The sequence below is a fragment of the Aotus nancymaae genome, unplaced genomic scaffold (genome assembly GCF_030222135.1).
Source record: "Aotus nancymaae isolate 86718 unplaced genomic scaffold, 86718_ANA_hifiasm-v0.15.2.pri h1tg000121l, whole genome shotgun sequence".
NCBI classification, from domain to species: Eukaryota; Metazoa; Chordata; class Mammalia; order Primates; family Aotidae; genus Aotus; species Aotus nancymaae.
In genome coordinates this window covers 1-70,001 of record NW_026988536.1, presented here as the reverse complement: position 1 = coordinate 70,001, position 70,001 = coordinate 1, and the positions used below count along the sequence as shown (strand labels likewise).

Sequence of the window (70,001 nt, the reverse complement as noted above, 5' to 3'; positions counted from 1 at the left end):
CACCATGTCGACCAGGATGGTCTCGATCTCTTGACCTCGTGATCCACCCGCCTCGGCCTCCCAAAGTGCTGGGATTACAGGCTTGAGCCACCGCGCCCGGCCGGGTTTTGACCTTTTATTCAATTTACCTGTCTGTGTCTTTGATTGGGGCATTTAATCCATTTAAATGTAGAATTAATATTAATATCTGTGAGTTCAATATTGTGATTTAATGCTAGCTGGCTATTTTGTCCATTAGTTGATGTAAATTCTTCATTATAGAGATATTCTTTACGTTTTGGTAAGTTTTTGGGATGACTGATACTGGTTGTTCCTTTCTGTTTGTAGTGCTTCTTTCAGAAGCTCTTGTAAAGCAGGCCTGGTGGTGATGAAATCTCTGAGTGCTTGCTTGTTCGCGAAAAATTTTCTTTTTCCTTCGCTTATGAAGCTTAGTTTGGCGGCATATGAGATTCTGGGTTGAAAATTCTTTTCTTTGAGGATGTTGAATATTGACCCCCTCTCTTCTAGTTTGTAGGGTTTCTGGTGAGAGGTCTGCTGAGAGTCTGATAGGCTTCCCTTTATGGGTAACGTGACCTTTCTCTCTAGCTGCCCTTAGAATTTTCTCCTTTATTTCAACCCTAGTGAATCTAATGATTATGTGTCTTGGAGTTGCTCTACTTGAGGAATATCTTTGTGGTGTTCTCTGCATTAGCTGGAGTTGAGTATTGTCCTGCCTTACCAGATTAGGAAAGTTTTCCTGAATAATATCCTGAAGAATATTTTCCAACTTGGATTCATTCTCTTCATGACATTCAGGTATACCTATCAATCGTAAATTAGGTCTTTTCACATAGTCCCATATTTCTTGGAGACTTTGCTCATTCCTTTTTACTCTTTCTTCTCTAATCTTGTCTTCTCGTTTCATTTCATTAAGTTGGTCTTCGACCTCTGATATCCTTTCTTCTGCTTTATCAATTTGACTGTTAAAACCTGTGCATTTACCAGGCGCGGTGGCTCACGCCTATAATCCCAGCACTTTGGGAGGCCGAGGCGGGTGGATTACGAGGTCAAGAGATCGAGACCATCCTGGTCAGTGTGGTGAAACCTCGTCTCTACTAAAAATACAAAAAATTAGCTGGGCATGGTGGCACGTGCCTGTAATCCCAGCTACTCAGGAGGCTGAGGAAGGAGAATTGCCTGAACCCAGGAGGCGGAAGTTGCGGTGAGCTGAGATCGCGATCGCCCCATTGCACTCCAGCCTGGGTAACAAGAGTGAAGCTCCGTCTCAAAAAAAAAAAAAAAAACAAAAACCTGTGCATACTTTACGAAGTTCTCGTATTGTGTTCTTCAGTTCCATTAATTCACTTATATTCCTCTCTAAGTTGTCTATTCTCATTAGCATTTCATCAAACCTTTTTTCAAGGTTCTTAGTTTCTTTACATTGGGCTAGAACATGTTCTTTTAGCTCACTAAAGTTCCTTATTATCCACTTTCTGAAGCCTAAATCTGTTAATGGAATGCACTCGTTCTCCATCAGGCCTTGTTCTCTTGTTGATGAGGAACTGTGATCCCCTGTAGAAGGAGAGGCATTCTGATCTTGGGTATTCTCAGCCTTTTTACGCTGGTTTCTTCCCATCGTTGTGAGTTCATCCACCTGTCGTCTTTGTAGTTGCCTACTTTCAAATTAGGTCTCTGAGTGGACGTCCAACTTGTTGATTCCCAGTGCTGAAATCTGAGCAACCCCCCGTGCTGGCCAAAACAGCGGCATTAAGATCCGTGGTGCTTTTGTGCCCGGGAATCTCCGGTCTGGCTTCCCTCTTGAGTCCCTTCTTCAATCAGATAAATGGGTGGCTCTGCCTTCCCGGAGCTCCAAACGTCAACCAAAAGGGGACCCAGTCCCGTTTACCCTGCATCAAGAACCGCCGCACTGGGGCGCCGGCAAAACTGCCACACCGGCCACGAGAGTCACCCTGGCGACCCGTGGGGCTCCTCCGCTGGGAGTCTTCCGGTCTGTGGGTAACAAAAATTCGTCTGAAAGTGTGGCGTCCTCTCATTCTGTGCGCTTTCTCTGGAAACTACAATCCCGAGCTGCTAGTGATCAGCCATCTTGGATCCAGGGTAGTCTTGAACTCCTGACCTCAGGTGATCTGCCCGCCTCGTCCTCCCACAGTGTTGGGATTACAGGCACGTACCACCATGCTGGAGTGCTATGGTGCAATCTCAGCTCACTACAACTTCCACCTCTAGGGTTCAAGTGATTCTTGTGCCTCAGCCTTTCGAGTTGCTAGGATTACATGCCTGGCTAATTTTGTATTTTTAGTAGAGACAGAGTTTCTCCATGTTGGTGAGGCTGGTCTCGAACTCCCATCCTCAGATGATCCACCCGTTTTAGCCTCCCAAAGTGCTGGGATTACATGTGTGAGCCACCACACTTGGCTGGGAGTGAAGCATTTTACCATCTTTTTTCTTTCAGAAATTGGGTTGGTAACATTGAAGAGACACTTCTCACCTGCCTGAAATGCCCTTCATTATCTTCTTCAAGTTCCAAGGGCTCTAGAACAGTCCTTGTGATGCTCCCATAAAGGTAAGTATAACATTTTACTGTAGTCCTTTGCTTTTTTTCTTTTTTGTGCTTATAGGGATTAGCATACATGTATGTGAAAATATAGAAAGAGTACATATAGGCACCTGTAACTAGTTTTCTGTTGCTACCTTTTAACGCATTATAACAAGTTAGTTGTCTGAAACCCCAGAAATCAGGAATGATTGGGTTCTCTGATCAGGGTCTTAGGAGGCTGAAATCCAGTTATGGGCTGCCTGTGTTTGTCATCTAGAGCTCAGGCTACTCTTCCAAGTTCCCTACAGATGTATTGGCAGAATTCCTCTTCTTGTGGGTGGAGGACTGAGATCCCTTTTCAGTCCTCCTGGCTCTTAGCCAGGAGACACCCTGAATCCAGAGGCCACCTGCATTCTTTCTCACTTTCCCCATCTTCCAACCAACAACAGCCCATGGAATTCTTCTCCAGCTCCCATCCTCTCTCTGACTTTGTCTTCTCCTACCCACTAGAGAAATCTCTGACATTTAGGGATTGATGTGATTCGATCCGGCCCACTCAGGAAAGCTCAGCCTTTGTATTAGTCTGTTCTTGCAGTGTTATAATTAATGACCTGGGTGATTTATAAAGAAAGAAGTTTAATCAGATCATGGTTCTGTGGGCTGTGCAGGCTTCTGCTTCTGGGGAGGCCTCAGGAAAGTCACAATCGTAGTGGAAGTGGAAGCAGGCACGGTCTTCACATGGCTGGCAGGAGAGAGAGAGAGAAAGGGGAAGTGCTACATACTTTTAAACAACTAGATCTCATGGAGACTCTGTCATGTGACGGCACTTGGGGGATGGTGCTGAGCCATTAGAAACCATCCCCATGATCCAATAACCTCCCGCCAGGCCCCACCTCTAACACTCAGGATTATAATTCAACACGAGATTTGGGTGGGGACACAGAGTCAAACCATATGACTCTTTAAAGTCACATGACCGCCACGTAACAACGTAATCACAGGAGTGTCTCATCAGCCTAACAGGTTCCCGAGATTAAAGTCATATGACCGCCATGTAACAACGTAATCACAGGAATGTCTCATCAGCCTAACAGGTTCCCGAGATTAAAGTCACATGACCGCCACGTAACAATGTAATGACAGGAATGTCTCATCAGCTTAACAGGTTCCAGAGCTAAGGGTACAGCATGTTTGGGGACCATTTTAGAAATTCCACCTATCATAGTTCAACTTCTGGTCCCCAGACATTCATGTTCCTCACAGATGCAAAATACACTCACCCTGTCACCTAAGGTTTCCAAGTTTCGTGTCATGAATGCATTAGTTCAAAGTGAAAAATGTCACGTAGCTCTAATCTGATCGAAAGTTTAAATTTAAACTATCTACACCGAGTGCAAATGACGCTTCCGAGGGTGTCCATTAAGTACAGATTCTTTTTTGTTTTTGTTTTTGAGAGCGAGTCTTGGTCTGTCACCCATGCTGGAGTGCAGTGGTGTGATCTTGGCTTACTGCAACTTCTGCCTCCTGGGTTCAAGCGATTCTCTTGCCTCAGCCTCTTGAGTAGCTGAGATTACAGGCATGCACCACTGGATTCAGCTAATTGTTTTGTATTTTTAGTAGAAACGGGGTTTTGCCCTGTTGGCCAGGCTAGTCTGAAACTCCTGACCTCAGGGGATCTGTCCCCCTCAGCCTCCCAAAGTGCTAGGATTACAGGCATGAGCCAGCATGCCCGGCCAAAGTACAGATCCTTGATATAATTCCCTTACCTCTGTTGACCTGTGAAACTGAACAAACAGCTTATCTGTCCTCAATGTGCAATGGTGGGACAGTCACAGAATAACAATTCTAGGGATTCTTGTTCAAAAAGAGGGAAAGTGGAGGGAACAAAGTCACTGATCCAAAATCATTTTGAAGTGGTGCTGAGGAAAGTCCAGCAGGAATTTCTTGATCAGGCTCCTCATCCTGGAACTAACCCTCTGTGACAGGGGGCTTTGCCTCTGGGCTCTGCATTTTTTTCTATGATTCTGGAAAACATTTTCTTTTTCTTCTTCCCCCACTCTTTTGGTTCTTCCCCTTTCTCCTCATGGCAGCATCCTCCACTTAATCCTTGTTGCGTCATCCCCGGCGGAATTGGTCAGATATTGCCTGTGTCACGGTCCTGACCATCTCCACGAGGGGCTGTCCTTGTGAGCCCACGCTCCTCTTCACTGTCCTGACCTCTCACAGTCATGATTGCTTTCAACTGCCCTGGCTGGTTTAGGAGAAAACCTAAGACTATGGAGTCCCAGAACCAATCTCTGCCCTATCTCCATCTCCAAGAGAGGAAGAAAATAACAGGGATCTTCATGGAGAAATGACCCACGCGAGGGCCTGGACTCTCCAGCAGTTACAGCAGAAGAAAGTTTTTGAAGAAGAGTAGAGGAACTGAGAGCCCCGGCCAGGAAAGCAGGGTTGTGTGAAACGCTATTTGATCCTATGTGCTCCCTGCCCCAATCTAGCAGCTAGTGAATGACAGCTGACCAAGTATAAATGCCAGGACTATAGAACTGTGATAAAGGGTTTGTCCAAGGAAAGGGGCTTTTACTATTTTTGTTTTCACGGAAGAAATGGCTATTTTTCATCTAAAGTTTCTGAACGGCAGCAGTGAGCTTCTGGAGGGTGAGTTACCTGCTCTGCACAGGGAGGCTGAGTCCAAGGCTTGTGTGTGGGATCTGCTGCCACCAAGTGGTGAGGGAGGGAGCCTGGGAGAGTCAGTCTTTGTAGGCTTCAGGTTCCTCATCGGGAAGGTAGGGGCTTATTGTACCTCTCTGAGGTCCGTTCCTGCTCTGTTTTCTCTGAGTCTCTGAGGAATTGAGATGGTTTTCAGTGCTGCCTGGGACCTTCAGCTGAGACCTGACTCTGTTTCCTGCAGGAGCCTGAGCTGAGTCTACACGCTGGAATCCGAGAGCTGAGGGAACAGGCGGAGAAAAGTCAGCAGGTTTAGGGGATGAGAATAATCCACAAAGGACAAGCCATTGGTAAATGAAAACCAAAGAAGGGGAGATAAGGACAAACTAGGACAGAAGCCTCAGGGGAAATAGGCAATGCCTATGATCATTTAAATTCTCGAGGAACAGCATGAGCTGAGCAGTGTGGACTGAGAGAGAAACTTACTCCACAGGAGTCTCCTGCCTCTGGCCAGAGAGAGCCATAGGGTAGATCAGAGCTGGTTTATGGTGAGGGGCAGCTTCAACTCCAAGAGGGGGAGGATACGACCGTCAGCCCCCGCGCCAGACCCAGGAGCCTCAACCTCAGGGCTGCTGTAGCAGTGGATACTCTTGAGGTCAGTGTGGGTTAGAGGGAATAACCGTGCTTGGAGAAGGGTGGAGATGTCCATTCTTACATCAAACAGCTCTGCCCTAGGTCAGGTGCCAGAGTAAGTGTCCCGTGATTGTATAGGAAGCAGTGATACTTATACTATTCTTCTGCAGCTTCAGTTGAGGGAAGTTTCTCATAAACATTTATTGAGTATTTAATTTTCTTTCTTTTTTTTTCTTTGAGACGGAGTTTCGCTCTTGTTACCCAGGCTGGAGTGCTATGGCGCGATCTCGGCTCGCCGCAACCTCCGCCTCCTGGGTTCAGGCAATTCTCCTGCCTCAGCCTCCTGAGTAGCTGGGATTACAAGCACGCGCCACCATGCCCAGCTAATTTTTTGTATTTTTAGTAGAGACGGGGTTTCACCAGAATGGTCTCGATCTCTTGACCTCGTGATCCACCCGCCTCAGCCTCCCAAAGCGGTGGGATTACAGGCGTGAGCCACCGCGCCCGGCCGAGTATTTAATTTTCTTTATATTGTACTGAGCACTCAGGATTCAGGTATTTAATGTCACTAAAGAAACTGAAGCCATTGAGTGGAAGAACACAAACAGATGATTTCAACAAGATACGGTAGTTCTACCCAAGTGATGTGTTGTGGCAGTCCGGAGGATGGGAGGGTATGTCATAGGACATTGCTCCTAATGACGGGGAAGCATAAAAGAACATTTTCAGATTGGCCGGGCGCTGTGGCTCACGCCTGTAATCCCAGCACTTTGGGAGGCCAAGGCGGGTGGATCACAAGGTCAAGAGATCAAGACCATTCTGGTCAACATGGTGAAACCCCGTCTCTACTGAAAATACAAAAAAATTAGCTGGGTATGGTGGTGTGCGCCTGTAGTCCCAGCTACTCGGGAGACTGAGGCAGGAGAATCACTTGAACATGGGAAGCAGAGGTTGCAGTGAACCGAGATTGTACCACTGCATTTCAGGCTGGTAACAGAGCAAGACTCTGTCTCAAAAAAAAAAAAAAAGAAAAGAAAAGAAAAGAAAAGAAATAAAGAAAAACAGCAAAAGTCTTAGTGAAAATCATTGGTGTCCCTTAGAAGAGAATTAAATACAGTCAAGGGAAGACCAAGTCTCATACTTCCCTTGTATATTCCAGAGTTCCAGGGAAATTGCAGGTAATAGAGCTTATTTCCCATGCTGTTAAAGCAAGGTTGCAGACACTTGTGAATTTTGGGCCCAATGCTCTAGGAGGGCACAGCTCTGTCCTGGAAAATGATACCAGAATGGATACTCTTCCTGTGACTCATTGTGGTCGTTCATCCAGCATCACAGAAACCAAAAAATGGAAATATGGCCAAATTCATGATTTGCTAGCCCTCTTCAGGTTTCTTACCTGATTCTTAGGATAACAGCATTACTTTGAAGATTATGACGAGGATATGCTGTCCAAATATGTGCACAGTTTTGAGCAAAATGCCTGGTAGAAATTGGTCAACAAACAATTACTGGATGATTATATGAATATTTACTGAATGACATAGATCCTATGAATAAATATGGAATAATTAGTGTGAGTGCTTTTATTAGCAGTTCTCAAAACTCATCTATGTGTGACCTCAAGTAAGCCACATAACTTTGTGAACCTGCAGTTTCATCATTTTTAAAATGAAGAAACCTGACAGATTTTCATTGTGCCACAGAAGGTCAGAGCTCCCAGACACCAGAACATACATTTACTTAAAGCCTTTGATATATCTCGAAGCAGTATCCTTACAGTGTAGTTGGAGGATGGTGGGGGCTGCAGAGAGGCATGCTTTCCAATGGGATTGAGCCAGTCCTCCTTCCTTCATTGCCACATGAATGCTGGGCAGCCCAGGGTCACACCCATTGCACCCTCACCTCAGGCAAGCCCGCAGCCAAACATAGGAGACCTGGGCTACAGAACAGTCTCCCAAGTCCCAGGCTCACAAAACCTAGGTGGCGATGAAAGCTGAGAAAGTGAGGAGATGGTTCAGGGGATCACTCTTCCCTCCTCGTTCCTCTCATCTCAAATTCACCTTCTATTGCACAGCAACGCGGAGGACCACCAACCACCCCTGACCATCACCTTGATCTTGCTGTGTTTGGTTAGGGGGATGCAACCACACATCAACAGTGTTAGACCAACTCAGAAAAATATCTATCAAACAGTATTCCATAAGGACCGCTCATGGCCCTGTTATTTTCAACATATGGAAAAAACGAAAACAACAAAATCATATCAGGTTTACAGGACTTCCCAAGATAGATGGTCACACATGCTTTCAGGAGATCTCTGTAGAAATGATTTTGATGACTTGATACCTTGAAAAGAGCTTTTCTGGGACTAGAATGACATCCATAAGTGACAACAATGAGATGTAATGTTCAGTCACATTAAAAAACAAACCATCTCACATAGAGGAAGCTTTGGACCTAGGGACGTCACATTGTTCTTAAGTGTAATGAAAAGCCTCTTCTGCCACAAACATCAGCGTAGTGGTATCTGCCAGTAAGAAAAAATAAATCAGCGTAACCATGGGATGCAGCAAGAAGAATATTGTGCCAGGAAAGAAAACATTTTTTAAGAATGAATTACTCATTCACTTTCTAGTGGATACAGAAAAAACTGCAGAAGACTCAAAGGATATCATGGCAGTGTAATAGGTTGATATCTTAAACTTGTGGAAAAGCCTTCAATTCTGTTTTAACATATGAGAAGGTGGGGTGACTGACTTCATGACTAGCATTAAGAAAATATCACGTGTTGGGAAACTGTTTCTGCCTTGATGATTTTATACACACAAGAGATGAAAAATGAGGCACATGCTTACATATATTGGGAATGAGATAGGACTGGCATTGTCACAAGGGTACACAAATACTGAAAGTGACTGATAGAGGAACGGTCCCCATCGGTTATGACCTCAGGTGAGACCAGGAGGCCTGTGTTTTAGCAAAGCCTGGGCAGTTGGGATGAAGGGCTCCTAAGATTCCATGACACGCCCAGGTTCTAATTCAGTTATTGCAACAGCAGACCGTTACCTGGGACACTGGCCACTAGCTCCCACACTCTTGTGAGAGTCTGAGCTACAGGCAGCGCCTTCAGCTCTCAGCTCAAGCATTGCGAACCTTGTTTTTGCGGTTAAGGACCCTAAAGTGCTGTGAGGGGGGATCAAGTTTTTCTCAACAGTAAGTTAAGAATTTGAGTTACTGACATCCCCTAGTCCTGATTAAACCTATTTGATTTCCAGTTTTTAACCCATCATGTGTTTGGGTTTCTTCTCCCCAGTCCCTGGCTCTACCTGTGGTGCCCCAAATATCAGCATGGTGCCATCCAGCAGGACGTGTTCCGGGAACACCACAGAGGCGAACTTTCCAGACACCCTCGAATATTCCTACTCCCATCAGGAAGAGACCAAACCGAATATCAGAGACAGCAAAAATAGACTTCTTATGACCCAGGTGGCCTACTTCCTGAACTACCAGCTGAAGACATACAGTAAGTTGTATAGATTTACCACCAGGAAAGTGATGAATGGTGTCCTGTCTTGTCTCGAGAAACTAACCTTTCTCTTCATCAAAATTAGTTTCATCCTTCCCATACTTGTAGAAAATAGCATGGGTATTTTAACATTTAGTTGAAGATGGAAGACAGTGGTGAAAGTATTTAGCAGCTTTTCCATGTCTGCAGTAAGGTGGGTGTGGGACTAGGGTTGAAATCCCAGGTATTGATTTCTGACACAGGCACAGAACCATCTGTTTTTTTTCAGCAAAAGGCTAAATCGTGTTTACAGGAATCCTCTCTGTACCGTATAAGATCCTACAGACAAGTAACATTTGGTCTGTTGGTCTAAATGTCTGAGGCTATTAAACTTCCGTTTGGTTCTGGTTTATGCTGACGCCGAGTAGGCAAAGCTGTGTTCTGGGGACACTGGGGGAAACAGGGTGATAGCACACAGTACCCACTGTGGGGAACTTGAAGGGGACCCTGCTCCTACTAGAACCTGTGGTATCTGTAAGTGGCACCATCAAGAGCAGAGAGTACCCTGGTACTGGTGCCTCAACTCCTCATTAGCTGGCGTCCCCGGTGGGCACCACCACACCTGGCTAATTTTTGTATATTTAGTAGAGGCGAGGTTTCACCATGTTGGCCAGGCTGGTCTTGAACTCCTGAGGTCAAGTGATCTGCCCTCTCGGGCCTCCTAAAGTGCTCGGATTCCAGGCGTGAACAGATTCTTTTTTCAGTAAAGGTTATTAGAATTCATCCGTCGGTCCAATCTCCTATAAAAATTTCTCTCAGAATTCATTGACAATGATATACGATTGGATAAATCAGTATTGCAGCAACACTTCTGGAAAGTATTTAGGGCAATTTTTGAAGATTTTGGGGAAAAAGTTTTAATTTTTTGCATTAACTTAGGTCAGAGGATACGTGATTAAGATCTAGCAGATGAGGGAGATTTTGTCCCATGGATCTGAAAAGCAGGCTCATCTACTTCTAGGGCAACTTAGTCTAGGGCCCGTTAGAACATTCTTGTCACAATACCACATGCTTAAATTGAGAATATTTTAAGTCCTTGTGCTATGAGTGGACACTGATTTGGTCTTGTGTGAAGTATGATTTGCTTAATGTGACCTGCTCTTCTGAATTTGTCTACAGGAGATCGGAAAGATAATGATGAAGAACAGAAATGCAGAGACAGGAAAAATAAACTTCTTATGAGTCAAGTGGGCTACTACCTGGGCTGCCGGCTGAAGACGGAAGGTAAGTTCTTTAGGTTCACTGTCACGAAAGTGATGAACAATGTCCAGTCCTGTCTTGTCTATGAGAAACGATACATTCTCTTCTTCCAAGTTAATTTCATCTTTCCCATACTTCTAGGAAAATATCAGTGGGTAATGTAACATTTTGTTAAAGATGGAAGACAGAGGCCAAAGTATTTAGCAACTTTTCCACGCCTGCAGTAAGGCGCGTGTGGGCCTAGTGTTAATATCCCAGCTATTGATTCCTGACACAGGCACAGAGCCAGCTGTTTTTCTCAGCAAGAGGCTAAATCATGTTTACAGGAATCCTCTCTAGCATATAAGATCCTGCAGAACTCAAAAGCAAGATAAAGGTAGAAGTGTTTATTTCCTGGTTTCAAGGTGACTGTGTAGCTAAGGCAAGTTGACTTTAAGGAGATCAAGAGTGGAGATGAGAAGAGTAAAAGCGGGGAAACGACATCTTCAAATCAATAGGCAAGGCTGTCAGTGACATCCCTCAGTCCCGATTAAACCAATTTGATGTCACCAGTTCCTAATCCATCATGTGTTTGGGTTTCTTCTCCCCAGTCCCTGGCTTTCTGTGTTCTGCCCCAAACATCAGCAAGGTTGCATCTGGCAGGCCTCCTTCCAGAACAAATACAGAGGTGAATGTTCCAGAAGGCATTGATAAATCCTGCTCCTTACAGGAAGATAGCAAACTGAATATTGGAGTCAGCAAAAATAGACTTCTTATGAGTCACGTGGACTACTCCCTGAACTACCAGCTGAAAACATGCAGTAAGTTGTATAGGTTGGCTACCATGAAAGTGATGAATGATGTCCTGCCTTGTCTGGAGAAACTAACCGTTCTCTTGATCAAAATTAATTTCTTCCTTCACATACTTGTAGAAAATAGCAATGGGTATTTTAACATTTAGTTGAAATGGAAGACAGATGCCAAAATATTTAGCAACATTTCCATATCTGCAGTAAGGTGGGTGTGGGACTGGGGTTACAATCACAGCTATTGATTCCTGACCCAGGCACAGAACCACCTGTTTTTCTCAGCAAGGGACTAAATCCATGTTTACAGGAATCCTCTCTGTACCATATAAGATCCTACAGACAAGTAGCATCTAGTCTGCTGGTGTAAATGTCTGAGGCTACTGAACTTCCATGCAGTTCCAGTTTCTGCTAAATGCCCAGTAGGCAAAGCTGTGTTCTGGGGACCCTGGGGGAAACATGGTGATAGCAGGCTGTATCCACTGTGAGGAGCTTAAAGGGGACCCTACTCCTAATAGAATCTGTGGTATCTGTAAGTGGCACCATCAATAGCAGGGAGTACTCTGGTACTGGTGCCTCAGCCTGCCAATTAGATGGGATCCCCACTGGGCACCACCACACCTGTCTAATTTTTGTATTTTATGTAGAGGCAAGGTTTCACCATGTTGGCCAGGCTGGCCTTGAACTCCTGAGGTCAGGTGATCTGCGTGCGTAGGCCTCCTAAGTTGCTTGGATTCCAGGTGTGAGCAACCATGCTGGCTCCACAGATTCTTACGTAAAGGTTGTTAGAATTCATTCGTTGGTCCAGTCTCCTATATAGATTTCTCTAACCATTCCTTGACCATGATATATGATGAGATACTTAGTATCGCAGCAACCCTTCTGGAAAGTCGTTAGGGCAATTTTTGAAGATTTGGGGGAAAAAGTTTTAATTGTTTACACTGATGTAGGTCAGAGGACACATGACTAATATCTACCAGATGAGAGAGATTTTATCCCGTGAGTCTGAAAAGCAGGCTCATCTACTTCGGAGGCGACTTAATCTAGGGCCAAATAGAACATTCCAGTCAGAGTATCATATTCTTACACTGAGAATATTTTATGTTCTTGTGCTGTGACTGGACACTGATTTGGTCTTGTGTGAAGTGTGACTTGCTCAATGTGACCTGCCCTTCTGAATTTGTTTACAGAAGATCAGAAAGATCATCAGGAGGAACAGAAATACGGAGACAGCAAAAATAAACTTCTTATGCGTCAAGCGGCCTACTACCCGGGCTGCCAGCTGAAGACGCAAGGTAAGTTCTGTAGGTTCACTATCATGAAAGTGCTGAATGATATTCTGTCTTTTCTCTGAGAAACTGAACACTCTCTTCATCAGAATTCATTAAATTTTTCCCATACGTCTAGGCAAATATAAATGGGTACCTTAACATTTTGTTAAAAATGGATGAGAGAGGCCAAAGTATGTAGCACCTTTTCCACGTCTGCAGTAAGGCAGGTGTGGGGCTGAGGGTAAAACCTCAGCTGTTGATTTCTGACACAGGCGCAGAACCACCTGTTTTTCTCAGCAAGAGTCTAAATCATGTTTACAGGAATCCTCTCTGTATCACCTAAGATCGTGCAGACAAGTACCATCAAGTCTGTTGGTCTAAATGACCGAGGCTACTGAACCTCCATTCGGTTCCGGTTTCTGCTGAGGCCCAGTAGGCAATGCAGTGTTCTGGGGACACTGGGGTTAACACGGTGATGGCACACAGTACCCACTGTGAGGAGCTTGAAGAAGACCCTGCTCCTAATAGAATCTGTGGTATCTGTAAGCAGCACCGTCAAGAGCAGGGAGTAGCCTTGTATTCGTGACTCAGCCTGTTAGTTAGCTGGGATCCCCGGTGGACACCAACACACTTGGCTAGTTTTTGTATTTTTAGTAGAGGCTGGGTTTCACCATGTTGGCCAGGCAGGTCTTGAACTCCTGAGGTCAAGGGATCTACCTTCCTGAACCTCCTAAATTGCTCCGATTCCAGGCGTGACTCAATGTGCTGGCTCCACAGATTCTTTTTTATGTAAAGGTTGTTAGAATTTATCCGTCAGTCCAGTCTCCTCTATAAATTTCTCTAACCATTTGTTGACCATCTGTGAAGAGATAACTCAGTATTGCCTCAATGCTTCTGGAAAGTAGTGAGGGCAATTTTTGAAGATTTTGGGGAAGAAGTTTTAACTGTTTGCGCTGACTCAGGTGAGAGGATAAGTGATTAAGATCTCGCAGATGAGGGAGATTTTGTCCCGTGGATCTGAAAAGCAGGCTTATCTACATCTAGGGCGACTTAACCTAGGGACCAGTAGAACATTCCCATCAGAATATCACATTCTTAAACGGAGAATATTTTTGGTCCTTGTGCTATGAGCGGACACTGATTTGGTCTTGTGTGAAGTGCAATTTGCTTACTGTGACCTGCTCTTCTGAATTTGCTTGCAGAAGATCGGAAATTTCACGAGGAGGAACAGAAATATGGAGATAGCAAAAATAAACTTAAGTGTGAAGTGGCCTGCTACCGGGGCGGCAGGCTGAAGACGGAAAGTAAGTTCCATAGGTTCACCATCACCAAAGTGCTGAACGATGTTCTGTATTTCCTCTGAGAAACTAGAGGCTCTCTTCATCAGAATTAATTTCATTTTTACCATACGTCTAGGAAAATATCAATGGGTACCTTAACACTTTGTTAAAGGTGGACGAGCGAGGCCAAAATATGTAGCACCTTCTCCACATCTGCAATAAGGCGGGTGTGGGACTGAGGGTAAAGTCTCAGCTGTTGACTTCTGACACAGGCGCAGAACCACCTGTTTTTCTCAGCAAGAGTCTAAATAATCTTTACAGGAATCCTCTTTGTACCACATAAGATCCTGCAGACAAGTAGCATCTAGTCTGTTGTTCTAAATGTCTGAGCCTGCTGAACTTCCTTCCACTTTCTGCTGAGCAGCAGTAGGGAAAGCAGTGTTCTGGGGACACTGGGGTAAACACGGTGATAGCACACAGTACCCGCTGTAGGGAGCTTAAAGAGGACTCTGCTCCTTACACAACCTGTGGTATCCGTAAGTGGCACCATCAAGAGCAGGGAGTAGCCTTGTATTCGTGACTCAGCCTGGTAGTTAGCTGGGATCCCCGGTGGACACCATCACACTTGGCTGGTTTTTGTATTTTTAGTAGAGACTGGGTTTCACCATGTTGGCCAGGCTGGTCTTGAACTCCTGAGGTCAAGTGATCTACCTTCCTGGGCCTCCTAAATTGCTCCGATTCCAGGCATGACTCACTGTGCTGGCTCCACAGATTCTTTTTCATGTAAAGGTCGTTAGAATTCCTCCATCGGTCTCCTCTATAAATTTCCCTAACCATTTGTTGACCATCATATGTGATGAGATAAATCAGTATTGCCTAAATGCTTCTGGAAAGTGGTGAGGGCAATTTTTGAAGATTTTGGGGAAGAAGTTTTAATTGTTTGCGCTGACCTAGGTGAGAGGATAAGTGATTAAGATCTACCAGATGAGGGAGATTTTGTCCCATGGATCTGAAAAGCAGGCTCACGTACTTCTAGGGCGACTTAACCTAGGGACAAGTAGAACATTCCCGTCAGAGTATCACATTCTTAAACGGAGAATATTTTTGGTCCTTGTGCTATGAGCGGACACTGATTTGGTCTTGTGTGAAGTGCGATTTGCTTAATGTGACCTGCTCTTCTGAACTTGTTTACAGAAGATGGGAAATGTCACGAGGAGGAACAGAAATACGGAGACAGCCAAAATAAACTTATTAAGTGTGAAGTGGCCTGCTACATGGGCTGCAGGCTGAAGACGGAAAGTAAGTTCCATAGGTTCACCATCACCAAAGTGCTGAACGATGTTCTGTGTTTTCTCTGAGAAACTAGAGGCTCCTTCATCAGAATTAATTTCATTTTTACCATACGTCTAGGAAGATATCAATGGGTACCTTAACACTTTGTTAAAGGTGGACGAGCGAGGCCAAAATATGTAGCACCTTCTCCACATCTGCAATAAGGCGGGTGTGGGACTGAGGGTAAAGTCTCAGCTGTTAACTTCTGACACAGGTGCAGAACCACCTGTTTTTCTCAGCAAGAGTCTAAATCATGCTTACAGGAATCCTCTTTGTACCACATAAGATCCTGCAGACAAGTAGCATCTAGTCTGTTGGTCTAAATGTCTGAGGCTGCTGAACTTCCATTCAGTGCCACTTTCTGCTGAGCAGCTGTAGGCAAAGCAGTGTTCTGGGGACACTGGGGTAAACACGGTGATAGCACACAGTACCCGCTGTACGGAGCTTAAAGAGGACTCTGCTCCTTACACAACCTGTGGTATCCATAAGTGGCACCATCAAGATCAGGGAGTAGCCTTGTATTCGTGACTCAGCCTGTTAGTTAGCTGGGATCCCCGGTGGACACCAACACACTTGGCTAGTTTTTGTATTTTTAGTAGAGGCTGGGTTTCACCATGTTGGCCAGGCTGGTCTTGAACTCCTGAGGTCAAGGGATCTGCCCTCCTGGGCCTCCTGAAGTGCTGGAATTCCAGGCATGAGCCACCATGCCGGCTCCACAGATTCTTTTTTCAGTAAAGGTTGTTAGAATTCATCCATTGGTCCAGTCTCCTATATAAATTTCTCTAACCATTCATTGACCATGACACATGATGAGGTAAATCAATATTGCAGCAATACTTCTGGAAAGTAGTCAGGGCAATTTTTGGAAGTTTTTCGGGAAAGCATTTTAAATTTTGCACCAACTTAGGTCAGAGGATATGATTAAGATCTACCAGAAGAGGGAAATTTTGTCCCATGGATCTGAAAAGCAGGCTCATCTACTTCTAGGGCAACTTAGTCTAGGGCCTGTTGGAACAATCCAGTCAGAATACCACATTCTTACACTGAGAATATTTTAAGTCCTTGTGCTATGAGTGGACACTGATTTGGTCTTGTGTGAAGTGTGATTTGCTTCATGTGACTTGCTCTTCTGAATTTATTTACAGAAGATCAGAAAGATAACGATGAAGAAAAGAAATGCAGAGACAGCAAAAATAGACTTCTTAGGAGTCAGGTGGACTACTCCCTGAACTACCAGCTGAAAACGTGCAGTAAGTTGTATAGGTTGGCTACCATGAAAGTGATGAATGATGTCCTGCCTTGTCTCGAGAAACTAACCGTTCTCTTGATCAAAATTAATTTCATCCTTCACATACTTGTAGAAAATAGCAATGGGTATTTTAACATTTAGTTAAAATGGAAGAGAGACGCCAAAATATTTAGCAACATTGCCACATCTGCAGTAAGGTGGGTGTGGGACTGGGGTTACAATCACAGCTGTTGATTCCTGACCCAGGCACAGAACCACCTGTTTTTCTCAGCAAGAATCTAAATCATGTTTATAAGAATCCTCTCTGTACCCCCTAAGATCGTGCAGACAAGTAGCATCTAGTCTGTTGTTCTAAATGTCTGAGGCTGCTCAGCTTCCGTTCGGTTCCGGTTCCTGCTGAGGCTCAGTAGGGAAAGCTCTGTTCTGGGGAAATGCGATGCTAGCACACTATACCCGCTGTGGGGAGCTTAAAGAGGACTTTACTCCTTACATAACCGGTGGTATCTGTAAGTGGCTCCATCAAGAGCAGGGATTACTCTGGTTAGAGGGACGTCCTGCTTTCTGTGCAGAGGCTCTCGTTGGTAAAGGACCATGGCACCCACGACTTGGTGGAGGCAGCAGTGCATAGAGGAGGGACCCTGGGCCAGTCTCCTGAGCTCCATCCAAGTTGCTTCATTTGTTTGTTACTCAGTTTTGTCATCTGTTCATAGGATACTATAATAATGCCTACCTCTGTCAATTGCTGCAGTGAATTAGATGGCCTGTTTATTGTAACTGTCCCAGGACAGTTGTTCCCACAGAGTAAGCACTGTCTATTAGTTCTTCATTCTACTGTGTCTAGCATAAGAGAAACTTTATTGGTCTTTGCGTGTATTTCCTTTATGGCCTTATGAGAGACTCCAGACCTCCATAATTCTGCAATGACTGTTTTATCAGTGGTGTTTTCTTCCACTAAACATATGTGGCCATGACATGACTAGGACTTTCTGAATGAGAACACAGATGGGAAACCCATGGGGTTGGAGGTCACAGTATTGCAAATGTCCCTCCCGTGATGGATTGTGTCTTTGGAACAAGAGGCAGCATCTGTCCAGTTGTAAAGGGCAGGAAGGAAGCTGTGACAGGAGGGCGGTTGTTGGAGTGGAAAGAGCTCTGGGCTAAGAATGAAGGTTCCCAGGCTGTGTCTTCAGCAGTGTTCCTAGGAGCTGTCAGTGAACAATTGATTTCTCCTTCCTGACTTTCTCTGTCTCCATCTGCAAAGGCAGGTAAATTTCTCTCTCTCCATCTGCAAAGGCAGACATCTTGCAGTGTCTGAAGCATTCAAATGTGTGAACACTTATGACCGCTTATCAGAGTGAGATAAATCCCCTCTCTGTGTGGTGTTGGAGAAAGCACTTGATGTGTGGGCATTTGGTGGTCGGAAGTGGTTCAGACTGGAGCACTCCCCGTGGAGAGAATGTCCCTGAATAACATAGCAGAAGTCACTTGGAGGGCCTGTGAAGTCACCTGATGTGCAGAGGATTGTGGGACAAGTTTGTTTATCCTGTCCTAAGAGAAAGAAATAGGTTGTAAATGTGAACAGTGACAGGACGCCAAGCCTGTCCCTGGGAATCAGATGTGTGTCAGGATGGCGGAGACAGCTGCCCAAGTCCAGAGAGAGGCTGCACAAGCCTCCAGTGATGTGGAGAGCAGAAGGTCTTTTCAACATTTGGCCTGATTTTGACGGTGAGCCTCCTGATCAGAAATGCATTGCCTGGTGGATCAGGAAACCATGCCAGGGCATTTTGTTAAAGAGAAAACATGGGAGCTTTCTGTAGAACAGGGACCCATGCCCAGATGTTCATGTCCCTGTGCACATTGGGCTGACTGTCCTTGCAGAGTGTGAAATGGGAAACATCTGAATGAACACATCTGTACTTGCAGAAAACGACAAAGATGAGGATGAAGATGTTCATGTTGCAGAGGCTGAGAAAATAGAGGAATCACGTGTCCCCAGGTAACACTGAATAATCAGGAGCAAGTAATGGGTGGTGAAGTATGGAAAAGATCTAGAAGCACACCCTCTCTGGCGTCTCCCATGGGCCAAAAGCCTGCATTCCTTTGGCCACAATATGTTCAGTTCAACCCAACTTAGACACAGGATGTGGCAGCTCTTATGGTTCTTTGTATGTGCTGAACACCGTGTCTGAATTATACAGGGATAACTGAGTCTCTTTTCTTCTCGGCTCCTTTCTGCCCAGTGTAGTGAATACCGACTGCTGTCTTTCTCTCTGGTTCCCATGGCAGCCATGCTGTGTTGCAGAGAGGAGGATTGCCTGTTTCCTCTCAAAGGGGACCTCCCATTTGCCTTCTGGGACCACTCACTTATTCCTCCTGTGGAAACCAGCTAGGACTCCCTGGGGTCCAATCCCTCTTTCTTTAATCTTCTGTCATCTCTATCCCATCTGGCTCATCAGGGAGGTGCAGAAGGTTGAAGTCAAGAAAGTCCCTGAGGACTCGTTGGAGGAATGTGTCATCGCTCGTTCAAATAGCTGTGGCCCTACTGACTCCAGCCAGCCTCACGGAGACACCAATGAAATCCCATTTGAGGAAGACAACGTCGACTCTGCACTGGTTGTAGAGAGTGAATCATCTCATGACGTAGTGGAGGATGCTCTGATCATTCTTTCAGGTGACCTCTACATTCCTTGTTTTTGATACCTCTGTCTAGGCTGAGGAAGATCCACTCTGAAGACAGGCTGTATACACACAAATCGGTTTGAATAAAAACCTATCATGGGTTATTAAACACAGATACCAGGGAATTTTTATCTCATCCTCAGCTCATGCCATGCGTTTGTCTCCGAGGCCCAAGTATCAAGTTACCAGACCCCAGGCCAGTGTGACAAACTCATGGTCACCTGAGTGCAGGAGGTGTACAGGAGGTGTCTGTCAGGTCTCCTAGCTTTGATTCGGTATCTCTCATGTGATTATGTCATCTGTCCCTGAACAATGTCCATGGAGTTTCTATTTATTTTTAAGGAAACTGGGAGCCTCGCGTATTTGTTTGGAGAGATTGTTCCCCAGGTTTCACTGCTCTGAGCTTCAGTCTTGATCTCTTTTAAGTCAGCTTGCTTAGCTGCATAGCCACCTTGAAACCAGGATGAAAACATTTCCTCTTTACCTTGCTGATATGTTTCCATAAAGCAAGTCTCAGCCCTGGCTCTCCACCCCATCCATGCAATGGCTGATCTGATGTTTCTTCGTAGCATCACGTATCGTTTGTTGTTGCTGTTGAGATGGAGTCTCCTTTTGTCACCCAGGCTGGAGTGCAGTGGCACCATCTTGGCTTACTGCAGTCTCCACTTCCCAGACTCTAGTGATTCTCCTGCCTCTGCCTCCTGAGTAGCTGCGACCATAGGTGCCCCCCACCACACCTAGCTAATTTCTGTATTTTTAGTAGAGACGAGGTTTCACCATATTGGCCAGGCTGGTCCTTTGAAATCACAGATTTTGTTGTTGTTGTTGGAGTCTCCCTCTGTTATTCAGGCTGGAGTTCAGTTGCACAATCTCAGCTCACTGCAACCTCCGCCTCCTGGGTTCAGATGATTCTGCTGCCTCAGCCTCCCGAGTAGCTGAGACTGCAGGCGTGTGCCACCATGCCCAGCTAATTTCTTTGTATTTTTGGTAGAGACAGGCTTTCACTGTGTTAGCCAGGATGGTCCCCATCTCCTGACCTCGTGAAGTGCTCACCTCAGCCTTTGAGAGTGCTGAGATTACAGGCGTGAGCCACCATGCCCGGCCCACAGATTCTTTTTTGTTTGTTTTTGTTTTGTCTTTTTTTATGCAGGCTCCCTAGAGACTGTCAAAAATTGTCAATGCCGACGTTATTGCATGTCATCACGGCAGGGTATTGGGACAAGTTTTCAATTAGCAATAATCTCATCTCAGATAAAACTCCTTGGCTACGATACTGGCACTGAGCAAAGCCCACAGATTCTTTTTAAAGCAAATGTTGTTAGAATTTACATATCAGTCCAGTTTCATGTATAGATGCCTCTATCCATTCAGTGACCTTGGTACCCGGTGAGATAAGTCAGTATTGCAGCAACATTCCCAGAAAATAGTTTGACTCATATTTGGAAATTTTTCTAGGAAAAAATTTGGTTTAACTTTGCATAGACTCAGGCAGAGAATATTGCATCATGGTCTTCCCGTAGAGGCAGATTTTGGCCTGTGTGTCTGGAAAGCAGGCTCATCTGCTTACCAGGCTTCATCTAGGGCACCCTGGAATAGTCCTGTCAGAATTTGTATTCTTGCCCCGAGAACATTTCTGTGCTTGTGCTGTGACTCAACACTGATTTGGTCATATGTGAAATGTGATTTGCTTAATGTGACCTGTGTCTCTGAATTTATTTACAGAAAGTCAAAGTGATGATGAGGAAGAGGAAGAAAAAGGGCCAGTGCCCCCCAGGTAATGCTGTGGAGTTGTGGGCTGTTAGTTTAATAGTGACACCGGGAGACTGTAGATCCGGGGAAAACGAGGAAGTGATGACTAGAACTCTTTGTTCCATTCACCCAGCTACAGATTGTCCTTATTGACGATGTTGTGGGTGATTTGTGGCACTTGTATAGGTTTTAATTTCTTACTCCTCCCAAGATGGGAACCTGCAATGAGATGAGCCAGGTGAACTCAGCAAACAGGGATTTCCTGGTTTTGCCTGTTGTCCCCACTGTGTTTAAACCCAGGGAGAGACGCATGTATGCTTTCTGTCCATTTGTTGTGAGCATGTTTGCTAGGATTTGTGAAGAGAAGAGATTCAAAACATGGACATATTATATCAAAATCCTGGAAAAAGGAGGCCCTTCATACACAAGATCTGGGTGTCTGAAATGCCTCAAGAGCTCCGTTCACTTGAATGCCGCATGTAAAATTCAACACAACTTACGCGAGGCAGTTGAAGCCCCGTGTTAGTTCTCGTGCTGCAGGTCGTGATGATAGTTTACAGGGAGCGTCTGGGTGGCTGCAATGGCTCATCTGTGGCAAATGCACTGAGCACATGCTGCTCATTTGTGCTCTGTCCCCAGGGTAGTCACCCTCCACCCTGCATTTAGAAGGGATAGTTTTTTTTCTCTTGAAGGAAAAATGCCTTTGCCTTCTGTGACCATTCCATTCTGACTTCCATCAGATCAGCTGGGAGGAGACTTTGTTGTCTAATCTCTGTTGGTTTAATGTTCTGTCATCCCTGTCCTGCCTGGCTCATCAGGAATCTGCAGGAGTCTGTGGAGGAGGAAGCCCCCCAAGAGTCCTGGGATGAAGGTTATTTGACTCTCTCAATTCCTCCTGGCACATCGGCCTTCAGTGAGTCTTACAGGAGCAACTTGCACTCATTAGAGGAGCAGCAAGTCGACTTGGCTGTTGACATAGGCAGTGAGTACTCCATTGTGAAGTTGATAAAGCTCCAATTTGTGTCCCAGATAGACCCCATAGTCTTTGTGCCTTGCTCCGCTGGCCAGGCTGAGAGTTGTCATCACTGTGGGCTGAACCTATCCATCAATGTAGATTTCAATCACTCTGGATTCCAGTCTGAAGCATGGGCATGCGGGGGGTCAGTGAGCTTTGCTCTCTCTCTAGTCTCAGTCCATGCCCGTCGCACCATGGGCCGACTGTCAGGACATTGAAACCCAAGTCAAGTGTTGCAAACTCAACACCAAGCTATACAGCGCATGTCCACGAGTTGTCTGTCAATCTGAATTAAATGTCTCTTGCCAGCTACCACGTTCCTCATGAGTTTTGCTCCCCATGCATGTCTGCGAGGTTCTTTCCCGTTTGTACAAACTTGGCATAACTGTTTGTACAAACTTGGGATAAAGGGATAATGGTCTACCAGAATAGGGACGTTTCACCATTGGTTCTGAGACACAAACCAAGGAATCTCTATCATGATTGGCCTTGAGACCTCCTGAAGTCTCTCTCTCACATTATCCTGTTCTCATGCTGAGGAGCCTGAGGTCCCTGTGCAGGGATTAGACAGTGGACTGTTATGGGTGTAGGATAATGGCTTATTTTGTCTGTCCCCATCTGAATTTATTGCAGAGATTAAAAAGGACCAAGAAGAGGAAGAAGACCAAGGCCCACTGTGCCCCAGGTAACTTTGAGCAATTGTGAACAGCTAATTTTGTGGTGTCGTATTTTCCCTGACTTATTCTTTGGTTTTTCCTCCTATTTTAGGCTCAGCATGGAGCTGGTGGAAGCAGAAGAGCCTGAAGTCTGGTACTCACTGGTATATTATATTCAACGTATAAGCTTATCCAGAGTTTTATTACACATGCCAGGATTACACATATGCCATTTTTTTATTTGTAGAAGAGCATGTTGGCTTGACTTTGGACATGGACAATAGGTTTCTTACTATGACGGTGACAAGACATTTTATTGTTCATTAATCGTCCCTGGCTGTGTTAATTGTTATATTTACATGTCTACACTGGAAATTTTCTGTTTTTACTGTATCTTTGCTTTTGCTAGTTTCTGTTGTTGAACAAAAAAAATTCCCTGCCTGCATTTCAGTTTTTGCCAAAGTTAATTTTAATCTATACAATGAAAATTTTTTTGTCTTTAAGATAAGACCATCAGCACATAAGGCCACAGCAAAACAGATTTTGCTAATTTTTAAGCCTTTGTTAATTTCTGGCTGACGAGAGAGGTCGTTTACTTAATTAGCTGCTACTATCTATTTAAGTGAGCAGCCAGAGAAATGTCTATCAGACTAAGGATATGCAGAGCCCAGGCCATTCTCTTTGAGTCTTTTAAACTATTTCAGAAGAGAAGAGAATAGGCAGATTCCACATATGTGGACAGGAAGGAGAATACACCGAAAGACACGAACAACCGTTTCCCAAAACAGAATAGAAAATCCATGAAAATTCATAAAATATTTTCTCATGAAATGTAATCTCTCTAAACTTAGCCATTATATGAAAGTCAATTCTTAATATACCACACTACATTGACTGTTGACATTCATAAGAATTCATTTCCATGTTTGTTATTTGAAAAAGCAAAAGGACTAATCCTTTTTTTTCTTTGCCGTGATCTTTTTAAGATTGAGGTTTTGTTTTGAAAATAAAACCAAAGATTTTAAAGATTGAAAATTGACATTAAAATTTATCTTCTCCAAGTAATGATGTTTAACTCAGGCTGTCTTATTCCTGTTTGTAGTATAACTGTCAAGTGATCATTTAACCATTCTTTACATGTTTCAAATTACTGGGAACAAACCACGTTCCAGGGTGTATCTTCTTTTGTTTCTTTTTTTTTTATTCTTTTACTTTAAGTTCTGGGGTACATGTACAGATCTTGCAGGATTGTTACACAGGTACACACATGCCATTTTGGTTTGCTGCCTCCACCGCCCGTCACCTACATTAGGTATTTCTCCTAATGCTATCCCTCCTCAATCTCCCCACCCCCTGCTAGCCCTCCTCTAGCTCCCCCACCCCCTGACAGGCCCCAGCGTGTGATGTTCCCCTCCCTGTGTCCCTGTGTTCTCATTGTTCAGCACCCACTGATGAGTGAGAACATGCGACGTTTGCTTTTCTGTTCCTGTGTCAGTCTGCTGAGAATGATGGTTTCCATTTTCATCCATGTCCCTGTAAAGGACATGAACTCATCCTTTTTATGGCTGCATAGTATTCCATGGTGTGTATGTGCCACATTTTCTTTATCTAGTCTATCTTTGATGGGCATTTGGTTTGGTTCCAAGTCTTTGCTATTGTAAGCAGTGCTGCAGCAAACATACGTGTGCATGTGTCTTTATAATAGAATGTTTTATAATCCTTTGGGTATGTACCCAATCATGGGATTGCTGGGTCAAATGGTATTTCTGTTTCTAGATCCTTGAGGCGTCGCCACACTGTCTTCCACAATGTGCCTGAATATTATATCTTTCTCTAGGTTTAGAAAGTTTTCTGTTATTATTATTATTTCTTTGAAGAGGGCTTCTACTCTGTGCTCCTTCTCAACCCCCTATTTAAGGCCAATGAATCTTTGATTTTCTCTTTTGAAGCCCTCTTCTAGATCTCTTAAGCATTCTGTGTTCCTTCTCATTATTCTTTTCTTTTTTCTCCTCTGACTGTATTTTGAAATAGCTTGTTTTAAATGCTCACTAATTCTGCTTAATCAATTCTACTGACACTTACTAAGGCATTTTCCAGCTCCAGGATTTGTTTACTGTTTTCTATTATGTCAGTATCCTTGTTAAATTTTTCTGATATAATTTTGAATTGTTTCCGTTTTCTTGAAGTTCATTGAGCTTTCTCAAAGTAGTTATTCTGAATTTCCTGAGAAGTTACATATCTCCATCGCTCCAGGGTTGGTCACTGGTGGCTTATCTGGTCTATTTGGTGAGGTCGTATTGACTTCAGTGTTATTGATACTGTTGATATTTGTCAATATCTGGGCATTGAAGGATAAGGTATTTATTCCAGCCTTTGCAGTCAGGTCTTGTTTGTACCTGTCCTTCAGAGGGCCTTCCAGGAATTCAAAGTGGGCTGACGAGTTCCCTAAGCCAGTGGTCACTACAGCCATTTTTGTACTACAGGGCACCCTAGGCCCAGGTACACTGCAGTCCTTACAGATTCCCAGGTCCCCAGCCCTGTTGGACTTGGGGAAGATCAGGGATTGTTCTCTGGGTTCCCAGGTAAAGCCTCTAGCTTACTCTCCTCTATTTCCCCCAAGCAAAAGGAATCTCTCTGTAGGCTGCACTGCCTGGAGTGTGGGAGGGCTGATGCAAGCATTCCCATAGCGGCTGCAGCTGCTGCTGTCGTACTGGCTGTGACCTCAAGCCCAGCGTCTTCCAGACCTGTGCAACATCAGGGTTTGCCCAAGGAGTGTTGTGGTCACTGCAGCCTGCCTGCCCCTGACATTTATTTGAAGCCCAATTAATTTCCAGTGATAAAGCTCACCAGAACTTTGGTGGGTTCTTCCTCCTGGGGCAGCTGATTCCCTTGTGGCCCAGGGTGAGTCTAAATGCTGCTTCTGTGGACATCAGCCTGGAATCAAGCGCTGTTGGGTTCTGTTCAGGGTTGTGTTTCACTATGGCAAGACTGATACTGAGTTTGAATATAAAGCCCCACGCTTTCCTCCTTGTCTCCAAAAGAACTTTTCCCAGTGTGATCTGCAGCCCTCATGTACTAAAACCACCTGTGGTGCTTATATTATAAAAAGGCAGACTCTAGGGCCCACACCACCTCAGTCTCCTGGGGTTGGAGACCAGTGTGTAGCTCCTGTAATCTCCACAGCTGTTTCTAAGGTACACCAACTTCAAGAACCATTCTTGCATATTTTCGGACTAGGGATTCGCACAAAATGACAAAGAGGAAAAACCTTAATCTTTTAAAGTTAGAGTTCAAGCATTAGACTATGCACTGAAACACAGTTTATCTTTCCCATTTTCTCTTTCTAGTTCTGTATACTGTCAAGGCATTGGTGCAGAAATAGGAAACAAAGCAGTGAAAGAAAAACTATTTATTTCTTTATATATGTTTTGCTTTAATAATCACCAAAAAGACTTCCATTTTCTCCCACCCTGTCCACCAGTTATATGGCCTTCAACACATGGCGATAGCAACATATATCAATCTATATCATGCATTTATACACACAGACATACTGTCTCAGCACTGTGAAGACACAGACTGGGCTTTACCATCTCTGGGGGCCTCTCCCATGCCACTTAAAAATGAGCACAGGTTTGCTCTGTGCAAGAATTTCAGCAGAATTGGTCTGACTATCAGTCCCCAGTTTCCCCAGGGTGAGATAGGATGACAAAATGGGACAGTGTATTTGAAGTGAGGTCAGTCCAATTTGGATGTCATAGAAGAAAAGAAATAGGACGTGCTAGCTTAAGCCTGAGATGGTATCTGGGAAGTCCCCATGTTCATGATGTGAAATCAAAGAACACAGATGCTACAGTGCAGACCAAAGCCCAGCCTGACGACCCAATAGGATCAGGTGTGGATCTGTGAGTAGCGCTCACTGAGTCCCCACCAGTGCTGTCCATCAGGGCACCGCTGCTCAGTATTGTGCTTTTAGAACCTGCCAGAGGAGCTCCAGCATTGGGACCACATGCTTCATTCATCAGAATCAGGGTCCTATATCCACTGAGTTTTCCATCTCAGGGCAGCTGATGAGGCAAGAAGTGTGCTGTTGCTAGTTGCCACGCTGCCGGGGCTGTTGAGAAGCAGTCTCAAAACCGTCTATGCAAACTACACATCCTTTGCTTCATGCTGGGCCAAGTGGGCCTTGGCTAAGGGTATTCCATAGCTGTCAGAAAGGCTTTCTGCCTTTCTTCCCGCTCCACCGGGACACACCTCTGACTCCCTCTTCTGGACCCTCCAGTGGACTTGGAGGAACGAGGCCCAGATGCTCCTCAGCAGATAGGTGGCCGCACAAAACGGGGACAGGCCCACACTTCCTGCTGTTTTAAGGACCTCTGGTGGCTGTACTTCTTGCATGGTTCCTGGAAGACGAGGGTCACAAGGCTGGAGTGCGCGGCAGAGCCCTTAGGGATTTCACCTGCAGACAAAAATAAACTAAACCAGTGTATGTTGCCAGGCCCTGCTGATGGCTACCTGAAGCTAGAGTGAAGTGACGTGGTGACTAAAGCCAGGAGTGTGGTGAGAGCCAGGTAAGAGGATGAGCTAAGAGCATGCGCTGCAGTCTGGAGGAACAACAGGTGCCCCAGGTTAGGGGGAGCCTCCCCACCTCCCCATGTGCCGAGATCCCTGCTCCAGTTCACTGCACGCTGGGTGGCTGGATACTACCATTCCCTCTTCAGGGGCCAGGTGACTCTCCAAATCACTTTGTCTCTGTAGAAAAATGTCCTCTGCCATCTTCCCCCAGAAAGAAGTGCTTAGCATGAAACATGCACATACAGAAACAGCCTGTTGTAGGAAGAAGAGGACATTTGGCAGGGAAGTCCCCTGTTAAGTTGATGTCCAGTTGACATAACGAGGACGTGAAGGTGCCAAGTCTATATGGACCTCAGAGCTCAACTAAGTCCAGTTCCACCTTTGACAGATGAGGGTGCAGCAGACTCGCAGAGACTAAGGGGCAAACCAAAGCCACACACCAGTTAGTGACAAGCCGGGTATTAGACCTGAGGCCTCGGGTCCTTTCCAGTGATCTATGGGAGGTCTAGGGGACGGCTTCCACACTGGAAAAAGCCAGTGGATACTAGAGATTTGGGGGTTAGTTTTTCCGGGACAGGATTAAGGATTTACAGAGGCAATCCTGTAAGTGTTGCTCTAAAGAGGCTCAGGAAAGAAAAGAATGATCAGAGAAAAACAAAAGGGAATTATTGAAAAAAAAAAAGCAAGTTAAATCACGGCCCTAGTCATTTTCACACTACGGAGATCGACATTCTCTCAGGTTACGATTTAGAAACATTTCTAGGAATATGCTCAATTGCTTATGGCAAAACTTTGAAGTTTTTATTTTATTTTATATAGCAAGCACCAACAAGTGAATGAAGTGAGAGTGAATGAATTGGTAAATGTATGAATTGGGGAGGGGGTTGAAGAACTTTGACATCAGGGCTTTGATTTGGCAGGGCCTGACCCCAAATACAGAGAAAGGGAAGGGTCATTTTCTCATCCCCCACCCCAGGAAAAGCTGAGGAGCTGCCCTGCCCAGCAGTGGAGTGCCCTGGATTGGAGGAGCCTGGGGAGGGGGAGCTTTGGCTCTGGATTAGAGAGTCCTGGACGTCCCCCCATCCTGAGGGTACATGGAGAATGGGCAGCTGAGCCCAGGTCTGGGGGAACAGGGTGGCTGCGCTGCTACCCTGCTCAGAAGTTGCTCTGATGCTCAGGGGGTGAGCTTGGAGGTGATTGCTTCCGGGAAGGAGGGTTCTGCCTTCCCTGCCCCCACCTTGCCTGGGACAGCACTTGAATAGGAATCAATTTGCATCATTCCTGCTGTCACCAGCCCCAAAGACTAAGTAGCTTAAGTAGTTTATTTCTCCCACTGCAGACCTACTCTCAAAGCATTCCCAGCCTTCTCCTCCTCCAGCTGGTTCTCCAGTCCTGGAATAATGAGGGGCCCAGAACCCCCTTGGCTCAGGTTGGGTCGAGAGACTGACTCCCTGAATGTTGCCCTCTCACTGCCTGCCCCACCCTCATCCCATTCTGCAGGACCCTCTGGTCCTGGGCTGTCTCTGGCTTCTGGCTGTGGCATGGATTGGAACCTGCTGAAAGCAGATGGAGGCTGCTGCCTCAGGACCCGGGGAATCTATGACCCTTTGACCTCAACTGGCTCCCGAGCCCTAAATTACCCCATCCTCTCTCTTGTGTCACACTCCTGTGTCCTGGCCCTCTAGGGACTCCAAATGACAGAACTGGGAGGTATCTGAAAGCTCGAGTCCAGCCCTCCCATTTGACAGAAGGGCATACTGAGGCCCGGGAGAAGGAAAGACTTGGCCAAGTTCAAATAGGAGACAGAGCCCCATTATCATGGAAGACCTGGTGCGTGGGGAGGGGCATGCCCATGGGACTTTGGTAACACTCCACCATTGAGCAGGGTGGGGGTGTGAGGGAAGGGGTCTGGGATTTTTGAGTCCAGGTAGCTTCACTGGGTATTTCTTGGCCTCTGGGGCTGGGAGCAACAGTTCTTAGTTCCTGCGGCGGCCCTGAGCCTCCCAAGCATTTTATGAGAAAGGCAGCAGAGTTGGGGAAGGGCAGTGTTTGAGGGTTCCTTCTCCATCCCCCGTCCTCTGCCCCAGCAGCTGAGCAGCAACCCTCAACTCCTGTCTCGGTAGGCAGCTGCATCATTGTGGAGGGAGTGGTGAGGCTGAGGCCAGTGTCAGACTCCCCCCACCCGAGAGCAAGGGCCTCTGTGCTGGCCCCAGGGGCTGAGGGGTACTGAGCCCACCTCCTGGACAGACACCTGCTCCTCACTATCCATGCCTGAGCTGTCACTCAGCAGGGGAGTCAAGAAGCCTTCCTTGGAGCCACTGACCTGATGGGGACCTGGGTCAGTCCAGTTCCACCCTCCTCCCTTCCCTGGAACCCACAGTCCAGCCAGTGCTGTAACTAAGCTGTGACCAGAAGGGCAGATGCTGTGTGTTTGTGTGTGTGTGTATGTACACTCACGTGCATGCATGCACACACACCCAAGTTGGGGTTGGGAGGTCTGACTTTAGGACCCTGAGATATTGAAATACGTAAGACTCAAATAAAATCTACCACAGTGAGAAGGGTACTCAGCTTATCAGAAATCAGGTTCAAATAAGTCCCTTCGCTTTCTTAGTCTCAGTTTTCATGTCTGCAAATTGGAAATAATTCCTAGGAGGAGAAACCTACGCAAAAATGATCCCCAAGCTGGAAGTTGCTGCATGGAGGCAACACGATTCGGTCCCACTGCTCCCCACCCCGACGAGAGGGTTGAGGATGGGAAGAGAAAGGGCTCCGGCTCAGGATCACAAGGGCAGCTCCACCGCCTCCTCCCCGCTCTCCTCTGCTGCTGGCCTCCTCAGCCCTTCACAGGCCCAGGCAGCAGGGGATGGGGGAGCCCCAAGTTCTCAGAGGGAGAGAGATTTGCCCTAAGGTTGTCTCCTCCTTCCCAGGCAGTGAGGCTGAGTGTACAGCCCTCTCCCAGAGCACCATCCCGAGCTCCATCCCGGCCCCCCAGCAGGTTTGAGCACGTTTAGCTTCCCATGTACTCTCCAGCTTCTCTTTGGGTGGTGTGGGGCAAGGAAGAGTTTTGCAACATGCCCGGACCCACAGATTGTGGTCTGGGTGTGCTGAGGCTGCGAGAGGGATTGCAGTCTCCCAAGCATTCCCCAGAGCTAGGAACTGGCCGGTGACCACCTGCCGTGTCCCAGCAAAGCTGATGGCACCCAGCACATGGCTATTGGCTATTCAGCTGTTCTTGCCACTTGGCCTGGCCCCTGTGCGTGCCCCCTCCAAAGACAGCAGGACCCCTGCATGCTGCCCCCACCAGTGATTCTGTAAAGAGGTGAAGGGGAGCCTCTCCCAACATCCAGCTCCCTTTGCTCTGCCTCCCCCAACCGGGTGGTGACTGAGAATCAGAGGCAGAGGATTTAGAGAGCGTCTCTTCCCACTCCCCATCTGGCAGATGAAGAAACTACCTATCCAGAGATGTGAAGGGACATGTTCTAGGTCACACAGCAGGCCAGTGTCCGGGCAGGTTCCAACCTGAAGTCCCTGGGGCCACTTGTGCTGCCTCAGGCACAGATCACCTGCTTCCTCCACCTCCCTTGCCCCCAAGCTTGAACTTGCAGCAAGATCCCAAGATGCGATGCTGAGGGAATTGTTTTACAGATTTGTTGATCGGATCTCAGAATGAAAAGGGCCCTGAGCTCATCAGCCAGGGAGAAATCCAATTTGGCTTTGATGGCCATAGTTATTGATCATATATCGTTGAAATCTTTTTATTTTCTATGAACCCGGCGGTGGAGGCCCTCGGGGGCTGGACTGGCTGCTGGGCCCAGAGCTTCTTCTGCACTTGGCAGCTGTGGTCTCCAGCGTCACACACACAGGACTTGGGGCTGAGGGTGGGAGCCATGCGGTGGGAGGGGATGGTCTGGACAGGTTGGCCAAGGACTGCAGTGAGGGTTTCCAGGAACCCCCTGACCCTTCAGGCCAGGGCATCTGGGAGTCTGGTCAGATCTCACAGGTTCTGTAAGTGTTGCTGATTTTATTCAGCTTCCACTGTCTTTTCCCCAGTGATGCCAAGGCTGCTGTGTGGGCTTCAGGATCCAGAGCTGTTGGGATTTGACGGCGAGGCCGGAGTTGTGCAGGCGGGTGGGGAAAAGGGGCCAGAGAGTCTCAATCGGCGGAGTTCCTTTTGGCAGCGGGGCACTGTGGCTAAAAGGATGGGCTGTGACATTGCCTCCAGAGGCTCCAGTCCAGCCGAGCTCTGCAGCCAGCCTTGTAGGGCGGGGGTTGGATCAGACATGATATAAATAAATAAAGAAAGAAAGCACCTCCCGTGTGCCAGACACATAGTAGTGCTCAGTGAATGATAAACTCCCCACCCAGTCCCCTTGTAAGGGGCCTGGCAGATAGTGAGCCCTTGGACTTCTATTTCCTTCTACGGTCTGGCTCTACCAAGAAGAGCTGTTTGGCTGATCTGAGTGTGCTGTGTGTGTCCCCCTGTCCGGCTGGCCCAAATGCCATCATTTCTTCCCTCCCCATGGCTGCAGGAAAAGATACTCTGAGGAGTGAGCCTTGGCTAACGATCCAGCAGCCTGAGTCCATTCCCTGAACCCCCAGGGGCACATGTGAGTCTTGTCGGGTGGGGGCGGGGAGGCCAAAGGCTGATCAGTTGCTGGAGGGAGCCACTGGGAACAGGGGAGAAGGACCAGGGCAGCAAGGGCTTTCCAAGAATGCTCCTGGACCACCTGTATCAGAATCACCCGGGGAGGTGTTTAAATACAGATTCCAGGTTGGGCACGTTGGCTGACACCTGTATTCCCAGCACTTTGGAAGACCGGGGAAGAAAGATTGCTTGAGCTTGAGATCAGCCTAGGCAACCTAGCAAAATCCATTTCCACAAAAAAGATTTTATAAAAGACAGCCAGGTGTGGTGGCATGCGCCTGTATTCTCAGCTACTCGGGAGGCTGAGGTGGGAGGACCACTTGAGCCCGGGAGGTCGACGCTGCATTGAGCCGTGATAGTGTCACTGGAGTCCAGCCTGGGAAACAGAGTGAGACCTCGTCTCAAAACAGACCAAAGGAAACAAAGCCCAGGTTCCTGGTCCCCACCTCCTCAGAATCTGACCTGGTATCACCCTAGAATCTGCACTTTAACAAGTATGCCCAGTCACTCCAATTCACACTGCAGTCCGAGGATCTTTGCAGCAGAGAATAAAGGAGTCTGCTCCAGTCGACTTGTGGACCTGCCTACAGCAGGGGCCAGACCTTACGATGAACTAAGAAGTTCATAATAATCATACCAGCTGCTGTGGTTCAGCAGGGGAGCAGTGTCACCATCCCCATTCCATATTTCCCTCTCGGTGTTAGGGGGTCCAGTTCTGTCCCACGGAGCCCACTAGAGAGGGGACACAGAACAGGGAAGGTGACAGTGGCTGTTGTGCCCATCAGCGTTGGATCCCTCTGGTGTTGGCTGGGACGTTTCCCCGGGTGATATATGGACCCGGGCAAAGCTTGTTTGCCTGATAAATATTGAGCCGTTCGGTTTACGAGTCAGCGCCCACAGTTTCCTCACCAGCTGTCAGCCCGGGGAGGCCAGTCATCCTGCATCGACTCCATCTGTGCAGCCTGACCTTCTCTGAGAAATGGGGGGCTTGGACAGGCTCGCCACAGAGTCCCACCTGACTCCCCTCCCCACCCAACCTGGGCTCCTAATAATTAGCCCTGGTTTTCTTTGCAGAGAGGAATGGTCGTTTGTGCCCCTCTGAGCTTCCTGCTGGCAAATTGAACCAACAAAGATGTGTTTCTTAGGGGGCTGCAGGGGTGGTGGGGAGTGGGGGTAGGTGCCTGCTTCAGCCGCAGCCGCAAAGCCAGGTTTCCCTGGGGCTGGGGCAGGGGACATGGGGTGAAAGATTTCGGGTCTTCTTGCTGGGGAAAGAGCTCAGACAACTGTGGAAAGTCACCCAACAACACCCCTTCCTCTATGGATCTAGAAGGCATTCCCAGGCTCTGTTGCCATTTTTATTTGAGATTCTAGGTAGGACTTGGGACTTCTTCAGAGAAGACTCTGGGAGGGCCCTAGGATCCAGCTGCTAGGATGGGGCTCCCTCCTTCACCCCTACTTTCTCTCTGGGATGCTTCATGGCCCCATTGTATTAGGGTTCTCCAGAGAAAAAGAAATAATAGGAGATTTATATATGTCAGAGAGAGAGATTTATTAGAAGGAATTGGCTTATGTGACGATGGAGGCTGAGAAGCCCCAAGCTCTGCAGGCAGCAAGCTGGACACCCAGGAGAGCTGACGGCATAGCTGCTGTTGGAGACTGAAGGGCTGAGGACCAGGAAGGACGATGGTGTAAGTTCTAGTCTGAAAGTTGGCAGGCTGAAGACCCAAGAACAGCAAGTATTTTAGCTTAAGTCCAAAGGCCAGAAAAGACCAGTGTCAGCCGGGCATGGTGGCTCCCACCTGTAATCCCAGCACTTTGGGAGGCCCAGGTGGGTGGTTCATGAGGCCAACAGTTCGAGACCAGCCTGGCCAATATCGTGAAATCCCGTCTCTACTAAAAATACAAAAAATTAGCTGAGCGTGCTGGCGTGCGCCTGTAGTTCCAGTTGCTCGGGAGGCTGAGGCAGGAGAATTGCTTGGACCTGGGAGATGGAGTTGCAGTGAGCTAAGATACACCACTGCGCTCCAGCCTCGGCAACAGAGCAAGACTCCATCTCAAAAATAAAAATAAAATAAGAGAGAGAAAAAAAAAAGAAAAGAAAAGACCAACATCCAAGCTCTAGCATTCAGCAAAAAGAATTCCGTCTTACTCAGCCTTTTTGTTCTATTCAGATCTTCAACTGATTGGTTGAGGCCCACCCTCGTTAGTGAGCACCATGTGCTCTACTCTGTGTACTGATGCTAATCTTATCCGGAGGCTGAACTTGGCGGCTCACTCCTGTAATCCCAGCATGTTGGGAGGCTGAGGCGGGCAGCTCACTTGAGGTAGGAGTTCAAGACTAGCCTGGCTAACATGGTGAAACCCCATCTCTACTAAAAATACAAACATTAGCCAAGCATGGTGGCATGGACCTGTAATCCTAGCTGCTCAGGAGGCTGAGACAGGAGAAGCACTTGACCCCGGGAGGCAGAGTTTGCAGTGAGCCGAGATTGTGCCACCGCACTCCAACCTGGGCAACAGAGCAAGACTCCATCTCAAAAAAAACCCAAACTTGGCCAGGCGTGGTGACTGACACCTGTAATCCTAGCAGTTGGGAGTCTGAGGTGGGTGGATCACCTGAGGTCAGGGGTTCAAGACCAGCCTGGCCATCATGGTGAAACCCCATCTTTAAAAAAAAAAGAAAACCCAAACTTATCTGGAAACTCTCTCTCTTCCTCTCTCTCTCTCTCTCTCCCCCAGCCTCTCTCTCTGTCTCTGTCTCTCTCTCTCTCTCTCTGTCTCTGTCTCTCTCTCTCTCTCTCTCACACACACACACACACACACACACAGAATCACGTTTGACCTAATGTCTTGGCACCCCATAGCCCAGTCAAGTTGACACGTAGAATTCACCATCATACCCATGACCCATTGAAGGGAAGGCCAAGTTTCTGAGGTTGGTGGGAGACTTCCTTTACATCATGCCCTGAACTGCCGCCTACTGAAAGCAGAATTGCCAGGCTCTGAGTGATTTCCGGTCTTATGGGGATGGTGCAAACTTGGTAAAAGGCAATGGGTTTCTTCAGTGAGTACTGACATCTCAGCTATCAAAGAGCTCGTAGGCTGCCTGGTATGGCTAAAAAGAGCCTGGGCTTTAGGAGCAATAGACCTGAGGTTCAAACTCCAGTTCTGCCCCTTAGTAGCTGTGTGACCACCAGCGAGTCACTGAACCTTTCTAATTCTGATTTTGCTTCTGTAAAAAGTAGATGCTCATAACGCCTTCTCCAGCGTCCTTGCAGGGCTGATGTGAGAATCACAGAGGATGGATAAGGAGTACTGGGCACGTGGTAGATGCAGAGTTAATTATGATGATGATCCTAATGCGCGTCAGTTTCTGCAGTGAACTAGCTAGGCATTTGACTTCACCCCATGTGTGTGATTTTGCCCCAGTTTCACCACCACATCTCCAGTGCCTCTCCAGCCTCCTGGCCTAGGTGCAGGTTCCAGGTCTCAGAGAAAGGTTTGGGATTCTGATGACAGGTACATAGCTGGGGCATCCAGAGAGCTACAGATTCTCAGAAGATGGAGTATCCAGACTTAGCACAGCGATGCCTAGGTGGCACCAAGGCCTCCCCTTTTCTTTTCTCCTTTCTCTGGAGCTGTTCAACTCAAAATAACTCATTTCGCGCCTCTGCCCAAATCTCTCGACCGAAGGGTAAGAGAATCAAAGACCTCAAGATGTTCAAGCACCAGAGCTGAAACAGGGAAGGCAAAACACCCTGATCTGGGAAGAAAAACTGATTAGCTCCTCATTGCTGTTAAATTGTATATACATATATGTATTTTAAGTCAAATCTGCATGTCTAATGTGATTTTTTGATGACATTTTAATAGTCTGGCTGGGATGGGGGAATGGAGAAGGAAGGGTTCTGTTATCCTCTGCCAGAGGAAGGGAGTTATAAACAAGAGCACAGGCCGGGTGCGGTGATCACACCTGTAATCCTAGCACTTTGGGAGGCCGAGGTGGGTGGATCACCTGAAGTCAGAAGTTCAAGACCAGCCTGGCCATCATGGTGAAAACCCATCTTTATAAAAAACAATAATAATAATAATATAATAAAAACAAGAGCACAGGGAGACTCTGGTGTGGGTTCGCATCCCTAGGAGCCCCACTTGCCCTGGAGAAGAGTGAGGCCTGGCAGGGGCCTGGGGATGATTTTGAGGTGACACCACCTCCCACGAAAGCCCCATTCTGTCCAAATGGAGAAGTCCGTCTGACCTGTGACTTGAAGATTGCCTTTTCCCTTCAGCTTCAAAAACAGCTCTCCCGCTGGGTGCGGTGGCTCACACCTGTAATCTCAACACATTGGAAGGCTGAGGTGGGCAGATCGCTTGAGGTCAGGAGTTCAAGACCAGCCTGGCCAACATGGTGAAACCTCATCTCTACTAAAAAATACAAAAATTAGCCAGGCATGGTGGTGCATGCCTGTAGTCCCAGCTACTCAGGAGGCTGAGGCACAAGAATCACTTGAACCCAGGATGTGGAGGTTGCAGTGAGCCGAGATAGCACCACTGCACTCCAGCCAGGGCGACAGAGCAAGACTCCGTCTCAAAAAACAAAACAAAAACAAAACTAGCTCTCCTATTTTGGCACTTCGAGTCCACAAGCCATCTCCCTCCAGGCCTGGTTGTTCCTTGAGGCTGCCAAAAACAGTCCCCAGAATCTGGGGATGGAGTAGAATGAATCCTGGTCCTGCCACGGATAAGATGAGCTCGGGTCAGTCCCTTCTCCTTGACTTCACCTTGAGTAAGTCTCAGTTTCCCCATGTGTAAAATGAAGGCGCTGGAGAAGGTATACTCTGAAGTCTCTTCTGGGTCCAGTGGGCCACTACCTGCTTGCTGCTCATTGAACGATCCCTCTCTCCATCTCGGGAATAGGTGATTCCACACTCGCTCACCCACGGGGCGTTTGCCCACTCCCCCTGTCCAAGGTCCTTCTGCTTTCTTACCGGGCTCTCTCCTGCTACAACTTAAGCCGCCTCTCCTCGGTTTCTCTCCTTGCACGGCAGAGCCCTCCTCCCCTGCCTCTTACAGGAATTCCTCAAAGGGTTGAAGGCTGTTAGCAAAATCCCTTCCCCACACATACACAAATATTCTATTTTGAAATAACATTTATTTCTGATTCTAAAAGTAAAGCTGTACCTGATCATTGCAGAAAAATTAGAAACAGACAAGTACAAAGGAGAAAATAAAAATCACCCATAATCCTCCCAGATAGCTGCTATTAATGGTTATGTGTTTTGTTTTTCTTTTTCTGTGATAAACCTGGGATTTGACTGCAGACATGGCTTTGGGTTGCCACAAGCCTGGGCTTGAAACTGGGTGAGGTCTTTCCTTTTGAGTCTCCCTAGGGCCTCTTGCTCTCTTTTAAGAAGCTGCCCCGGTTGCCTTTCCCAAGAGGAGGACGATCTGATCACGCGGATGTGTGTCCACCTTGGTTCCTGGGCCCCAACGAAGCCCAGAGTTTCAATTTTGACAACCTCTGAGTATGCCTGTATGAGGGAGAAAGAGACAGAGGCAGAGAGAAAGGGTATTTGTCACCGAGAAGGAGAACGTTCCTAGGGCCCATAAAGGGCTGACCACAGCCCCCACTTTTCCCCACCCCTCACTCCACCCCCTCAGTCCTCCCAGTCCTAGTCCGGGCTTTGTCTGAATCAATGACAGCTACTGCAGGAACCACCTTCATTCCTTTCCACGGAGCAGCTGGAGTTCCTCGCTAAGCTAATCAATTCCCATCATTTGAGAAAGGAAAACAGATTTACAATTTGCTGCCCATCCTGCCTAGTGGAGGGGCCTGCGGAGGGAGGTGCTGGCTGAGGCACTGGTGTGACACCCTAGCAGCCTAGCCTCAGTTTGGTGCAAGGGAGTGTCAGAATGCTCCTGCCCTAGCTGGGCTGCCGACTGGGAGGTGGGAAGTCGAGCTGTCTGGGGTTTCTTGGAGACTCCAGAGTGGCACAGCTGGAAGGACCTGGGCTTTTACCACCCCGATATGGGATAGGGGAGACAAGGCCCCAAGAGGGGCAGGGCAGACGCAGGGCCACCCAGAAAGCTGGTGGTTGAGCCAGGCCTGGAGACTGGTGGGTTGACCACCCACCAGTCTGGTGTGATTTCCCTGGTGGTACTTTTCATTTTGGGGGCAGACTGAGAAGGCAGGCACGGGGTGGGGAGGGTGCAGGATAGACCAAGAACTCATCAAATGCACTTCCTGCCTTGTCCATTTCACAGTCTTCCAGACCCTTCCCAACCGGAGGAATCTGTATCCCCTGCCGATGCTTATGTGGCTTGGGGTCTGTTGCCCTTTCTGTCCAGGGGAAGTTCTTCAAAAAAAATTTATTTTTTTTTTTTTTAGTTTTCTCATATGTTATTGGTTTACAGGTGATATTTGGTTACAAGAGTAAGTTCTTTAATGGTGATCTGTGAGATTTTGGTGCGCCCATCACCCATCAAATAGGGTGCACCGCTGATCATTTCCCATCATTTGAGAAAGGAAAACAAATTTACAATTTGTTTTGCACTGCACCCCATTTGTAGTCTTTTCTCCCTCATCCTCCCACCCTTCCCCCTAAGTCCCCAGAGTCCACTGTATCATTCTTATGCCTTTGCGTCCTCATAGCTGAGCTCCCACATATCAGTGAGAACATACGATGTCTGGATTTCCACTCCTGAGTTACTTCCCTTAGAATAATAGTCCCCAGTGCGCCATCCAGCATCCAGACTCCAGCACCGGCCGAGGACCCCCAACTCCGGCTGCAGGGACCCTGTCCCAGTGACACTACAGGCATGTCATCTGAAAAGTCAGGAGACTCGCTTCCAGGGCCCATTTCCCCTGCCGCCGCCCGCTGCCGCCGCCCCGCCCCCACCGGCTCCCGCCCAGACTGCCCAGGCCCCCGGCTTCGTGGTGCCCACGCACGCGGGGACTGTGGGCACGCTGCCGCTGGGGGGCTACGTAGCGCCCGGATACCCCCTACAGCTGCAGCCCTGCACTGCTTACGTGCCGATCTACCCAGTGGGCACGCCATATGCAGGCGGGACCCCGGGGGGGACAGGAGCGACCTCCACTCTCCCCCTGCCTCCCCAGGGCCCGGGGCTGGCCCTACTGGAGCCGAGGCGCCCGCCACAGGACTACAGGCCCATCGCGGTGCTGACCGCCATCTGCTGCTTCTGGCCGACGGCATCATTGCCATCTTCAAAGCAGTGCAGGTGCGCAGGGCCTTGGCCCGCGGAGACATGGTGTCGGCCGAGATTGCTTCACGCGAGGCCCGGAACTTCTTCATCTCCCTGGCCGTGGGCATCGCGGCCATGGTGCTCTGTACCATCCTCACCGTAGTCATCATCGCTGCGCAGCACCACAAGAACTCCTGGGATCCCTAAAAACGCCCCCGGTCCGGCCCCACTCTGTGCCCCTCGACCCCCCAGGCTCATTCTGCAGTCATCCCGCGGACCCAATGGGCGCCCGGCACACTCGCTTCTGGGGCCATCAGACTTTAACACGTCGTAAACTCCGCCTCCACGGAACGTCTTGCTTTGCGAGCAAGCTCCGAATCCAGTTCCTCAGGAACCCCTCCAAAACCCACACCCCAAGGGACGCCGCTTTACGGGATCCCGGCCAAACGCCGGACCCTCAGTCGCTCCAGGCCCCCTCACCCTCAAAGCCTAGCGCCCTCAGCCGAGCAATCTCGGTTTGGTCCCTAAAACCCCGCCTCCTCCACAAGCTCCGCCCTCGCTCTGACAAAACCCCGCCTCCTCCATAAGCTCCGCCCTGGCTCTGACAAAACCCCGCTTCCTCCATAAGCTCCGCCCTCGCTCTGACAAAACCCCGCCTCCAGGTCGGCAGGCTCCGCCTTCTTTTTTCTCCGCGGGGTGATTCAGTCCAGTGATTGGGTTTGTGGCTCCAGGCCTCGCCTACAGACGGACAGACTCTTCCCTTTCCTCCGGCCAAAGGACCGAGCCCTGTGGTAGCTACGCCCCCACCTCCCGTTTTTTGCAAGTATATTTTCGTCCCTCCTCCACCCAGATTTCAGCCTAGTTTCTTGCTAATCCCAGAACCTCTCCTTTTGTTTTCGGTAGGACATTTGGGAAGTTCCTGGTGCAGGACCCTTCTCCCTGGGATAAGAAACATGCCTGTAAAAGCTCTGTAAATTCTCCCTTCCACCTCTTCCAGCCCCTGGATAGCCGGGCAGAAAGGAATCCAGGCTATGGACCTCCCAAGTCCCAGATCCCCGCTCCCCTCCGCGGCCCCACCTTGTTCTGATCTGTGTGTGCGTGTGTGTGAACTTCTGAAAGACGGTATTGAAGAGGCTTAGTCGAAAGAAAAAAAAGAAGAATAGTCTCCAGTATCATCCAGGTCGCTGCAAATGCCGTTAATTCATTTGTCCAGGGGAAAGTTCTATCGGATACCTAACCCAAGTTCATCGGAGACTTCTTTTTCTTCTTTCACTCAACAAATATCTGACTGCCCCTCTCCCTAAGGATATTTTAGGCCATGAGAACCCAACAGGGAGTATGACAACTAAGTCCCTGCTCCCTTAAAGCTCATGTCTACCCGCCTGTAGGGCTCTCACTGAGAGGTGGAGTGGCTGGGCCCAATTTTCTGGTCACTTCAATCCAGCGAATGCTGTCTGCAGGGCATGGAGTCACACATAGAACAAGGCTTCACTGCAATTGTTCCAGTTGCTATTACTATGTAACAAAACGTCCCAGAGCGCAGAGACATATAACAACTATCGTGCATTCTGCGGGTCAGGACAGGGCACAGGAGAGGATGGCTGAGTTCCACTCCGTGGTGTCTGGGCCTTGGCTAGAAAGACTGGAAGGCTAGGGGTTACTCAATGACTGGGGGCTGGGATTATCTGCAGCGTCGCTTACATGCTCACAGTACATGGTGGTTGATGCTGGCTGTCAGCTTGGTTGTCGGCAGGAAGTCCTACGTGTGATCTCTCTGTATGGGCTAGTTTGGGCGTTCTCATAGCATGGTGGCTGATCCCAAGGATGAGCATCCGAAGAGAGCCAGGAGGAAGCCGCATCTTCCTTTACTTCCTAATGTCTGCATTCCTTCCCCTTGAATCCGGGTGGGCTGGTGACTATGGCAGCCTTGCCTGCTTGATAGGAGGAGAGGCAAAGTCACGTCCTGAGATAAGCACCTAAGATGGCAGATATTGTTGCAGCCTCTTTGGAAAACACAGCCTGCTCCATGTATCTGTTAGGGGTTCCAGCCTTCAGAGGGAAGGAGCGTGTAAAAGAATAGTAGCTGCCATTTCCCAGGCACTGATGTCAGCCAGGCACTGTACTCAGTCTGTTGTCTACGCCATCCTTCTGACAGTTTTGGCGGTGAGCACTGTTCCACCCATTCTGCAGATGGGGAGACTGATGCTGAGCAAAGTTAAACTGCCTGCCCTAAATCTTGATTTGCACCCAAGTCTGTCTGCCTCCAAAGTCATAGCTCTTAACACTGCTCCACTGCCTCTCCCTCCCTTCCCTGCGGTAATTTTTACCTCCAAGTGAAATCTGGTAAGGACGGTGAGAAGCTTAGACAGGCAGCTGATGGGAGGGTGGTTCAGATCTAGGAAGGCTTCTTGGCAGAGGTGACACTTGAGCAAGGACTTGAATGATGAATTCAATGTGGACCACTGGGGGAAGGCAGTGACATTCCTGGTGGAATAGCAATGGGATCAAGGGGCTTTCAGATCACCCAGGGAGTGTTGCTGTGACCCAGAATCCTGGCCTTTGACCCCCTGCAACACCAACACACTAAACTGTACTCCCCACCAGGCAGGCTGAGGCACGGGCAGGATGGATGGATGCAGTTCCCAGAAAACTGCAAATGCGGCCCCTCCCCTCTCCACCTTATTCCCATCAGCTTTCTTCTTCTGAGGCCAAGAATGGGGCAGAGGCTCCCACACTCCTCACCTCCACGTGCAGACTGGGTTTTTCCCTTTGGAGATGGGGTCAGTCTGAGCTGCCTCCAGTGCGAACACAAATTGGGCCTCAGAGCAGTTACCACCCCCTCGGCAAGCTGGCAGGCTTATGTTAGGGCGCTGCAAATGGAAGTTTGATTATGTCATTGATAGGAATCTTGCATATTACAGGAGCAATTCCCGCCCCTTCCAGGCCTCTCTCTTGCAAATCTCCTGCTGCGCACCCGTCCTCTCCCCCACATCCTTAGTCACTCTTCCTGTTGATTCTCCTTTCCCTGTTTGCATCTCAGTCTCTCCTTCATCCCCCACCATTCCACTCTCCCCTTTGTCTCTCTCCTCTTTTCCTGTCTATGTTTCCCTCCTTCCTTCACCTCCTCTTGCTTACTTTCTCTGGACTGACAACAGCCTCTCTTCCTGGACAGATTGTCTAATTGAAATGGAGCACTCCAGAGAATGTTAATAGGAAAGGCAGCATTAATTAGCTATCGCTAGCATAATTAACTTCCTCCTCTCACTGCCTAGCATCTAACTGGATAATGAGTCTCTGTCCAGAGGGCAGGCAGGACAAGGGGCCCAGGCCATGCCAGGGATGTCGGAAAGCCTCTTCTCTTTGGACCACCCCGCTGGAGTCCTCTGGTTGCCCAGCCCTGCCCTCTCCTGCCAGGCCCTCCTGCTGCTGCGCTGAAGTCTCTGGGAGGCAGATGCCCGGCCCCTGCCCATGCCCAAAGGTTTGATGTTGCTGGAGCTGCATAGTAAGTGGCCCGAGCCTGAGAAACAGTGGCTGAAGCTGCAGCATCCCAGAGAGGGGGTGGGAAGCTACTGAGGGTTCTCCAGGAGAGCTGTGACAGGCACCTAGTCCTGGCACAGTTCCCGGGCAATGGTTGAGCATGCTACAGTCCCCAGCGGGGAGCAAAGAAATCTGCTTATGTGACAGACAATAACTAACATACTACACAGACCGCAGAGTACTTCCACCTTTGACCCCACAGTCGTACGAGGCAGCAATGGCCACTTCTATTTTATAGATGAGGACTCCGAAGTTCAGGGAGGCTCACTGCCTTGCTGATACACAGCCAGGACCCAAATCAGGGTCTGCCTGATTCCAAAGATCATGCTCTTTCCCTTGCACCCTGATACTTCCTGGAGGTACTTTACAGCTATTCATTAAATAAGAGTGGTTGCAGTGGAGTCGCAGCTTACGTTGGCCTTGAGAGTTCTAGTGTCAGAGGATGCAGTAAAAATTAGAAAATTGTGCGGTCAGATTTTTAAAAAAATATCCATCCCCCCAGGAGAAACATCCTTTCTGTCTGCAATTCTCCTTTGTTCCGTGGCCTTGGCTTTCAAGCCAAGACCCAAAAGGGAGAGGTGATGGGCAAATAACAGGAATTTTCTTTGTGTTTTTTACAGGTGGTTAAATTCAGTTGTGTTGATGCATGTCTGATTCAATTCCATTGCAGTCTAAGTATTTGGTTGTGAGTGGACAGAATTGCTACCCAGGGCTGCGCCAACTACACCACAGGGCCCCTTTCCCTCCCTGTCTCTCCAGCCTGCTGACCCTCTCCCTCTCCTGCAGGCTATGGACACAGAGGATGACCCCTTGCTGCAGGACGTGTGGCTAGAGGAGGAGCAGGAGGAAGAAGCAAAGGGTGAGGCCTTTCCGGGGGCCCAGAAGACAGGGCCCTGATCTGGGGCAGGAGGACAGTGTTAACTGCCGCTGGGCTCCTACTCCTACTGATCGCCCCCAGCTCGCTCATGACCTACTTTTTCCCCACCGAGAGGGGCGGCAAGATCTCCTATGACGGCATGGGCCAGGACCTGGCAGACATCCGGGGTGAGCGGCCGGGATGCCGGGGTGGGGCGTAGGAGCTGGTTTCATACAGCCCTTTAGGGAGATTTGGTCCGGGCCCAGTCAGTCTGGAGCTGAGTGCTGGGCATGGCCAGAGGACAAGGTGAAAAGGGCTGGGCTCAGGTGTGAGGTGAGCGTGAGAGGGAACTGAAGGAGAGATTGGAGGGAAGTTTGGACGCAGACCCAGGTGAAGGCTTTTGGGGGTTCTGCTGTGGTCGGAAGTAGATAAAGCGTGGGATGGGGCTCAGATGTGAGGCTGGTTAGAGAAAGGCCAGGATGTGGTAAGAGAGAACCAGGAATCTGGCCAGAGGAAGACAGGAGAAAGATTGGGGTTGAAGAAGACTGAGGTAGGGTTCATTTTAGGTAAATTAGGGAGGGGCTTGAGGAAGGGTAGGGCAGGGTGAGAGAGTGGCTGTGGGGCCTGGGGTGGAGTTTTGGTAGATGTGGGCAGGGGAGAATCCTGGGAGGCAGGGCTGCAATGAGACTGGATGGCCTTGGGGGAGGAGGGTTGGTGGGAGCTGACCGGCTGAACTCTTGGGGCCTCCACCCCTGTCCTTGCAGGCTCCCTGGAGCTGGCCATGACTCACCCTGAGTTCTATTGGTACGTGGATGAGGGCCTCTCTGCAGACAATCTGAAGAGCTCCCTCCTGTGCAGTGAGATCCTGTTTGGAGCACCCTTGCCCAACTACTACTCAGTGGATGACCGCTGGGAGGAACAACGGGCTAAGTTTCAGAGCTTCGTGGTCACCTACGTGGCCATGCTGGCCAAGCAGTCTACCAGGTGGGAAGTCCAGCTGCATCCTGTGTGTGCGCGCCCATGTGTGTCCCAGGAAAGGGCTGCGTCACGACAGGGAACTGGTTTCCAGTTGCCTCTTACCCTTAAACCCTGTATCCCTTTCCCTATCATCTTTCCTTGGGAAGTCTTTCTTTCCAAATCGGGACAGAACAAGTACATCCTTGCAGTCACTCTGACACATGAAAGTCCCCTTTGCTTGATCAGTGCTAATGGTTAGTGAACATGACAGCTTTGGGCCAGGTGGGAAATCCCAGAACTCTGCCCTGGAGGTCTTGGGTATTGATTTTCTCCTGAGATGGTGCTCAAGGTCTTTCTGGAAAGAGTATCGGCCAGGGAGTAAGGAGTTTCTCCCTGTATTAGTCAGGGTTCTCAAGAGAGACAGAATCAATAGGATGGATAGAGGGATATGTGAGAGAGGATTTGTTAGGGGAATTGGCTCATGCAGTTATGGAATCTAGGTCCCAGGACACGCCATCTGCAAGGTGGAGACCTTTGGATGCTGGTAGTCTGGCTCAGTCCAAACTTGAAGGCCTCAGAACTAGGGAAACTAATGGTGTAATTCTTGGTCCGAGACCAAAGGCCTGAGAACCCCAGCTACTGAGAGGTGGAGGTGAAGCCACCCTGCCAAGCAGCCAACCTCACTTTCTGGTTGTTATCCTTGTGCCAATGATGCCAGACAAACTGTCTCTATAAATCTAAGCACGTGGAAGAAACTGAGGCAGGAACGATTACCCAGCACCTTTCTATTTCTTGAGGATACTCTTGAAGTTATTCATCGATGTTTTAATTAAAGCAGATCGTATGGCTTTTCCTCAGATGGAAATTTCTTAACGTTTAGACTTTGTTATTGTTCCTTTCAGGCTTATCTCTGGTCTTTTCCCACGCTTTTAAAGTGTAGAAATCAAAATCTGAGTATGATAATATACTTAGCGTTATGACTAATTACTTTAGTACAAGGAGTTCCTGCCTGTCTGTCCAATATCAATCTTTATACATCCCAATGTCACATTGGCTTCTTTTTCCTCTCAGTGGCAGCATTTGGAGCTTTTACTTACCTTCGGGTCGTTTGACCTCTGAATATTCCAGCCTTCCCTGACAGCTGTTTCTGGGTCATGTTTTCTTTCATCTCTATAAATATTGCGACTTGGAATTGTCACTTGTAAATACTGAATCATTCCCCAATTATCCAAGTCATCCAAATATTTGATGTGCATTTCCACAAATTATGCAGTGGCCCCCTGATGGGGAATGATTTGTAGAATTAATTATATGTTTTATATCTCCATTCAGGTCACCAAAATATTGAACAGAGCAGGGCCCAGAGCAGCTAATATGGATCAACGATTGACAGAGCCGCTTGGCTTGGCACAAAGCCACTGACCTTTGCTATTCCCCAAAACAAAGCATGTTCACATGTAGGTCACAGGATTGTGGTAGGGTTGATTCACAGTATACATGTGCAGTGGTGTTCAGGAGCACGGCCATTGAGGCTGTGAAGAGATGTGCACCCATGTCAAAGAAGAAAGATCCTTACACGAAGCCACTCAATTCCCAGGCACCCATCGTACTTGGGCTTTGTGGGCCTGAGATTTGGCAGGCTCCTGGGAATGTCTGTGTCTAAGTCTCTGCTCAGGCTTCATCAGGCTGGTGGCCATCTCCAATATGTGCCCCCCAGCATTTGTGACAAAATAAAGGAAGTGGTTTCACCAAATAAAACCACTTCTGAAGGCTGATGGTCCCACCCCTCATTTACACTGTGTGATGTTACCGTTCTGTGTAAACCCTTTCCAACTACCTTAACTCAAATGCACTTTGCCATTAGTCTTGAATGTGGGCACAGCATTATTCCTAAGCCTTAAGGGTTTCTTCTGCTTAAAAATGTCTCACTTGAATGAAGTTTACCTATTTTTAAAGTGCCTTCTGGATATATGTTATCTTGTTCTATTGGTTTCGGTATACCTATATTCTTCAAAAAAAAAATTATGAACCATGAATGTTAACACCAAAAAAACTGTAAGGTACATCTGATCGAATTTCCCACTTTAAAGTGAGAAAATCAAACATTGCCTAGAGATCTGATTTTTACCCAGGCTAATTTGGGTTTTCATATTTCTATCTCAAAGTGGACTTTCTTTGGCTAAGTTTAAATTGTAAATGTAAATACCTGAAAAGTCACTCAGGATCTAGCCTTTTGGTTAGTTTTGATCATGCATAAACAGCAAATATTTCTTTCCCCCAATGAAACTCCAGGGCTTCCGGTATTTGTAGTGATGGTGTGAATCCATAAGGTCTATTTTTAATTATATCTCTTATTGTTTTTTTTTTCACGTTTCCTAACTCACCTGTGGTATCGCTTCCATATAATTGGCCTTTCTGCGCGCTGGGTTCCCATTTGTCCCACAAAGGCCTATGTGCACATCTGATCGCCTGTTTGAATGGCATTGTTTTGTTTTTACCCGATTGCTTCGTATCTGTCACAATGTTAAGTCAGTTCTCAACATTAAGGAATAAGAATTAGCTTTTTGCAAATGCTCAGCATCACTAATCATTAGGGAAATGCAAATTAAAACCATAATGAGATATCACCTCGTACCTGTTAGAATGGCTTTTATTAAAAAGGTGAATGATAAGTGTTAGAGATAATGCAGAGCAAAGGGCACACACACATTGTGGACAGGTATGTAAATTAGACTCTGGATTCCTAGACAGAAGACACTCACTTTCTTCCGGTGGCAGATCAGATCTTTGCTTCTTTCTCTAAGACCAAAGAACCCTCTGTTGAGTTCAGACATCCTGGCAGGAAAGCCTCTGCTTGAATCATGAGGATTCACTACCCAATACAGGTGAGGTAAGCAGGGGCAGTTCACATCTACATATTTGCAATGGCCCAGGCTGATCTCATGGAAGCAGAAGAATCGCATGAACCCAGGAGGCAGAGGTTGCAGTGAGTCAAGATTGCACAACTGCACTCCAGCCTGGTGAACAGAGCAAGACTCGGTCTAAAATAAATAAATAAATAAATAAATGCGAGCCTGCATCTAAGTAAATAAATGCAAGCCTGCCTCTAAATCATTATACAGATAGGTAAGTAAATAAATAAATGCAAGGCTGCACACTAATACGTAAGTATATAAATAAATGTTGCAAGCCTGCGTCTAAATAAATAAATGAGTAGATGTCAGGCTGCCTCTAAATAATTAGATAGCTAGATAGATAAACACATCAATCCAAGCCTTCCCTAAAATATACAAATAAATAAGGAAATAAATATAAATACAAACATTAGCCAGGCATGGTGGCATGGACCTGTAATCCCAGCTACTCAGGAGGCTGAGACAGGAGAATCACTAGAACCTGGGAGGCAGTGGTTGTAGTGAGCCGAGAATGTGCCACTGGACTCCAGCGTCGGCAACAGAGCAAGACTCCATCTCAAAAAAACCCCAAACTTATCTGGAACCTCTCTCTCTCTTTCTAATAAATCGCTTTGCTGAAAAAAAAAAAAAAAAAAGTCACAAAATCAACTGGTCCTATCATACCTTTCCTCTGCCTTCATTTTCCTGGTACAAAGAAAACATTTTTAAAGCCCAACAATAAATTAGAAAAAAACTGAATAGTAAAAAATAAAAAGTGAAAAACAGTAAAAGGTGCTAAAGAGAAGGCAAAATGAGGAAAAGAAATGAAGAGAATATAAAATGATTCAGAGAGGCATCATACATATGACCAAAAATCAACAGGTAGAAGAAAATGTATTCGTCATGATGGCTATCGGTGGTCTCGGGGTGATATCAGCCATCCAAATTAATATATTTTCTTCAATGATATTAAATAAATATCAGTGCCCTTTTTTTTCTCTCTTTTTTTAAATTGCATTTTAGGCTTTGTGGTACATGTGAAGAACATGTGAAATTGCTGCATAGGTACACACATGGCAGTGTGATTTGCTGCCTTCCTCCCCATCACCTATATCTGGCATTTCTCCCCATGCTATCTCTCCCCAACTCCCCACCCCCTGCTGTCCCTCCCCTATTTCCCCCCAACAGACCACAGTGTGTGATGCTCCCCTTCCTCTGTCTATGTGTTATCAGTGCCCTTTATACCCCGACTTTTCTTTTTTGAGACAGAGTGTCTTTCTGTCGCCAGGCTGGAGCGCAGTGGCACGATCTTGTCTCACTGTAACCTCCGCCTCCTGGGTCCAAGTGATTCTCTTGCCTCAGCCTTCCGAGTAGCTGGTACTACAGGCGCACACTACCGTGCCCTGCGAATTTTTGTTTTTTTCAGTAGAGACAGGGTGTAGCCTTACTTTTATAACAGAACAGCCTTTAACAGGACATGGATCACAAAAGGAAAGGAACATACATTGAGTGCTGACTATATGCAAGGCATTGTTTTAGACACCAAAGCTGTCTTCTCATTTAATCTCTGCAATCGCTGTGTGAAACAGGCACTATTCCTGACTTAAGATTTTGACACTGAGGCGCAAAGCAATCCATAAAACAAATGACAACGTGGGTAGCCCCAGGAATTGTCCTTGTTTTTTATCCCCTGTTCAGTATCATAAGCATCTACACCTCAGGAAGAAGAAAAGGCATAAAAAGAATACAATAGTAAAAGAAATAAAAATTTCAACAAAGAATAAAAGGAAAAATAGCCATTCTCTTACCTCTCTGGATGGGCATGGAACTTCACCAGACTGCTAGAGAGCCATCTCTTTGCTTCTAAGTCCTCACTGAGCTGATTCTGTTCATCCACTAGTCCTTCTAGCATCAGCAGCAACTGAGAAAAGGAGAGAGAAGAAGCAATACACAAATGGAGCAGTGAGACATGAAGCCACAGTTCATCCTGGGAAACCAGAAAATGCATTAGCACGTACTATGACTTAAAAAGCCCGCTATCTTAGTACTTAAGCTTTTGATAGTATTCTACAGTTTTCCCAAGAAGCAAGAAAATGCATTAGCATGTACTATGACTTAAAAAGTCCGCTATCTTAGTACTTAAGCTTTTGATAGTATTGTATAGTTTTCAAATCAATGTCATATTCACTATTTTTTTAATCTTTAAAACCCTGTAAGGTGCAATTCAAACATGGGAGCAAAAAGGAGAAAAAGGAGAGAGAACCTAGAAGCACAGGAAAGCAGCTAAGAGAAAGGAGTAAGAGGGAAACGGGACAGGCAAGAGGGAAACATAAATAATAGGAGTTACCAGTATTCTTCATTCATTCAATAAATATTTATTGAGCACCTTCTATGGGAAAGACTCCGTTCCAGGTTCTAAGGGAAAGCCTACTATCTACTGGAGGAAAAAGACATTCATTAATCATAGAGGTGTGCCATTGTGAGTGTAATAGTGCTATAAAGATAACGAGCTATGATAATGTATAACCAACAAAGAGCTGTTTAAGGTAGAGTTGAAAGCCAGAATGGAATGGGGTGAGTAGTTAGTGAGAGAGATGCTAATGGAGACAGGGAGTACAGGCAAATAAGTCTGTTGCAAAAGAAAGGTTAAACGGGGCTGTAGCTACAAAGAAAGCTGGGGCAAAGGCAGGGGTTTCTTTCTTTTTTTAAACTGGGAGAGATGTGAACATGGTTAAATGCAGATAGAGGAGAAAGATTCAGTTGAGAGGGAGATGACTTATGTATGAGTGTGAGGGATAACTATTGGTATGTGTCCAAAAGAACTGCTGCTCTTTACAGAACCACATGTCAGAAAGAGGCATCTATAGCTGCTATCGATCAAAGTAGGAAACTTTAGAGCAGTTTCCCGATGAAATACCATTTATGAAAAACCAACACCACGGTTTATTTCACAGTAGAAAAACAAGGTTTGTGCCGGGTGTGGTGGTATGCACCTGCAGCTCCAGCTACTCAGGAGGCTGAGGCAGGAAGATGCCTGGAGCCCCAGCGTTTGAGGCTGCAGTGAGCCATGGTCGTACCACTGCGCTCGAGCTTGGGTGACACAGTGAGACTCCATACATACATATATATATATATATATATATATAAATGTATGTATATATATATATGTATAAATGTGTGTGTGTGTGTGTGTGTATATATATATATGGGGGGAGAGAGAGAGAGAGAGAGAGAGAGAGAGAGAGAGAGAGAGAGAGACAGACAGACAGACAGACATTGAGAGAGTGAGTCTATATTCCAATGACTTACCTGTCATCTTTGGTTTCCTGAAATTTCTTGACCCTGGGATTCTACTGAAGCAACTTTTTCCCAAAGAAGTAATACTTTCTGGGTCAGGCGTTCCACAGCTGGTATGTCTTCAGGATAACCAGTTGTATGTGGAGGTCCTAGAAGTAGAAGAGTAAGTGTAAACATGAAAATAGTAATAAAAGCATTATTCAGTTGAGGAGCAGAGGAACAAATGTTCTTCAGACAGTCTGCCTATACTTTCAAGTCAGATACTGATAAGCACTGGGCAAGGGATTCAATGTGTGCATAGTATCCGAAGATGCCCTACAGGTAATCTGAGATGTGAACATTTCCAATGATCTGTAAAAAGTTTTGAAGGACCTTTATGAGGTCTTCTTTAATCTGTATTTTCCTGGTCAGAGGCTCCATATCAACAGCCTGCACCTGCAGCTCTTCTCCCCGCACCTGCAGCTCTTCTTCCCGCACCTGCAGCTCTTCTCCCCGCACCTGCGGCTCTTCTTCCCGCACCTGCAGCTCTTCTCCCCGCACCTGCAGCTCTTCTTCCCGCACCTGCGGCTCTTCTCCCCGCACCTGCGGCTCTTCTTCCCGCACCTGCAGCTCTTCTTCCCACACCTGCAGCTCTTCTTCTTGCACAGCCATCATGGACTGTAGAGCACAAAATTCCAACTGTGAATAGAGGAAACAATATCTGCCATGTTTACATTTTAACACGGAGGCAAATGCTTTTGCATATCATATCACTATCAGCCAGTAATGCAAGGGAAAACGAGACAAGAATAGGGTTCTACAGGATCAAATAAAAAATCCATGTAGTATGGTAACAAAGGATGTTTTATGGGAAGATGTAATAGTTCTTTTTAATAATGTCTTCCACCTTAACTGGCACCATAAAACACACCAAATTTGTTTAACAAGCTTATTATGTGACTGAAAAAGAATGGTGACCATTAGCAGAAGCAAAAAGAGATGAAGTTTTAATGTAAGTACTTCAGCTAATAGAGGAAAAAATGATAGCATTAGGATATCTCCATTTTTCAACCCTTAATGAATTAATGGATTAGGCATCAAACCACAAAAGCTGCTAACATCACAAGAGATCACCAAACATTACATGCCCCCAGATGGAAGAACATGCCACCACCTCTGAAGGAATCCTGCCAAAAGCTAGCGCTACATGCCCTGAACTTTCAGTGTTCTCAACAGAAAATGACAAATACTTGGTTATGACAAAGTTCATTAAAACTCATCATAGGCTGGGCGCCATGGCTCACACCTGTAATCCCAGAACTTTGGGAAGACCAGGCGGGTGGATCATGAGGTCAGGAGTTCGAGAGCAGCCTGACCCAAATGGTGAAACCGGTCTCTACTAAAAATACAAAGATTAGCCAGGCATGGTGGTGAATGCCAGCAATGCCAGCTACTCAGAAGGCTGAGGCAGGAGAATTGCTTGAACCTGGGAGGTGGAGGTTGCAGTGAGTGGAGATCATGCCATTGCACTCTAGCCTGGGTGACACAGCAAGACTCTGTCTCAAAAAAAAAAAAATCATGATAATAACCATATCTGCTAACATTTACTATGTCACCGGCTCTCTAACAAATACTTTGTATAGAGTTAATTCTTTTAACAAACCTAGTGCTCTGCTTCCTGCCTACTTTTCCCACTTTAGTATCTGCCATTTTACTCCTCACTCATGACTCTGTAGGTACACTAGACTTTTTCTGTTCTAGGAACACCAGATGTTCCCTTAACTCAAGGCCTTTACAACTACTACCCCCTTTGCCTGAAATATCTTTCCCAGGGCTGTCTCTTTCTGATCCTCAGGTCCCAGCTTATGTGTCATCTGCTCAGAGAAGCCTTCTTTGGCCACCCTATTTAAGATGGTCTCCATCCATGTTACTTTCTATCATTTCCCTCATATCACTTACTATCATAATTCTATCTATTTGTTTATTGTCTGTATCTCCCCAGTGGAAATTAACTACATAGAGACAGAGACCTTGCGGATTTCATTCACTACCTCATCCCCAGCACAAGCCCAAGCTGAGAGAAGGTTCCCATATAGCTAATGAATGAAGGAGTGAATCCTCACAACAATCCTATGAGATAACTCCTCTTTGATTTAAACATAAGGTGATTTCCACTCTTCAACTTACAGACAAGGTGATTGAGTCTGAGAGAAACTAACTAACTTGTTCAAAAATCACAGGGCTACCTAGTAAGTGGTAAATCTAGAATGTGAACTCAAGGAAGCTGACTCAGAGCCACTAGGCTATCACGTCTTCTCAGCAGATGCCGCGTATTCACACAGTCTTTATGGTAAGGGCAAGTTATTTTACACAAACCCTCTAAAGCTAGTTAGCAATAGTTAAGTATCAGCCCCTCAAAATACCCATTCATAGGCATTAGAATTTCATGATTCTGAAAACAGGACAGAACCAAAAAGTCACATTACTCTGGATTTGGTATATGTGAGAAAAACAGGAAGAGCACGTGGAAACTAAAATACCTGACATGAATAATCAGATAACGGCTAAGGTAGAGCCTCAAAAAGGAAAAGAGACTAGGGGATTTTAAAAACTGGTATTTCTTGAATGCCACACATTCTCATATCCTAAAAACTAACTGAGTCAAAAACATGAGTCTGTTTGTAAGCAGAAATATGGTAATAAAATCAAAAGATAAAATGTTAATTCCATCACAAACACAAACACAGGTTCCATATTATACATCTAGCTATGGCAAAAGGTAGAAAAAAAATCTAAGGAGCTACTTAGACTAGCTAGCTAAAGTTAATTTAGGAAGCCACGACACCGACTGATCTTCTAAAAGAGATGCCAGAGTAACAAACAAGCTTTTAGTTGTAGTCTGTAACTCTGCGCTGTGGTCCTCATATTTCCTCAACATCACAGCTGAATATGCAACCAGCTGTGTATATATTTAGGAAATACATATTTCCTGTCTATATTTAATTCTTCTAACAAACCTAGTGATCTGGTTCCCGCCTGCTTTTCCAACTTGAATATCGGCCATTTTACTCCTCACTCGTGACTCTGTAGGTACATCAGACTTTTTCTGTTCTAGGAACAGAAAAAGAAAATATATATAGGAAAGGCAGGGGGGTGCGAATCTCTAAGGCTGAAAGGCCCCTTCTAAAAGAACTGATGAAACGTCTACGCTCAAGGGAGTTAAAGCATAAGATGGGAAAAATGAATCTTAGGAATTATGTGAAGTCACAAACGACAGGAGTTTGAATCAAAGCTGTGGCATTTATTAGTTACATGACTATTCTCCACTCTCATTCTATAAGAGAAATCAGTGTTTCAGCTTCTTGTTCTATAATAATGGGGCCGACACCATTTACTTCATGTAGAGTTGTAAGCATTCGTGCTAATTTAAATACCTAGCACAGTACATTGCATATGAATACTCAATAAACATTGACTATATCGAAGTTCCTCGTTTCATGTTTATAAAACTAATTTCATGGGTCTAATGTCATAACTCTAAGCAGCAATCACACAATACTTCCTATTTACACTAGTTATTTACTATTATTATTATTTTTGGAGGTGGAGTTTTGCTTCTTTCCTAGGCTGGAGTCTGATGGCACGATCTCAGCTCACTGCAACCTCTGCCTCCCAGGTTCAAGTGATTCTCCTGCCTAAGCCTCCCGAGTAGCTGGGATTACAAGCACCCGAAATCATACCCGGCTAATTTTTGTATTTTTAGTAGAGATGGGATTTCGCCATATTGGCCAGGCTGGTCTCCAACTCCTGACCTCAAGTGATCAGCCTGCCTCAGCCTCCCAAAGTGCCAGGATTACAGGCGTGAGCCACCACACCCGGCCTTTACAGTTGTTTTATTCCAATTAGCAATGGGGAGTGAGAGTTGTGTTTTTCCAGCACTTAGTAAGTTTTAATGGTCCCAATATAAAAACAGGAGCATCTTGTTGAGATAATGTATATAAAAAATAACTTATATTTTTCCCCAAAAAGAAAAAAGTCATACCTGGCATTTGGACTCAGATATTCTACTTGGAGAATTATACGCTTTTGAATATAAACTATTTTGAAAGAAAAAATCATAGGGATTTTAAAATTAAGACTTGACTAGAAAACTCACCTGACTTTCTCTTTTTTAGCCATGAGTTCAAGTTCCTCTTTGGCATTACTCAGTTCTTTTTCCAGCCCTGCCACTGTGTTCAGGTCTCCTAAAATGAAAATAGAGTGCTAGTTTTAATTGCTATGAACATAATGTGATATCAGCTGCCTCCTTTGAGGAATTTACTGAGGACACATTCCAATAATAAGAAAAAAATAAAACGTACATGCAGGTTGTTCTTTGTAGCATTATTTCTAAGAGCTAAATACCACAGTCATCCTGCATTCTATAAAGAAAAGACTGAATAAAGTATAGTATATTCACAGATGGAACTATATACTGATGTAAAAAAGGAATAAGGACGATCTTTTATCAACTTATATGGAGTCATTTAGAAATCCTGAGACTATGTTAACGAAAACAAGCTACATGCTTAAGAATACATCTAAGGTAGTAGGTTTTAGATTAGGAAAAGGGGGAATAAGAATATACATATATACATTACATAGACACAGATGATTCATTTGCCGATTTTTGCAAAAAGATACACAGAAAGAATAACCCAGAAATGAAACTGATTACCTTCAGGAGATGAGTGGCAACAGGAGAGAGGGGATAGGGAAAGAGATGGGACATCTGAGTATATCATTTTATATACTGGATTTTGAACTGTGTTAATGTTTAATTCTTAATATGGAAGTCAGCTTGTCAATTAATGGGAGATAAAAAACCTAAAATTCAATCCTAATATAAACAAATGAATCTATATAGGAAACAGATAATAAAACCACCCAGAAGATAAAACAAATTAATCCAAATATTTTTCAACTCACTAACTGAACACCGTCAGTGCAAAATACCCTAAGGATAAAAAGAATTACAAAAATACCTTAAGGATAAAAAGAATTACAAAAAAAAGGTAAACATTACAGAATACATTTACTGTTGATAGTGGTATTTATGTAGTAATTCTGAAACTACTTTTGCATAGTATACTGTTCTGCAAATGTGTAAATATTTTGAAATATAGTGACGTTATAAGTAACCAGGGCTTTCAAGGAGATACAAATATGAAATGAAGGAAAAAAGAACCTATATTGTTAAATTAGAATGACAGAAGTCAGTATCAAATCTTCATATGTACACAAATACATACATACATACTTAAAAATATTCACTGCTACCTCTGCTCACTTAAAAGGGCCTAGAAGCAAAAGGTATTCATGTGGCAATGAAGACATCTTGTGCCCAGATCACAGTTTGTCAATGCCATTACCCACCAAAAGGAACCAGGGAGCTCTTTAGGATAACGGCTCATTCTGGGACTGAGGCAGGTAAAGTAAAAGGTAATCATAGAACGTCTTATTGTGCCAGAAACTATGAAAGGACAAAAAACAAAGAAATCAAAAACACTGAAGGGGATATGGCAAAGGGTCAGAGAAACAGCTCAATGAGGTTCCCACTGACCGAATCTGGGTTAATTTGAGGAGTAAAGGAAATAATGACCGAAATCAGTAATATAATGATTTTTGAAAATCCATATTGATAAAAACAAATGGAGTACAGAGATAGGGAAAGGACAGCTCTTCTTTATAAAATAATATCCACAAAGAAATAAAGAAGAAATTTTACAAACAGAAAATCTTAATTTTTTTTTTTTTTTTTTGAGACTGAGTCTCATTCTCTCACCAAGGCTGGTGTGCAGTGGGGCGATCTTTCTGCCACCCAGATTCAAGCGGTTCTCCTGCCTCAGCCTCCTGCGTAGCTGGGATTACAGGCATGTGCCACCGTGTTCGACTAATTTTTGTATTTTTCGTAGAGACGGAATTTCATCATATTGGCCTCGAACTCCTGAGCTCAAGTAATCTACTCTCCTGGGCCTCCCAAAGTGCTGGGATTAAAAGCATGAGCCACCGTGCCCAGCCCTGAAACATCACTATTTTTAAGCTACCAATGTAAGAGTTGGTTCAAGCAAGGCTCAAACGATACTACAGCCACTGAGTGAATGATTGTTGGAAAACAACTGTCGACATCTGAAATTCAGCCAGCAGATGACTTACATATAAAGAGGAAAATGCACCTTTTACAGTGGAGGGATTTGGCAGCTACAACCTTAACCAAATGACTAAATTTCGTATCACCAAGGATGATACAAACTGATTATCATGCACTGATGTGATGCACTAAGAAAGATGTCATCCAGGCTCACACCTGTAATCCCAGCACTTTGGGAGGCTGAGGCAGGTGGATCATTTGAGGCTAGGAGTTCTAGACCAGCCTGGCCAACACAGTGAAACCCCATCTCTAAAAAAACAAAACAAAACAAAACAAACAAACTAGCCAAGCATGGTGACGCATGCCTGTAGTTCTAGCTCCACTTTGGGAGGCTGAGGTGGGAAGATCGCTTGAACCCGGGAAGCAGAGGCTGCAGTGAGCTGAGATGGCGCCACTGCAATCCAGCCTGGGCAATGACAGATTTTGTCTCAGAAAAAAAAGAGAAGAAAAGAAACAGGGTGGGGAGGGGAGGGGAGGGGAAGGGATAATTCATCCATATGGTATTCCTGCCAAAAATGTTTAACTGGAATCTAACCACAAGAAAACAATAATGGCTAAATTGAGGAATATTCACAGTCCTGAATTCTTCAAAAATGCCAGTCTCACTAAAAAATAAAAGCTAAACAACTGTTCTAGATTAGAGACTAAGAGACGTGACAACTAAGCACAATGCATAAGCCCTGGGTTCTAGGGAACCAAGGTAGCTATACAGAACATTATTGGGACAACAGGAACTCTGAATGTGGACTGCGTATTAGATACTAAGCCTATATCAAGGTTAAATTTTCTGAGTATGATAATTATATTGTAGCTATGTAGGAGAATGACCTTGTTCTTAGGAAATACTGATGTATGCAGCATAAAGTGTCATGATTTCTGTAAGAAATTCTCCAATGGTTCAGAAAACACATTACATCCACATATATGTGTGTGTACATACAAAGAAATAAGGCAAATGTGGCAGAACGTTAATAACTGGTCTGAATAAAAATGTATATGAGTCTTCACTATACTATTCTTGCCCTTTTCTGTAGGTTTGAAATTTCCAAAATACAAAATTTAGAGAAAAGTACACTTTTTAAAAAAGGCAAATAAAGAATAAATAAAACAAATCCAACATTATTTTACTCTTTGATTAGTATAAAGTTTCCAAATTAGAGAATGACTACTCATAAGACTTTTCGAAACCATCCCCTGAATGGGGCTAGGCTTGGCAAATAACTCAATGTACACTGCCTACCCTACCTAACAGTTTCATGTAGGTGATGTCAAGTCACAGCGAGTGGCCCCAGACTTGAAAGATACCCGGGAAAAGCTGTCAGCACATGGCCTTGCTGTGCAGGATTGGAACCACTACCTCCTGCATTTCTGAATCCCTGCAAAACTATCTGAAAAGGAGAATAAGGACAGACTTTCTCTGGGCCAAACTGTGACCCCAAAGCAATAACCTCAACTCAACATAAGGTAAGGACAGTTCTTCAGCCTTTCAGAGGAATTCCAAACTTATTTTTCCCATTAAGGTAGGAACAGAAAAAGAGTCTTAGCCAAACCTATTAATACAAAGATTAACAGAAAACAAAATCCCTGAATGAAATGAAATTTCATACTCACCTAATGCCGATCTGGGTATGCTGGCATCTTCTTTGGCAGTCAAAAAAGTACTATCATCTATGGAAGGTATCTGCACTGGACTCTAAAAAACTGGGGGACTTAGGAAGATGAAGGAACTATGATCACAATGACAGCATTGAGAATATTCTCACAATTTCGTATTAAAATTATCAAACTTACACCTCAAATGTAAAAAGGAAACACATTCAGCATGAATTATCTAAGTCTATACTTCTTACTTGATCAGTCTGTTCTCCAAGAGGGGGGCCAAAGGAGGAAACTTCAGCTCGTGGGTTAGAGATGGGTGCTTGGGACATCATGGAGTCTCTTCCTCCCAAATACTGGCGCAGGGCCTGTAATTCTGAATTTCTTTCCATTAAGGCTTCCATCATCTTCTCTGCAGCAACCTAGTAAGAGAAAATCACAAATAACATTAGAAAGATATTCTAGTAGGGCCGGGCGTGGTGGCTCATGCCTGTAATCCCAGCACTTTGGGAGGACGAGGCGGGTGGATCACGAGGTCAAGAGATCGAGACCATCCTGGTCAACAAGGTGAAACCCTGTCTCTACTAAAAATACAAAAAATTAGCTGGGCATGGTGGCGCATGCCTGTAGTCCCAGCTACTCGGGAGGCTGAGGCAGGAGAATTGCCTGAACCCAGGAGGCGGAGGTTGCAGTGAGCCGAGATCGCGCCATTGCACTCCAGCCTGGGTAACAAGAGCAAAACTCAGTCTCCAAAAAAACAAAAAAAAAAGATATTCTAGTAAAACAAAATTTTTGTTCTGCTATTATTTCTCTTTTCTTTTTCTTTTTTTTTTTTTTTTTATAAAGATGAGGTTTCACCATGATGGCCAGGCTGGTCTTCAACTCTTGACCTCAGGTGATTCACCCACCTCGGCCTCCCAAAGTGCTAGAATGAGCCACCCCGCCCGGCCCTGGTATTACTTCTTCAAAGTCAATCATTTGTAAACAACAAGCAAACAAACAAACAAAACAGTGGGTTCTTAGGAAATCGTTTCCCTGCTTTCAGTTTACAGGGAAAAACCCAGTTAAAGTGAATGGAAAAAAAGTCTCACAGGCAGAACATTGGAGAAAAAACTGAATTTAACACATTTGTAACAGATAAGAAAAAGAGAATCTGAAATAGGTTCTGCTAGAACTCTCAGGCTTAGGTGTTAAGATTCTGGAATTAAGATAACAGTTGTCTTTATTCTTGGACAGCTGTTTCTTCGGACTGGATTGCTCTTCAAACATTTGTGTGGTTTGCTCCCTTCAGGTCTTTGCCAAGTGACACCTTATCAGGTTGGCCTTCCCTGCACATCCTAACCACAAAAGCAATCTCACTGGCCAAAGGGTAAAAGCTTTCAGGTACAAGATGAATATGTTTTGGGAATCTAATGTATCGCATGGTGACTTTAGTTAATAATACTGCATTATTTACTTGAGTGAGTCATTCTATGTTATTTACTTGAAATTTGCTAAGAGAGTAGATCTTTAGTGTCCTCACCACACATGCATAAAATGCGTAGTGACGGACGTGTTAATTTGATGGTGGTAATCATTTCACAATGTATACGTATATCAAAACATCATGTTGCACACCTTGAATATAGACAGTATTTGCAATTATACCTCAATAAAGCTGGGAAATAAAACTTTAAAGAACCCAGCAATCTCTTCTCTATCCCCAATATCCCTTACTGTGCTGAATTTTTTTTTTCAATGCACTTATCTGATATACAGCTCTTTTTTTTTTTTTTGACGGAGTCTCACTGTGTTGTCAGGCGCCAGGCTGGAGTGCAGTGGCACAATCTCGGCTCACTGCAACCTCCGCCTCCTGGGTTCAAGCAATCCTCTTGCCTCAGCTTCCCAAGTAGCTGGGACTACAGGCGCGCGCCACCATGCCCAGCTAGTTTTTTTTTGTATTTTTACTAGAGACGGGGTTTCACCATGTTGACCAGGATGATCTCGATCTCTTGACCTCGTGATCTGCCCGCCTCAGCCTCCCAAAGTCCTGGGATTACAGGCTTCAGTCACTGCGCCCGGCCCTAAAGGCATCTTGGTGCTGAATCTCAAGCACCCGGTACGGTGTCTGGCACATCATAGGCACTCACTACACATTTACTGAATGAGGCAATTACACACATAAACATTTTCATCAGACCACATGATCAGGGGAATCTCAATCTCAAAATCACCAAACTCAGTTTCATTTCAAATCCCAGTTTTCTAAGACAGATAATGACACAATAAGGGAAAGATCTAGAACTTTTGTAACTATTAATGCACAGAAAGTCTGCATTTAAACAGAAAATCTGGAAATAATAAATTTATATTAAAATTACTGAGGGTAGAAGATGAAGAATCGTAACACCAACTGTCTCTGAGGAACAGTACTACTGTTTTAAGTGAGAAGCTGAGCTCTTGTCACCATTTCAAAGAGAAATACGAGAAAAAACACTGCCATTTTTCAGTAAGTAAAATTTGGGCTCTTGGGAGATGTCGATGGAACCATTTTAGAGGTATCCGTGTATTATCAAAGTATCTTAATAAAAGTATCTGTGAAAACTGTGGGGAAAAAACATAATAAATAACATACAAGATATATACTGCGCCCCATCTGCCTTGGCACTCCTTTTCTAGCAGTATTTAAGAGTTTTTAGCAGTGCTCCTCCAATGCAGTCCATGAGCCAGCAGCATCACGATCACCTGGAAACTTGTTAGAAATGCAAATTCTTAAGTCCCACCTATACCTCCTAATTTCTATCTCTGAAGTTGAGCTCCACAATCTACGTCTTGAAAAAGCTATTCAGGTGATTTCTTTTGCATGTCAAATTACACGAGCAGATCTAGAAGAATACAACCATTAATCTTCTTGAGTTGAAAAATCTCCTGTAAGTTCTATCATCTTCATTATTCGATTACCCACAGGGCATAATTTTTTTTCTGAGGTATAATAAAGACTAATTCTACCAAATCACGAACAGGTTAAAAAGAAAACTTAAAGATGCTAGCCTCTTGCCAGACTTAAATAATTTAGAATAATTTTGTTAGGTCTATTTGAGGAACAATATCTGAAGCACACAGCAGGACTTTTCTAACAAGATGTGTATTTACTTCAGTGGGGCTAACAACCAGAGGAGTGGAGTATAATCCCTTTACAAGATAAGGAAAAGTAAGAAAATATTATGGAGTGAAATAACATAGGCAAGAAAGAATCTGCCTTCCTCTAAAAACTGACTAGGGGGATTCTGAGCTACTGGTCTTTGAAACGCAGCACAAGTCAACTAAGAGTCTTTACATTTGAGGAGAAAACACATAGAAATGAGAAAAGTTAAGAATTTACCCCTGGCCAGGGCTTGGTGGCTCACGCCTGTAATCTCAGCACTTTGGGAGGCCGAGGTGGGTGGATCACTTGAGGCCAGGAACTGGAAACCAGCATGGCCAAATGGTGAAACCTCATCTCTACTGAAAACACAAAAATTAGCTGGGCATGGTGGTGCATGCCTGTAATCCCACCTATTTGGGAGGCTGAGGCAGGAGAATCGATTGAACCCGGGAGGCCCAGGTTGCAGTGAGCTGAGATCACGCCACTGCACTCCAGCTGGGATGACAGAGGGAGATGCCACCTCAAAACCAAAAAAATTTACTTCTGAAATACTGTGAAAGTAGTATACCCCATACTGTAATGAGATTATTCATTCTCTCATCATGACCTTGGAAAAATGCAATCTTTTTTTCCTCTTAAGATAACTCAGATTTAACAAAAGCTAAGAATAAACATGTTGAGTGTAAGTTTTCCCATAACTTCGCTGAAAATGCAAAGTTATCACTCTAGTCTTAATAATTTAGAATCAAAATCAAAACACTCCACAACCCCTACTCCTTTCTCTCAAAATGATCAGATTATTAGGGAAAAGAAAACGTATGTAATGAAGCTAACGGATACATGTATTGTTTAGGCAGCCTTCCAAATGTAAAATTTGCAAAACAATTTTTCATACTTTGATGATCAATATAAAACTGTGGTCTAAGGCCAGGCACAGTGGCTCACACCTACAATTCCAGCACTTTGGGAAGCTAAGGCAGGATGACTGCTTGAGCCCAGGACTTCAAGACCAGCCTGCATAAACAGAGACCCCCATCTCTAAATAGATAAGTAAAGAAATAAAACTGTGGCCTAGAAAATAAATTGAAGGAAAGAAACTAACAGAGTTGACCGTAAAATATATAAACATACACACATCTACAGTCTGCAAATGCTTCCTATTTGCAGACTATAAATGCACTATGTGATACTTTTCTGCTAAGCACATTAGTCCTTACTTGGCTTTCCTGCTCCCTGGAGTTCACAGACTGAAGCAGGCCTTGAATCTCCATTTCATGTTCCACCACTTGCTCGTTTCAATCACTCAGAAGGTTCTGCAGCATCCTTTCCTTTCGCTGTAGACGCTGGCACAGCTCCTCCGCTACCTCACTCCGCCCTGGTCCAAGTTTGCAGAGCAATGTTGCACTGAGGTCCTAATACAGAAGGGACACTGTAAGTTTCTGGGGGAAAGAACCGCCTCTAGTAAATAGCAAAGGGCTTAAAAGACTCTATCACAGAAGGAGGAGCTGTGAGATTCTTGAAAATAAGTATCATGTTTTATTCATTTTTGTTTTACCAGGCCCAGAACACAGAAGTCTCTAAATACATGTCCCAGGAATGAACACTAACAATAGAGAAAACTATCTCTAGTGGCCACTTACGTACCTATTGCGTTCTGAAATAAGTCTTTATCCTATTTGTTCAGGGCATGTAACAATTAATGTTAGATGAGGATAAATGGTCACTCAGTTCATTTACTTATTTTCTCCCCAGTGTAACCTTAGAGAGGGAAGCACAAAACGATAAGCTGAAAGGAATACTAAACACTGTATTTGCTATCATAGTGATGGTTTCAATTTCTGCACTACCCAAAGGTACACGGTGAAGGAAACGGAGGAGCCATACTGCCTAGGTTACTGGATCTGCTACTTATTAGCTATGTTAGCTTGGACAGGGTACTTAGCTTCAGAAGGCTGTCTCCTCCTCTATAAAACAGGGATAATAGTATGTGCCTCATGGACCTGTGTGTAGAAAACACAATATAATACTTGCACCCTGGCAATGTTTCAGTAAAAGTAAGAGAGAGCGAGAGAGAAGGACAGAGAAAATGTGTATTTATGTATGAACAAGAATTGGAAATAAATCAGAAGTATGTGAACAGAAACCAATATTCACTGGCTCGCCTCACAAAGTTCATATCACAAAAGAAAGTAGAAATGCTAAAGTCTCTCCCTTTCGAATCTACAATGATGGAACTAATGACCGCTATTTTTGGTTTTCTCCCCGTATATAAAGCAGAATCCCCGGTTTTCAGAAAACGATGGAACGGGGTCCTGCTGCAGGCTTCGAATACAAGTGGGAGAGGAACACCAAGTCAGAGAGAGGTTTTGCTCTTACCTGCATAGTAGCTTCATGGGAGGAGAGCAGTCTCTGGAAGTCGTGATCTCGCTCTCTCACAGCAAGACCAAACCGACGCAGTTCTTTTTCTTTCTCTTCCAGAGCAAAGAATTTTTCATCTATAGACCACTGCAAGGAAAAGAAGACGCGTCCCATGCGCCAATGGCATCGGCGGCGTCCCAGGCGCGGATGGCATCGGCGGCGTGTCGGGAGTGTCGGCGGCACGGTCTGCTGGTCGGGGGCATCCACGGCGCGGTCAGCTGTTCGGCGCCGTCCCAGGCGCTGACAGCGTCAGTGGCGGCGGAGGGGGCGGCGCGTCGGAGGCGTCAGCGGCGTCGGCGGAGTCCAGGTCTGCGCCTTCCGTGCGTCGGGGGTGTCGGCGGCGAGGTCGGCGCGTCAGGGGCGTCCGCGGCTGGACGTCGGCGTCCGAGGCGCGTTGGAGGCGTCCGCGGCATGGTCGGCGTCAGCTGCATCTGCGGCCTGTCGGGGACGTCTGCGACGCGGTCGGCGGCGTCCGCGGGGTCTGCGGTGCGATGGCGGCGTCCCAGGCGCCGATTGCATCGGCGGCGCGGTCTGCTGGTCGGGGGCATCCACGGCGCGGTCAGCTGTTCCGCGCCGTCCCAGGCGCTGACAGCGTCAGTGGCGGTGGCGGCGCGGTCGGCGCGTCGGGGGCGTCGGCCGCATGGTCGGCGGCGGCGGAGTCCAGGTCTGCAGCTTCCGTGCGTCGGGGGAGTCGGCGGCGAGGTCGGCGCGTCAGGGGCGTCCGCGACTGGATGTCGGCGTCCGAGGCGTGTCGGCGGTGACTGGGCGTTAGCGACGCGGTAGGCGCGGCCGCGCATCGGTGGCGCGCTGAGTTAAGGTTTACCGGGACGTCCACGCAGCGTTTCCGAGGTGAATGCCGCGGCGGGACGGCCGCCGGGATCTGCACTGAAACTTAAAGGTTTAGTAGGAAGTCAAGGTTTACGGGGAAGTCCACCCAGCCTTTCCGAGGTGAGGGCGCCGCGCCAAGCCGTGAGAGCGGGGAGTCCGGGACTCGCGGCGCACAGCTGGGTCGATGTGCGCGCGGGGGGCCTCCACAACTTTTGCTGTGCCAGCGGGGCGGGCGCACCGGGCACCCCGAGCGCTTAAGTTTCCTGAATTGGATTCCTCGCCTGCCGCTGCCGGCCGCAGCCCTGCTCTCGTGGGTTCTGGGGTTTCAAGAAACTCGCGTGCGGGTCTTCTGTGGCATCCCAGGGGGTGGAGGGATGGAGCAGCTTCGGGGCCACATCCTCCTAGATCTGGTGGAGGACATTGACCCTTTGCCCCACCTTCAAGGCCAAAAATCGGTTCCCTCTGGGGACCTGAGGGGCGAGAGATCTCAAGCCCCAAATGTGGAAAGTTGGGGTCTTGATTGGCCTCCAGGATTCCGCACCTTGCGCTGTCTCCAGCCTGGTGGTGGGCAAGCCAGGTGTGCCAGATCCAGGATGCCCTAGGGCAGCGTTTGTAGCCGTCGCTGAATCGCCTCAGGATTAGCAGGGCAAGCCTCAAATTAACTGCAGCATTTCCAATAGGTTGGATTGTGGTGCTGCTGTTTGCGCTCCAAAGAGTTGCTGTGGTTTCCCTGTGTCTGTCTGTCTGCCTTGGGAGCTTCTCAGATTATCTCGTTTGGCATCCTCTCAAAGAAGAGTGAAGCAAGACTTTTGGAATGCTTTCCTCGCTTTCCTTCTGTCTTTTGCTGGTAAAGCTGCTTTCAAAAGGAAATCTTTTCTTGCAGTGCTGTCTTTTCTTTGACTCCCAGTGCTTGACGAAGTTAAAGAAAAGTAATCTGCTGGTAGTTTTCTTTTTTTTTTTTTTTGAGACGGAGTTTCGCTCTCGTTACCCAGGCTGGAGTGCAATGGCACGATGTCGGCTCACCGCAACCTCCACCTCCTGGGTTCAAGTAATTCTCCTGCCTCAGCCTCCCGAGTAGCTGGGACTACAGGCGTGCGCCACCATGCCCAGCTAATTTTTGTATATTTTAGTAGAGACGGGGTTTCACCTTGTTGACCAGGATGGTCTCGATCTCTTGACGTCGTGGTCCACCCGCCTCGGCCTCCCAAAGTGCTGGGATGATAGGCGTGAGCCACCGCGCCCGGCCTGTTAGTTTTTAATCTTTGTTCTGAGCTGTTACGTGTTAGTAGCTTTCTTTTGTTTTTAAATTTTATTGGTAAAATTTCACCTGTGAACCAGAAGCTCGTTTTTTCTCTTCTAAAATGCTAGCTTTAAGATTTCTGAGAACTTTGTGTCAAAGAAATCTTGGAAAAGTTACTGAAGTCTACAGAACAAGCTCACAATTTTAAATGTGCAGGTGGTCCCGGGGCGGTGGATCACACCTGTAATCCCAGCACTTCCGGAAGCCAGGGTGAGCAGATCGGTTGAGCCCAGGAGTTCCAGACCAGCCTGGGCAACGTGGCAAAACCCTGTCTCTACTGAAAAGACAAAAATTAGCTATGTGTGGTGGTGTGTGCCTGTAGTCCTAGGTACCCTGCAGGATGAGATGGGAGGATCACCAGAGCCTGGGAGGTTGAGATTACAGTGAGCCATGATCATGCCAGTGCACTCAGGCCTGGATGGCAGAGTGAGAGCCTGTCTCAAGAAAAGAAAAAAAAAAAAATACAGGTAATGAATTTACACTAAGTAAATTTCACCGCAAACCAAGAAATAGAACATTACTAGATTGGTGTATATATGTAGGAGTGGCATTGTTGGTTTTAGAGGTATATGAATGAGAAAACTTTAGTATCAGTTATTGTTGATGATTTTCAAAAAGTGGCTGTACCGTTTAGCAGGGAGTATTCTGGTTACCCCACATCTTTGCTTATGCTTGTCAATTAAAAATTATTAGGCAGGGCATGGTGGCTCATGCCTATAATCGCAGCACTTTGGGAGGCCGAGGCGGGTGGATCCTGAGGTCAAGAGATCGAGACCATCCTGGTCAACAAGGTGAAACCCCGTCTCTACTGAAAAAAATACAAAAATTAGCTGGGCATGGTGGCACGCACCTGTAGTCCCAGCTACTCTGGGGTGCTGAGGCAGGAGAATTGCTTGAACCCAGGAGGCGGAGTTTGCGATGAGCCAAGTTCGCGCCATTGCACTCCAGTCTGGGTAACAACAGCAAAACTCCGTCTCAAAAAAAAAAAAATTATTTTGCCATTCTAGTAGAGGTGCAGTAATATATCAGTGTAGTTTCATTTTGCATTTTCTGGTATTGAGGTTGAGTATTTTTTATTGCCATTTATATGTCCTGTTTTGTGAAGTGCCTGTTCAATCTTTGTATCCTGTTTTCATTGATAGGCTTGTTTTTTTGTTGATTTGTAATACTTTATCCTGGATGTGTGTCCTTTCTAGGATATATATGTATTATATGTATTACATTTCTCTATTTTTCAAACTGTAGCCTGCCTTTTCACTCTTTTAATGGCGTTTTTACATGAATGGAGATCCTCCAGTTTTTTTTTTCTTTTTGAGACAGGATCTCATTCTGTTGTTCAGGCTGCAGTGCAGTGGTACAATCACAGCTCAGTGCAACCTCCACGTCCCAAGGCTCAAGTGATCCTCCTGCCTGAGCCCCAAGTAGCTGGGACCTACAGGGGAGCACCATTAAGCTCAGCTCTTTTTTGTATTTTTAGTAGAGATTGGGATTTAACACGTTGCATAGGCTGGTGTGGAATTCCTGGGATCAAGTGATACACCTGCCTCGGCCTCCCAAAGTGTAGGGATTACAGGCATGAGCCAGTTACCCAGCCTGAGTTTCTTAATTTTAATGAAATTTAACTTGATCAATCCTTTCCTTTGTGGTGACTGCTTTTTGTGTCCTGTTAATCAATGCCTAACCTAAGAATATGAACACTTAATCTCACAGCAATTTTAGTTTAGTTTATGCTTCCCCACCCGCCCCCATGCCCCAGATAGGCTCTCACTCTATTGCCCAGGCTGGAGCACGGTGGCATAATCTCAGCTCACTGCAGCCTCCACCTCCTGGCTCAAGGGATCCTCCCCGCTCAGCCTCCTGAGTACTTGAGACCATAGGCGTGTGCCACCATGCCTGGCTAAGTTTTGTATTTTTTTTGTAGAGATGGGGATTCACCGTTTTCCCAGGTTTGACTCAAACTCTTGGGCTCAAGTAGTCTGCACGCTTCATCCTCCCAGAGTGCTGGGATTACAGGTTTGAGCCAACCCACCCACCCATGATTCACTTTTTACTACATGGATGTGACTGCTTGATCCAGCACCATGTATGGAAAAGACCATCTTTGTCCTTCTGCACTGTGTAGCACTTTTTTGCCTCAATTGAATGGCTGTATGGTCGTCTGATTGACAAAATGCGTGTGGGTCTGTTTCTGGACCAACCTGGGCAACATAGCAAGATCCAATCTCTACAAAAAATAATAAATAATAAAGAAATACATGAAATTTTTTAAGTGGGTAGAGGAGATGGAGTCATAGGTGGTAATTTATAAATGATTGTCAATTTCTTGGCTACATACAGGTGTTGGTAAGTGAGATCTGTTGGGAGTTCAGGCAAAATGTATTAAGTGAATTCTATGGTGTTCAGAATGCTTGCTAGATGTTCGTTGTGACTTCAATTAGATATTATTTGCACCTCACAGAGCTACAGGTTTTATTCTCTTATTTATTTATTTGTCTTTAAACATTTTTACAATCTTCCTGTCAAGGCAGTACCTCTTTTATACTTAATTGTTCTTAGGTATACTTAATTACCAGGAAAGTTTTATGGAGCATATCTAACTGTTAAGCCACTTAAAGTAAAGGGCTGATGTGATGTAATGTAGACAATGGGATTCTACATAATAGTTTCAGGAGTATATCGATTAAATTGTTTCTTCTTCTTCTTCTTTTTTTTCTCTTGAGACAGGGTCTCGCTGTTGCCCAGGCTGGAGTACAGTGGGGTAGCGGTATGATCGTGGCTCACTGCGGCTTTGACCTCTCAGGCTCAAGCAGCCTCCCACCTCAGCCTTCTTAAGTAGCTGGGACTACAGGCATGCACCACTATGCCTGGCTAATTTTGTATCTTTTGTATGCAGGGTCTTCCTATGGTGCCCAGACTGCTTTGAAACTCCTGGGCTCAAATGATCCTCCCACCTTGTCATCCCAAAGTGTTGATATTACAGGCGTGAGCCATCACACCTGGCCATTTTAGTTTTAATAATTTTATATTTTTCTAACTTAGAATATTTACTAAGTCTATTTAGTTTATGAATATAATATTCATTATTATGATGATTTTGTATGTATTTAATCTCATTTTAATATAAGCTCTTGGAAATTAGAGATCTTGTCTCTTATTTACTACTGTGTTCTCAGTACTTGACCTTGCCTGGTATGAAACAGATATTGAAGAAATAGTTGTTAAATGAATGAATGAACCACATTCAAAAATTCTCCGAGTATCACAGCATTCACCACCTAACAAATAAAAGAAGTTGTCTAGAGTAGAGTCACAGTTAACCTGCCATACAAGGAAATGTCAATGAAAATCAACCTTTGTATGTGTAGCTGTTAAGATTTGGGGGCTTTTGTTACTGCAGCATAAACTAGCAAAGCTCAGTGAGACAGCAGATAGAATATACATATATAAATAGACCAGATAGACCAGTAGATGAGATTCCAAAGATAGTTCAGTCAGCATTAACTAACCACACCCACACTCTCTTAATTTCCTAACAGAAAGAATGGAATTCCTGTTCACTAAGATCTCCCTGAAAGAGTACTTTGTGAAAACTTCTCTGGGTATGCAAGTATTTAATCAGGACCTTTTTTTTCCCTCCTGTAGGTTGGAGTGCAGTGGTGCCATCATAGCTCACTGTAACCTCTAACTCAAGGCTCAAGGAATCCTCCTGCCTCAGTCTCCCAAGGAGCTGAGACTGCACGTGTGTACCACCATGCTTGGCTAATTTTTTATTTTCAGAGACAGGGTCTTACTATGTTGCCCAGGCTGGTCAGGACCGTTGATTGCATACGACAGAAACCCAACCAACCCTAGTTCCCGCCACCTTTCAGTCTGCTCCTTTCTCAGTCTTCCGAGTCTCAACAAATGGCAGTTTCAGCCTTCACGTTGCCGAAGCCCCAAATCTTAATGTTAACCTTGATTTCTCTCTTTTATGTCATAGCCC

The 70,001-nt window shown here is 46.0% G+C and overlaps 2 protein-coding genes, 1 long non-coding RNA gene, 1 other non-coding gene and 1 pseudogene across 14 annotated transcripts in view; 2 read left to right on the top strand and 3 right to left on the bottom strand.

Annotated features, from left to right (window-relative positions):
• The window catches only part of LOC135272644 (putative neuroblastoma breakpoint family member 8), a 38,029-nt gene extending 14,351 nt beyond the window's left edge, over window positions 1–23,678 (top strand). For 3 of the 6 annotated variants that reach the window (XM_064371113.1, XM_064371112.1, XM_064371114.1), the window contains 15 exons: window positions 2,453–2,563; window positions 5,448–5,553; window positions 9,150–9,359; window positions 10,521–10,625; window positions 11,192–11,401; window positions 12,577–12,681; window positions 13,860–13,961; window positions 15,132–15,236; window positions 16,415–16,519; window positions 18,442–18,514; window positions 18,975–19,189; window positions 20,920–20,971; window positions 21,765–21,928; window positions 22,595–22,646; window positions 22,730–23,678. In XM_064371113.1, coding sequence (XP_064227183.1) covers window positions 5,523–5,553; window positions 9,150–9,359; window positions 10,521–10,625; window positions 11,192–11,401; window positions 12,577–12,681; window positions 13,860–13,961; window positions 15,132–15,236; window positions 16,415–16,519; window positions 18,442–18,514; window positions 18,975–19,189; window positions 20,920–20,971; window positions 21,765–21,928; window positions 22,595–22,646; window positions 22,730–22,901 — 1,701 coding nt within the window. In that variant the 5' untranslated portion in view covers window positions 2,453–2,563; window positions 5,448–5,522 and the 3' untranslated portion in view covers window positions 22,902–23,678. Of the gene's footprint in view, window positions 1–2,452; window positions 2,564–5,447; window positions 5,554–5,696; window positions 5,859–9,149; window positions 9,360–10,520; window positions 10,626–11,191; window positions 11,402–12,576; window positions 12,682–13,859; window positions 13,962–15,131; window positions 15,237–16,414; window positions 16,520–18,441; window positions 18,515–18,974; window positions 19,190–20,919; window positions 20,972–21,764; window positions 21,929–22,594; window positions 22,647–22,729 lie in introns of those variants that run through there. The other 3 variants (XM_064371116.1, XM_064371117.1, XM_064371115.1) reach the window with 3 other exon arrangements.
• On the bottom strand, window positions 20,348–20,488 carry LOC135272652 (U4 spliceosomal RNA). Its single transcript, XR_010340657.1, has one exon. It is a non-coding gene; the product is annotated as a U4 spliceosomal RNA (small nuclear RNA).
• Window positions 23,679–33,523: 9,845 nt separating the features above from the next.
• Window positions 33,524–39,254, top strand: LOC135272648 (proline-rich transmembrane protein 1-like; annotated as a pseudogene).
• A 7,771-nt stretch (window positions 39,255–47,025) lies between these two features.
• Window positions 47,026–49,809, bottom strand: LOC135272646 (uncharacterized). Its single transcript, XR_010340653.1, has 2 exons — window positions 49,096–49,809; window positions 47,026–47,434 (listed from the first exon to the last, which is right to left on the bottom strand). It is a non-coding gene; the product is annotated as an uncharacterized LOC135272646 (long non-coding RNA).
• A 37-nt stretch (window positions 49,810–49,846) lies between these two features.
• Window positions 49,847–63,990, bottom strand: LOC135272645 (golgin subfamily A member 6-like protein 26). Of its 6 annotated transcripts, none has more exons than XR_010340650.1 (7): window positions 63,850–63,990; window positions 62,691–62,885; window positions 58,604–58,771; window positions 58,365–58,462; window positions 54,720–54,807; window positions 51,083–51,262; window positions 49,847–50,733 (listed from the first exon to the last, which is right to left on the bottom strand). XR_010340650.1 is itself a non-coding variant. In XM_064371119.1 (7 exons), the coding sequence occupies exons 6-7, from the start codon at window positions 51,236–51,238 to the stop codon at window positions 50,680–50,682; spliced, it is 231 nt and encodes a 76-aa protein (XP_064227189.1). In that variant the 5' UTR covers window positions 51,239–51,262; window positions 54,720–54,807; window positions 58,365–58,462; window positions 58,604–58,771; window positions 62,691–62,885; window positions 63,850–63,990; the 3' UTR covers window positions 49,847–50,679. The 6 variants fall into 6 exon arrangements, 2 of the variants coding, with proteins under 2 accessions (XP_064227189.1, XP_064227190.1); XR_010340651.1 differs by having other exon boundaries at window positions 51,104–51,262; XR_010340649.1 differs by having other exon boundaries at window positions 51,125–51,262.
• Window positions 63,991–70,001: the final 6,011 nt, after the last annotated feature.

What these genes read in the sequence shown, in the direction of transcription:
- LOC135272645 (XM_064371119.1), bottom strand. Translation starts at nt 51,238, where the DNA reads ATGATGGCTGTGCAAGAAGAAGAGCTGCAGGTGTGGGAAGAAGAGCTG. An exon ending in TGCGGGGAGAAGAGCTGCAG is followed by an intron (nt 50,734 to 51,061) that starts GTGCGGGAAGAA and finishes TTCTACTTCTAG; the next exon opens with GACCTCCACATACAACTGGT.